Here is a 72,089-nt window from a genome sequence, read left to right on the forward strand (position 1 = left end):
AGACTATGAGAGAAAGTTGACATGATTCCCAATAAGAATGTTATAATAACAACAAACACTTATATGCAGTGCCCTCTGTACCCAGCAATGCATATAGAATGAACAGTGATTGGAGCTGAATGTCTGCTGGTGGTGGTGGTTTCGTTGCGAAGCCATGTCCGACTCTTGTGACCCCATGGACTTGCTCCTGCCAGGGTCCTCTGTCCCTGGGATTCTCCAGGCAAGAATATTGGAGTGGGTTGCCATTTCCCTCTCCAGGGGATTTTCCTGACCCAGGAATAGAACCCAGGTTTCCTGCATTGCAGGAAGATTTTTTTTTACCAATTGAGCTATAAGCGAAGCCTGGAACCAAAAGGATATTGTGAAGGAGAGCTGAGCAAGAAAATGGAAACTGGGGCTTCCCTGGTGGTCCGGTGGTTAAGAATCTGCCTTGCAATGCAACGGATACCAGTTCAATCCTTGTTCTGGGAAGATCCCACGTGCAGCAGACCAACTAAGCACATGCCACAACTACTGAACCAGAGTTCTAGAGCCCAGGAACCACAAATACTAAGCTCACATGTTGCAACTTCTGAAGCCTCTGCACAGAGAGCCCAAGCTCTGCAACAAGAGAAACCACTGCAATGAGAAAGAAGCCCATGCACCACAACAAAGAGTAGCTTCCACTCACCACGACCAGAGAAAGCTTGTGTGTAGCAACGAAGACCCAGCACAACCAAAAATAAATAAATAAATCTTTAAACAAAAAAAAGAAAAAGAAGGTGGAACCTCATTATAAAAAGCACGGCCACCCAGCAGAAGACCCTGAACTGAAGGCTGTAGGGCACACGACGGTCCAGAGGAAGTGCCTCCTCCGCACCTGAAGGAGAACGAGAGTTGAGCCCCCAGGGCTGTCCCAAGATGGCAATGACAACTCTTAGACAAAGGGGAGTGAGAGAGGAAGTCCATCAGAAACAAGCCTTAGGAGGTCAGGACATGCCAGGGTGGCACATGCAAAAATTGTGGTCCTCAGAGCAGTGGGAAAGAGAGAATGCCCAGTGGTCTCAAGGTGCATTTATTCTTCTCTGGTAGCTCAGCCGGTAAAGAATCTGCTTGCAATGAAGGAGACCCCAGGTCGATTCTTGGGCCAGGAAGATCCACTGGAGAAGGGATAGGCTACCCATTCCAGTATTCTTGGGCTTCCCTGGTGGCTCAGCTGGTAAAGAATCCACCTGCAATGCAGGAGACCTGGGTTGGAAGATTCCCCTGGAGAAGGGAATGGCTACCCACTCCAGTATTCCGGCCTGGAGAATTCCATGGACATATACTCCATGGGGTCTCAAAAGAGTGACATGATTGAGCGACTTTCATTTTTCACTTTCAGCTCACTTAAAGGGTTAAAGTAGGACAGAAGAGAAAGAGCAAGGACTCTGATGTCAACATTTATTTGTTCATTCTTTCTTTTATTCATTTACTTAGCACTTAATGAGCACCTAGTAGGTGGTAGGTTCTATGTTGCTAGATACTAGAAATTTAGTGGGAGAAGGCAATGGCACCCCACTCCAGTACTCTTGCCTGGAAAATCTCATGGATGGAGGAGCCTGGAAGGCTGCAGTCCATGGGGTCACTGAGCGTCAGACACGACTGAGCAACTTCACTTTCACTTTTCACTTTCATGCATTGGAGAAGGAAATGGCAACCCAGTCCAGTGTTATTGCCTGGAGAATCCTAGGGACAGGAGAGCCTGGTGGGCTACCATCCATGGGGTCGCACAAGAGTCGGACACGACTGAAGTGACTTAGCAGCAGCAGAAATTTAATGAGAAGCAATAATGCCTGGTTATCCAAAAGATGCTAGGCACTATATCAGACCCTTTAAAAACATTTCTGCCTTATGACCCAGCAATCCCACTACTGGCCATACACACCGAGGAAACCAGAATTGAAAGAGACACGTATACCCCAATGTTCATCGCAGCACTGTTTATAATAGCCAGGACATGGAAGCAACCTAGATGTCCATTGGCAGATGAATGGATAAGGAAGCTGTGGTACATATACACAATGCAGTATTACTCAGCCATTAAAAAGAACACATTTGAATTAGTTCTAATGAGGTGGATGAAACTGGAGCCTATTATACAGAGTGAAGTAAGCCAGAAAGAAAAACACCAATCCAGTATACTAACGCATATATATGGAATTTAGAAAGATGATAACGATAACCCTGTATGTGAGACAGCAAAAGAGACACAGATGTGTAGTACACTCTTTTGGACTCTGTGGGAGAGGGAGAGGGTGGGATGATTTGGGAGAATGGCATTGAAACATGTATAATATCATATATGAAACGAATCACCAGTCCAGGTTCAATGCAGGATACAGGATGCTCAGGGCTGGTGCACTGGCATGACCCAGAGGGAGGGTACAGGGAGGGAGGTGGGAGGAGGGAGGTTCAGGATGGGGAACACGTGTACACCCATGGCAGATTCATGTTGATGTATGGCAAAACCAATACAATATTGTAAAGTAATTAACCTCCAATTAAAATAAATTAATTTATATTAAAAAAAAACATTTCTAATCCTTAAAAAAATTCTCCCAATTGGAATTTATTATTACCATTTCAAGGGAATGGTAGAAAACCATTAAATAACTTTCCCAAGATCACACAACTAATAAGGAACAGCACAGCTAGGATTTAACTCAGTCAAGTCAAACATCAGAAGAAAAATAAAAGAGAAAAACAAAGATTACCCCATTTCCAGTCTCAAAAACCCCCCAGCATCTCATTTCCTAAAGTGGCTGTGGTTAAATTTAACAGTCTGCAATTGCTTCCCAGTCCAGTCTGCATGACTGACTGCAAGATTTGGGGGTGTTGCTCTTTGATTAGGGGCATAAAAACAAGCTGTGGAGCCACCCTGGCCCAGCACAACAGGGGCCCGGCTGGGGAGTGAGTCAGCCAGGAAGGCCTCCTGAATGTCAAGCACAAACATCCAAGAATAGCTGCTCACTGGGCAGGAGGCTTCAGGAACTGCCCCACGTGTGCCAGCCTGTGAATTGGAAATGGCAGTGAGCTTGACATGATGGGTCTGAGCCAAAAATAATCTCTGTCTGTTCCATAAGGTTTGCAGGGAAGTGAAAGCAATCTTCAGGCAGAAGCAAATTAGGAGGACTTCCCTGGAGGTCCAGTGGTTAAGATTCCATGCTTCCACTGCAGGGGTTGAGGGTTTGATCCCTGGTAGGGGTACTAAGATCCCACATGGCACATGGTGGGGCCAAAAAATAAAATAAAATAATTTTTTTTTAAAAAAGAAGCAAATTGGGAGACTTCTAGCTGATGATTCCACTACAGATGGGAACGTGGTCCATCTCATGATGTTAGCTGTGACCAAGATACTGGACATGTTTGACCTGAGGCCATGTTGGACATCTCAAGTGGCTTTTAAATATTTTTAATCTGACAACATAAGGTTCTAGACAAAAAAGAAAATTAGGAACTAGAATACTCGCTAATCATGAAAAAACAGAGTGGCCTTGAGTTTTAAAAAACAAGAGATTCAGGCTTTTAAATACCAAATACCTAATTAGAGCCTACAAAGTGGCAGGCAATGAACTTGGCACTTGAGCACTTGAGGTATAACAAGGAATCGCTGAATACTATTTTCTCAAAGCTCAAGCTCCTTAACCAAATACTCAAGAGTTCTCCCTTTAAAAGGATGCATAATATATTAGTTAGGTCTATTTGGGGGCAAAAGTAAGAGAAACACAACTAAAAATGAATTAAGGGAGACAAAAAGGAGTTTTTTGGCTCATGTAATAAAATTGGAAAGTTAGAATGTCTTCAGGTACGGCTGGATCCAGAGGCTAGAGTCACCAGACTCTCACTTGCTGCATTTCCGTGCCCCATCTTCATCAGTTTTGGATCCCTTCTCTGGAATATTTTCCTTGGGAGTTCCCAATGACTTTAGGCCTCATACTCATATCTCATGTAGAGCATAATTCCTGTAAAGCATTTCAGACTGTCTTTAATTGAACTGACTTGGATCACATGCTCATCTTGAACTATTAACTGCAAGTTTGATGAAATACACTTGTTGCTCAGTGTTGGGCTCTCCACCCAGTAACGGAGGATGAGCAGAGACACAGAATTCACCTGTGATTCTGTAGGTAAGAGAAGAGTGGCTTCCCTAAAGAAAGGTACCTTCTCCAGGGGATCTTCCCAACCCAGGGATCGAACCCACAAGAAGTCTTGTCTAATTCAATTCTATGCAGAAACCCAATACTCAATTTGTACTTCAGACAGACAAATGAGCAAAGTACTTGTGTTGAGCCAGTGGAAATAACCGGGGAGGAGCATTGCCCTTAATCTTCCTGGAGTCACCCCTGAGGCTCACATTGACATATCTCGTCAGCACTTTGCATCAGGTGGAGGAAACAGCAGACAAGGAAAAAAAGGAAACCCGTCAAAGGTGCATCGTCAAGTAAACGGCCACCGGAACTGAATCCCCCTGGGTCACCTTGGGAGACAATGTACATACACCTCAGACTTAGACTCCCCCTAAGGTGTTTATCCATTCAGTCCCATCAGCCTTTGGCAGAGGGCTACACCCAGAGGGTGCTATGCTCTGGCACTTCCAGGTTGTCCTGCTCAGGTGACCAGAGAGCCTTCAGGGAAGGAATAGCAAGATCTGGACATTGGAAATGTTAAGTGCTGAAGCAATGAGGGACAGGTACCAAGAAGGTCCGTCACAGAGGCATAAACATTCTCTCACGCACTTGACATGGATTTATTGAGAAGTACTCCACTCAGGATGGTATTGGGCCAAAAATTTCATACCATCTTACAGAAAAACCTGAACGAACTTTTTGACTAATCCAATAAACAGCTGGAATTCCTGCCCTCCCAGAGCTGATGGTCTGACAAGAGGGCCAGATGGGTCAAGGGACTCTAGTGCTATGTGACAGGTAATAATGACTGTGCAGGAAGTATGAGACCACAAGGCAATAGGGGGGAATATTTAACCCAATATTTAGAATGGAGGGAGTCATTTATTATAGTTTATTTTATAAAGTTTATTATAAAAATGACATCTTAGCTGAAATCTTCAAATTAATCATTTACTCCCCACTCATGCCAAGATTAGCAGAAATTCCGTCATATTCTTCAATTACCCATAGGCTAATGGGTAATTCACATATTTACATTCACATATAGGCTAAATGTGAATCCTAAGAATTCTTAGTTGAAACCCTAACCCCCTTCCCCAGTATTTCCAAATGGGACCCCATTTTCAGAGGGGGGTGGTCTTTGCAGAGTTAATCAAGTAAAGTGAGATCCTTCAAGTAGACTCCAGCAGATTTCTGCTGGAGAAGGGATAGGCTACCCACTCCAGTATCCTTGGGCTTCCCTTGTGGCTCAGCTGGTAAAGAATTCACCTACAATGAGGGAGAACTGGGTTCCATCCCTTGGTTGGGAAGATTTCCCTTGGAGAAGGAAACGGCTACTCCCTCCAGTATTCTGGCCTGGAGAAGTCCATGGACAGTATAGTCCATGGGGTCGCAAAGAGTCATACATGACTGAGTGACTTTCACGTTCAGGTGGGTTCTAATTCAGTGTGACTGGGTCCTTATACAAAGGGGAACTTTGGAGAAGATGCACCCACTTGGATGGCACCATACAGAGAACTACCAGAAGCCAGGAAAGAGGCCTGGAATGGATCTTTTCCTCACAGCCCTCAGTTGGGTCGTCATGGGCAAGTCATTTTACGTTTTTGAGCCTCAGTTTCCTTAACAATATAATAGACATAATATCCCTGTCTAAACAGTGTACTTCCTGATAAGGTCAAATAAATACCTCACATGTAGTGTTTTGCAAACAGCAAAGCGCCATGCATGCATACGAAATTGAACTCATTGTACAAAGAGCTGTGGATGAAAACACTGGACATATTTGATGGTAATCCAAGAATACTATCTGAAGCTCCCTTTTCACAACTCCATTTTACAAAGGATTTCCGGTATGATTCACTCTTCAGACTCAACTGGCTTTCCCACGTGAATCCATGCCACTTGAAATAGCTTTTCAAAGCCAGACCTTAAATCATCATGCTAGATTTGGTATCTAGCCCAAAGCAATATTCATATGAACCAGTCCAATTAAATGAAGCTCAAATGTCATCTCTTTCCTGAAGTTTTCACTGATTTGAACAGTCCCCAGAACTACCACAGCAATAAGACTCTGGAAGCCTTCTCGTTCTCATCTGAATTCACTCCCAACCCTAGCACCCCTAGGATTCCTGTTCTCATTGAGATGCCTAATAACTTGGACACACAAAAACAAACAGGACAGAATAGGACAAATTGAAATAAAACTAGATTATTAGCCTGCCCTTAAAATATCTTGCATAGGTAGGGGTTGCAGACACAAGATTAGAAAGTAGCCCCTCCCCGAGAATCATAGTATCAAAACTTAGATCCTATGTAGGTCTTGGCACCAAGCACTCAGTACCACAGATACTGCCAAGCTATTTAATGGGACAGGCTTCACTGATACTACATACAGAGTATAGAGTCAGATCTACATCATTCCAATCCTAGCTCCACTTTTTATACCACTTTTGTGGTTTTGGAGAAACCACTTAACTCACTGAGTCCAGATACTTCATCTATAAGATGAGAAGTAATAATACCTCTTAGCTTAGAGACTTGTGGCAAATATTAAATGATATCATATAATACTTAAGTGCCAGACCGCAAGGAAATGATCCATAAATGTTAGCCATTGCTATTTGCATGGCCAATTGCATATTTTCAGGGACCTAGGTCCAAATTCTCATGCTACTCATGTCATGACATAAGCTACAGCAACCTCTCTAGTTAGACTTTCCAGTGGTCACATGGTCCCAAGATGGAAGATGTCTCTTTCCCTTTTGTGTTTATCATGCATTTGGTGACATTTAGTTTTCAATCCCCTTCTCCTGAAGCATCATATACGTTTTCCCCAGTAGTACTTATTGCCTTGATGAATTGTAATTGACTCTCTTCCTTTAAGATTCGGGCAATCTTGATCCAGTTTGTGATTCATCCAGCCTGGTATTTCACAGGATGTACTCTGTATTTAAGTTACATAAGCAGTGTGACAATATACAGCCTCGATGTACTCCTTTCCCAATCTGGAACCAGTCCACTGTTCCATGTATGGTTCTAACTGTTGCTTCTTGACGCCACACACAGGTTTCTCAGGATATGGGTAAGGTGGTCTGGTATTTCCATCTCTTAAAGGATTTTCTAGTTTGTTGTGATCCACACAGTCAAAGACTTTAGTGTAGTCAATGAAACAGAGGTAGTTTTTTTTTGAATTCCCTTGCTTTTTCTATGATCCAGCAGATGCTGACAATTTGATCTCAGGTTCCTCTGCCTTTTCTAAACTCAGCTCATTGCAAAAGACTCTGATGCTGGAAAAGACTGGAGACCAAAGGAGAAGGGGGAGGCAGAGGATGAGATGGTTAGATAACATCACCAATTCAATCTGCATGAACCTGAGCAAACTCCAGGAGATAGTGGAGGACAGAGGAGCCTGGCATGCTGCAGTCTATGCAGTCACCAAGAGCCAGACCTGACTTAGCAACTGAAGAAAAACAGCTTCAAGATTCTGAACACCTCCATGGCAAGGGCTCAGTCTCATTGTCTTATATTTCCAAAGTGCCGCACAACACTTAGCCCATCACTGATGCTTAATATTTGTTGAGCTAATTAAAAAGAGGAAATATTATTTGATCTGACCTTGCTCAAAGCACTCACTGGGTAGCACAAGGAGGTAGAAGTAACACAGTGAGTTTCCACAATACAGCAAGCTTCATACTGTGCAATTGTATGACTGTTAAACTATCTTTATCAGTAAAGAATACATTCAGGTAGATACATAAGCCACCCAAGAGTGGCTTACACAAATAGGATTTATTTCCCCTCATTTGTACAGGTGAGAACGTTCTGTTTTTACCTCTACTCTTTACTGGTGCCATTGGGACCCTGTAGTGTGCTGTCTCTCTGCTCTGCCATCTTGAGCTTTGTTCTCTTGCTTGCAGAATGGCTGCCACAGCTCCAGGCAACACTTCTACACTCAAAGCAACATAATGGGGGGAAAGATGCAATAGTGTTTTCTGCCAACGTTTTTTCAGGAAATGAAAAACTGCTCTAGGGAACTCCCCTGATAGTCCAGTAGTTAAGACGCCATGCTTCCACCACAGGGGGCACAGGTTCGATCCTTGTCTGGGGAACTAAGATCCAACATGCTGTACAACAGGCCAAAAAGAAAAACTACTTCAGAGACCTACAGTAGAGCTCTACCTAGGTCCTCTTTGCCAACCCTAGTATGTGGGAGGCCTAGTATGTGAAGGTTATATTTAGCTGCGTACTTGCTGCTCCAAATGTATAAGCAAGTTTCTTATCCAAGAAAATATATATTAGCTAGGCACTTGAGAGTTTCTGCCATGAAACCTCAAGGTTTCATGAAAACCTAATGGAAGTGTTATCAGTGCCTCCATTTCATAAAGACAGAACCTGAAGCTGGGAAATAAAGCAATTCATGCAAGTGCAAATAATGGTTCCGTGGAATTTTGCTTAAGCCAACAGTCTGCCAACTTACTTCCATAAGTGAAGTTGCTCAGTCGTGTCCGACTCTTTGCGACCCCACAGACTGTAGCCTACCAGGCTCCTCCGTCCATAGGATTTTCCAGGCAAGAATACTGGAGTGGGTTGCCATTTCCTTCTCCAGGAGATCTTCCCAACCCAGGGATTGAACCCGGGTCTCCTGCATTGTAGGCAGACACTTTACTGTCTGAGCCACCAAGGAAATCTTATTGCCATAAACCACAAAGAAAATTAACAGGCAAAATATATCTAAAGTTTTGTTCATATATGGTTAGACTAAGCCGAGGCTTCCCTAGTGGCTCAGTGTTAAAGAATCTACCTGCCAATGCATGAGACGCAGGTTTGATCCCTGGATCAGGAAGATATCCTGGAGAAGAAATAGCAACCCATTCCAATATTCTTGCCTGGAAAATCCCACAGACAGACGAGCCTGGTGGGCTACAGTCCAAGGGGTTCCAAGAGTCCTACACAACTTAGTGACTAAACCACCACCACAAGAATAAGCAAAGCTTTCCCCCACCATTTCCTTATTTTTAAGAAGAGGTTGTTTGCTAAAGGAGACAAATTCTTGGCCTTCCTGCCATAGGCCTCAAATCTCAGCCAAATTAGCAGCCACTCCCATTTCCTGCATGCTTTAGAAATCGTTCTCAAAGCATCTCTAGCAAAATGTCAGTCCAGTGTGTCTCACTGCTAAAATGTGTTCAGCCTAAGTTTTGAGAGTCAGAATGAATCGCAATGTGGTTTTTAGAATTGTGCAGGGCTAAGAAACCATCCAGACCGACAAAAATAAAAGCTTAATCCTGCTAGTTTGAAGAAAACCTTAGAGGAGCCCATTCAGCTGGAACCCTCTAACAGCTTAGAGCAATAAAATGCCTTTGTGGCCTTCCTAATCCATTTTTAATTTGTGAATAAAATTAATAACATAAATACCTAGGAGTTTCCAGCTGCGTGCCTTCCTAAGGATATAAGATTCTCATATATTAATATATTCCCCATCTGTTTTTGTCAAATCCAGGTGCAATTTATAAACATAAGAATGACTGTGTCTGTTTTTCAGATGGAGGATTTAAGACCCAGAGTAGGTACAGTTGCTTGGCCAAGGACAGGAAGCTGTCAAGATTAATGTTACTTTTTCATTTGTACATTGTTATTAGTCCCCTTCCCAACCCAATACTTTGGCCACGTGACGTGAAGAGCTGACTCATTTGAAAAGACCCTGATCCTGGGAAAGAGTGAAGGCAGGAGGAGAAGGGGACGACAGAGGATGAGATGGTTGGATGGCATCACTGACTCAATGGACAAGAGTTTGAGTAAACTCCGGGAGTTGGTGATGGGAGGCCTGGCATGCTGCAGTCCATGGGGTTGCAAAGAGTCAGACACCACTGAGCGACTGAACTGAACTGAACTGAACAGCCTAAGAGAAAACTCTTATTGAATGAATGATTTTTGGCCGTGTTGGGTCTTGATTGCTGCACATGGATTTTCTCTAGTTGCAGCGAGTGAGGCTTACTCTTCATAGTGGTGCCTCCCATTGTGGCTTCTTTTGTTGCAGAGCCAGGGCTCTAGGCACTTAGGCTCAGTAATTGTGGCTCATGGGCGTAATTGCTCCGAGGCATGTGGAATCTTCCCAGGCCAGGAACTGAACTCATGTCCCCTGCATTGACAGGCAGATTCTTAACCACTGGACCACCAGGGAAGTCCTCTGGGAGAACTCTTGATGTATTTACTCGAAACTCTCTCTTTCGTAGCAACTTGCCTGGTACTGTTCCCATATGCAAAATGCACAAGAGAGTTCACATCGTAAGCAGTAACACCTGGCCAAGACCCCCATGTTTGAGTTTGATCATGGGCAAACTACCGACATGGTTCCGTCAGCTCAATTCTATTGACATAGTTCTGTCAGCTCAATTCTCCCCAACTGAAACAAAAATTTTACTGACTTGATTCTTTTTCTCAAGTTTTCACTCACTATAAGGAGTTTTGTATCCTTTGAGGGGCCCTGAAAGTAGTAGAAATGTCCTCTACCTGAAAAGGCAGAGGCTTTGACCTAGTTCAGGAGAAGTAGGGACATTGGAAAGAAGAGCTCTGCCCACTCCCCTCATTTGACATGTGAGTCTACTTGCCATAGCAGAGCACAGAGAGATATGCTGAGGAAGTGGGCAAGTCTGAGTTCAAGTCCTCACCCTTGCTAGCTATGGAATGAACCCTGAACTAAGATGCTTAATCTCCTTGAGTGTCTGTTGCCACATCTTTGAAAGCATGAGTGATAAGACTTATAGGGAAGTATTATAAAGTGAAAGTGTTAGTCGCTTAATTGCATTCCACTCTTTGCAACCCCATGGACTGTAGCCCTCCAGGCTCCTCTGTCCATAGAATTTTCCAAGCAAGGATACTAGAGTGGGTTGCCATTTCCTTCTCCAAGGGATCTTCCTGACCCAGGGAGCGAACCCATGTCTCCTGTGTCTCCTGCATTGCAGGCAGATTCTTTGCCATCTGAGTTACCAGGGAAGGCTGAAGTATTATAAAGATTACCTGAGATCGAGCGTAAATGGCCTAGTAGGCATGTAAAGCATTTATCAGTATTCTATGCAATGGTGAGATGCAACTGCCATATTATCTGATGACTTTTCTCCGTGGAGGCTGAAAGAGAGCCAAGCTCCAGGCAAAGGATGCTCTGTACTTTGGGCTTGAGGCTCTCCAGGTAGGATGCACTGAAATAGGTACTGGTTAGAAAATATTCTACTAGGGGAGGATGGAGCCTCAGCCCTGGAGAAAAACAAATGATGGGCACAGAGTGAACACAGCTCTGGAAGGAGATGATCAGGTTCCAAAGAAAAGGCTGGGATTTAAAGTTGTTCAGAAACTCCTCTTTTTCCACCTTCCTCCTCTAATACCCTTTCTGCCATCTTCCTCCTGTTCCCTTTAACAGAGCCTCACCCTCTCTCATTGAAAACAGCCCCATCGAGACCTGCTAGATGGTGGACTGCCCTGCTGGCCCAGTGGTTAAGACTCCACACTACCAATGCAGGGGGCCTGGAGTTTGATCTCTGGTCAGAGAACCAGATCCCTCATGCCACAGCTAAAAGATATCATATGTCACAACTAAGAGCTGGTGTAGCCAAATAAATATTTTTCTTTTAAAAAAGGATATTCATAAAAGAAGACCTGCTTGATGAAGCAGATCTATCTGGTTCCCAGGAAAACACAAAGAACTAAAAATTACCAAAAAACGGTCCCCATCTCATGAAGAGGATTCCATGGTGACTCAGATGGTAAAGAATCTGCCTGCAAGGTGGGAGACCTGGAGTTGATCCCTGGTTGGGAAGATCCCTTGGAGAAGGGAAAGGCTACCCAATCCAGTATTCTTGTCTGGAAAACCCCATGGACAGAGGAGCCTGGCAGGCTACATACAGTCCATGGGGTTAAAAAAAGAGTCAGACAGGACTGAACAACTGACACACACACACATATCACGAACAACCAGGAAATAGCCGTTCAAACATTAATAAGATGCCTAAAGAAGGCTTAAAATGGGGAGGAAGGCAGCCAGAATGCTTTCTACACAAATATAACTTCACTTGCTTAAACTTTTAACATTGAATATAGCTCTTCGGGTATGCCTCAAGACATAAATAATTCAAATCACAGGTTTTCTTTTCTTTCAAAACTGAAATAAACTTGGGTACAAACAAATATACCTATAGCTCTTTACCTAAAAGATAGCAGAGAGGGACTTCCCTGGCGGTCCTGTGGCTAAGACTCTGCACTTCCACTGTAGGGGGCAGGGGTTCAATCCTTGGTCGGGGAACTAAGCTACATGCCACACGGCCAAAATGAATAAATAAATAAAAAGATAGAAGAGAATACCAGTGTAACAAAAACACAAGCAAGGATCAGATTCCTAGCGTGGGAGATCAAACATTGAGGCTGGAAAGGACTTGCTTGAAGTCTCTCCCAGAATGAAACTGGAGCAAATCTCCAAGGACATGGGGCTCCTCTCTACTCTGGTTTTCCACTGTGCTAACAAAAGACTGCATCTTGCAGGGTACTAGCTTGTCCTCCTCCTTCCTTACTCCCGCTACACAAACAGCTCCAAATGAAAATGTCATTTGGATCAAAATATTCGAGATACATTAAGACATCTAAAATTGCACACAGATCAAAGTATATGAAGTCATAGATTTCCTGGCTTCCCCTCAAGATTGTCATCAAAATAATAAAGAAGCCATTTGCCACCTCCTACACTAATTCCACCATAATCAGAACATAGTCATATATTTGCCTTTGCCAAATTGGGATTTGTGAATTATGAGCATAAGTGGGAGCAGTGGCAGCTGCCAGGGGTTCAGAGATTGAGGCTTATATCATTTTGCTGTGATGGGTTGGGGAGTCCTGGGCTTTAACCTAACTGGAAAATGACCAAAGGTCAAAACTCTTTCCTCTGCCATCTACAACCAGTAGCCTTCAGTCTGCTGGAGAAGTCTTCCCTAATCCTGCCAGCTAAAGAAATCTCTTCTCTGTTCCAGACATACACAGTGTTACCACTGAGGTCTTCCAAGGGACTTCTCAATAGCAGGAGACGCTTTAGAAAAATGAAAAGGCATTGATCATTGAAATTAGAAAACCTAAGTGTAGATTCCTGGTCCTTTGTTCACTCATCCGGACTGAGCAGTCTTTCTGTCTCTGAGACCCAGACATGATGCAAATGTCACTCCCTGTGAATGTTCACATTCAGTGGTTAATTTCTGCTCCCTGTAATGAGATAAACGCGACCCCTCCATGTTTATGTCAACACATCATTTCATGGCCATTTGAGGACAGAATGTGATTTCCAGGCTGTTGTCTGAAAGCAACTGAGTACTATAGTTGGATCAAGGAAGAACCAGGAAATTAAGCCGCACAATGGAAGGCCATGACCACAGCAGGTGGGGACTCTGCAGGAGGAAGGGAAACAAGGACCTGGGTCCAGACTGCCACGGAGGAAACTGCAAGTCATGGATGTGGACATGACTGTGGCTTCCACTTGAGCATGAACGGTCTGGAGGAGCCACTTAACAGCCTCAGCAACCCAGTACCGAAGAAGCGGCTCCCACCTTGCAGAGGGACATGGTGCTGGTGAGTGGTGGCGCGCAAGCAGAGCAAGGAGTCTAAAGGCCTTACCTTTATCAAGTTCTCAGACAGCCTGAAGGTTTGCAACCTTGGGAGAAATAACCAGCACTTCAGTGCCAGTGATACCAAGACCGTAAGGCTTTCATTAAGCAAGCTAGATCACTTGGTGACCAATGATATGTTGAAGAGAAAGAATTTATATGAATATGTGTCATGTTCTATTCTCTTCTCATTCCACTATAAAACTAACCTTTGTTGAGTAGCTCTGGATTACATATAGTTTATGGGTTGCTTTTTTTTTCTTGGTGAATCTTTTTAAATGATAGAACTCATTATTTCTTTCTTTCTTTCTTTCTTTTTTTTTTACTAACCAGAAAGGATATAAACTCAGATATATGTGAGATAAGCTTTGAAGTAAGAAAAATGCACAGATGAATAAAACATGATGCCACAAAAACCTTGGATTGAATCCCAACTGAGTCTCTAGCTGGCTTTGTGGCCTTGGGACAATGATTGATCTCTGTGAATCTGACTTTCCCTTATCTATAAAAAGTAATAATGGCTACCTGTTTGTCTCTCAATTAAAAATCACTTATATGTGCTAGGGTTTCCCAGTTGGCACAGTGGTAAAAAATCTGCCTGCTAGTACAGGAGATGTGAGTTCAATCCCTGAATCAGGAAAATCCCCTGGAAGAGGAAATGGCAACCCACTCCAGTATTCTTGCCTGGAAAATTCCATGGACAGAGGAGCCTGGTGGGCTACAGTCCATGGGGTCTCAAAGAGTCGGACATGACTGAGCGCACATAACACACACACACAATATGTGCAAAGTGTACCTCCCATAAAGAGAAGCTTAGAAAAACAAGGTAGGAGAAGGCAGCTTTCCTATGAAGCCAATGAAGGATCTCAGAGCCTCTTTAAGACTAGAGTGGAAAAGACATGTAAGACTCCATGGACGCTCTATTCTTCCTAATTCTCTAGGGTCTAGGTGGCTGTGGTCCATCCCAGAGCAAGGGCTCATGGCACTTACCTCCAGAGGCATAAGAACAAGGCAGCTGCACTTGGCTTCCGCTCGCCTGTGTTTCATGTCTGCCCTTTTCCCCGCGAACAACTGCTGATTCGCCCTTAACTTTCCTGTATAAATTCTTGGGAAATTTCCAGTGTAAATTCCTGCAAGAGAGTATCTGTTTATCCTGATAAGAATCTGATTACCTGATAAGCCACCTGGTGCTTCCCAGGTGGTGCAGTGGTGAAGAAGTTGACTGAGACGTGGGTTCGATCTCTGAGTCCGGAAGATCCCCGGAGTCGGAAATGGCAACCCACTCCAGGATTCTTGCCTGGAAAAGTTCCATGGACAAAGGAGCCTGAAGGGCTACAGTCCATGGGGTCGCAAAGAGTCAGATAGGACTGAGCGCACATAACACACACACAAACACACACACACACACACACACACACATACACACACGCACACACAGCTCCCATCATCTCCAGTGTAGTCAAGGAAGGGAAACAGGGTTCCAGAATTTGCATCCTCTTGCTCAAGTAACAACTAAGGCTCAATTTCTTCAACGGGGAATGTGGACGTTGCAGAATCACAATCTATTTGTCAAGTATACCGGTGAATAGGCTGTTATAATGGGGCATATAAAGCGCCTGGCTCCTAATGGGTACACTATAAAATGGAATTATTACTATTTTGAACAGACTCAAAATTGGATTCCAGCTCTCAGAAAACTAATAATCATGTGATTGATAGCTAACATTGAGTACACTCTATATGCCCCTGACTTTTCTAACATCTCTTTTAACCTGCACAATAACTTGATCTTATTAGTGTCTTTACTTTAAAGAAAAGGAAATTCAGGCTCAAACGATTTACGTAACTGAGTTAAGGACAAGAAGCTAATGACCTTGAATCCAGAGCTCTTCCATTAGAGCCCACATCTGTGAACACTGCCTCAAAGTAATCAGAAACACTTCTCTGGAGCCTGAGTTCCAGGCCTTCAGCCTTGCCTAAGTCACTGACACTCTGGTCCTTGGTGTCCCAGGTAACCAATAAAAAAGTGACCCTCAATGGTAATACACACTGGGCTTACAGTGAGAAAACCTGGCCTCCGGTTTATGACCCTGTGCTTCTGGGTTGCGTAACTCACAATAACCTCAAACTTTTTGAGCCTTATTTTCCTGAGTTGTAGGTTGGAAACAATATTACATGCTCTGTCGGCCTCACATCAAGCAGTGAGAATAAAGACGAAATACTACTTGGAGGAAATTGCCTAGGAACCATTTAAGCATTATATAAACGTGAGTTGTTATTATTATCAGAAGTCCATTTGGACTCACATTTTATCACTTGAAATCCTGCAGTAGTATTCTGTTTAATAATATTGTTCAGCTAACTTTCAATTATTCATTCTCTCATATAAAACCTATTGACCACCTACGGTAGCTAGGGATTGTGAGAGGAATAGGAACATAACGATGAAAAGGGCAAGAGCTCTCTTCTCAAAATGCTCACAGTGCGGGCGGAGGCTGAGGGTGGGAAGTGGGCAGGAAACAGGTGATTTCTGGAGCAGTTTGGAAAATGCTGTATCAGGGGGCAGAAACAGAGCAATGTAGGAGCACAGATGAAGCAGGGCGGTCTGCCTGGGGAGAAAGCTTAATTTAATCAAGGTAGCATCTCAGCAGGTTGGATGGCAAGTGAGAAAGGTGGATGAAGACAATTATAAGGTGACAGATCGGCCCAAATTCGCCCCCCCGCCCAACCACCTCAGCGTCTGTTCTCCTATTCTTTCTTTAAACCTCGTGGGTTTCAGCTGGAATCATGGCTGCCTGGCAGTCTCCATTCTCCAACCCCCTTGCAACTGAGTGTGGCTGTGTAACAGTGAGATGGGAGCCCAAGCCATGAGCACGACCTCTAGTTCATCTCCTTAAAAAACAAAACCAGGTGGGCACTTCCCTGGTGGTCCAGTGGTTAAGACTTCACACTCCCAAAGGAGGGGGCCCAGGTTGGATCCCTAGTCAGGGAACTGGATCCCACATGCCACAACTAAGAGCTAGCACAGCAAAATTCATCTTTTAAAAAATGTTTTGTTTAAAAAAACCACTTGGACTGGAATGTGAATGTGGAAGAGGAGTCAACTTCAACCACACAGCAAGGACAAGAGGGAGGAAACATCAGAGCAAAAAGATGAAAGAGCCCAGGCAGCGGATGTCCTCCTGAAGCAGAGCTGCCCCACGCCAGCTCAGGACCACTCGCTTCTGTCTGTTTCATAAGAGAAAAGCTAGCATCTTTCTTGTTTAAAAGACCTTATTTTTTAGCCTTTTTTTTTTCTTAAGATACCTTAACAGGTTACCCAACAGGAACATGTGAAAAGTTCTGGAATCATGAAGAGATAAGGCAGCTGTGTTTAGGAAGTGATCAAAAATGTAGTTTGGTAGCCACATGGGGACCACGTGGTAGGTTTCTATGAGAACGTGAGGTGATCCCAGAGATGTAGACTTGGCTTGAGATTTCAGGACAATTATTAGTCAAGCTTGGGCTTTTCAACTTAGTCCCTGGGGCACATGGGAGCCAAAGAGTGCCCTAAGGTCTCCTAAATATCTTCTTTCTTTAAAAAAAAAAAAAAAAACCCAAAACAAGTATTTATTTGGCTGCACTGGGTCTTAGTTGCAGCATGGGGGATATTTAGTTGCTGCATGTGGGATCTAGTTCCCTGACCAGGGATCGAACTCCAGACCCTTGCATTGGGAGCATGAAGTCTTAGCCACAGGACCACCACAGAAGTCCCCCAAGCATCTTCTCTTGAAAGGCCAAGAAAAGAGAGTACATTATGGGAAAAGGGGGAAAGAAAGGTAGGAAAAGAGAGAGGGAGGGAGGAAGAGAGAGAGGAAGTAAAAGAAAAAAAATACTTTATAGAGGCAGAAATCAGAATTGCTAAATCTTAGGCATATGGACTTCTGTAAATTCCTCTGAACCTCGACTTTTTCAACTTTAAAATGGAAACAGTAACAGGTTTGCAGAATTATTTTAAGGACAAAATGAAATCTGGTAAATAAAGTGTGTGACAGATGTTAGAAACCCCAAAATTATTCTATTATCAATAACCCAAATCTTCTATTTCTGGTTCTTCCTATTGTCCCACAGAGCTTTCTGGGTCTGATGTCAGAGTCTCACAGTTGCTGCTGATTCCATTTTGTAGGACACACTTTCCCCATCAAAGTTTGCCTCACTCTTGTTTTCTTTTTTTCCTTTAAAGATTTTTTTATGTGGACCTTTTTTGCACTAGTGGTAAAGAACCCGCCTGCCAATACAGGAGACGTTAAGAGATGTGGGTTCCATCCCTGGGTCATGAAGATCCCCTGGAGGAGGGCACAGCAACCCACTCCAGTATTCTTGCCTGGGGAATCCCACGGACAGAGGAGCCTGACAAGCTACAGTCCATGGGGTCACAAAGAGTCAGACAGGACTGAAGTGACTTAGCATTTTTAAAGTTTGTATTGAATTTGTTACAATATTGTTTCTGCTTTATATTTTGGTTTTTTGGCCGCAAGCCATGTGGAACCTTAGCTCCCTGACCAGGAATTGAACTGCACCCCCTGCATTGGAAGGTGAAATCTTAACCACTGGACCACCCATAAGTCCCCATTTGCCTCACTCAGTTTACAGACATCGCTCCCTTGGCCACCCAAAGCCACTGCAGCTCCTCAGCCAAACTCGGCATCATTTGCTCATTTAACTCCTCCCCCGTCAATGGATCTCTTCAACCCCGTAACCATCCTGTTTACTCTCCCTTGGAGGAGCTCTAAGTTGACTCCTTCCAGCTGGTGCTGAGATGTGCATGTGGTGAAAAGTGAACACAAAGGTGCCGTCACCCAAGGACACGTGTATGGGAGGAACACTTCCAGCAGCCATCTCACTCCCTCTGGCTCCTGCTCTCCAGGTGGGATTTTTCTGGATAGGAAGGTGCGGGTGATTGGTCCCATCCTGCTACAGCCTTCCTTCAAATGCCAGAATCCTGGGTAACAGGGAGGGTGTTTAAGTATACACAGCTGACTCACAAATTCAGGGGCTTCAGTGGAGACCTCAGTGTAACTGCTTGCAAGGGATGCCTAAGACCTGCTTAGGAAAATGGTGATGAAGATCCTAGACTAGCAGATCAAGTCTCTGAAACATAGGTATTTCAGGCACTAAGTTAAGAAAGGAGGACCCTCCAATGCACTGGGCCAGCATAGGAATGCCCCAGAATGGCCCCGAATTGGATGTGCCCTGAGGGAGCTTGATGAATAGAAGCTTGGAGAGGCTCTGCTGATGTCCCCAAATGCTCCAAGCCTTGGTGCTGGGAAATTTCATCCAAATTCCTTTGTGGGAAAAGCAGTAAAACTAAAAGATTAAGCTATTTTGGGAATCTGAAGAGCTTTAGTATTTTTTGAGAGGCCAGGTGGTATGAAGCTGACTGAGAAAAACATAATCCCCATAAAAACAAAACTCTGGGGAGAAAAAGACTTGACCCAGGTCTTCTGACTCATGTGCCTCCTCTTATACTGCTGGTGAAATGAGAGGGTCCTAGGGACTTCCCTGGTGGTCTGGTAGTTAAGAATCCACCTTCCAAAGCAGGGGATGTGGGTTCAGCCCCTGGTCAGGGAACTAAGAGCCCACAAGCTGCGAGGCAAGTAAGACTGAATGCCGCAACTGGAAACTCTGAGCACTGCAACTAGAGAAGCCCACACACCTCAACGTGAGGGAAGACCGCAAATCACAGCAAAGACCCAGAACAGCCAGAAAAAGAAATGAGAGGGCCCTGTATCTTTCTTTGGAACTGTTCTGGTTTTTTCAAAGGTAGCAGGATATAGGCCCCTGATATATACCTCAACACTAAATACGCCTAGACAGCATATTGAACAGCAGAAACTTCACTTTGTTAATAAAGGTGCATATAGTCAAAGCTATAGTTTTTGTATCCATGTGAGAGTTGGACTGTAAAGAAAGCTGGGCACCGGAAAATTGATGCTTCTGAACTATGGTGCTGGAGAAGACTCTTGAGAGTCCCTTGGACTGCAAGGAGATCAAACCAGTCAATGCTAAAGAAAATCAACCCTGAATATTCTTTGGAAGGAATCAATATTCACTGATGCCGAAGCTTAAGTTCCAGTACTTTGGCCACCTGATGGGAAGAACTGACTCATTGGAAAAGACCCTGATGCTGGGAAAGATTGAGGGCAAGAGGAGAAGGGGGTGACAGAGGATGAGGTGGTTGGATGGCATCATTGACTCAGTGGAAGAGGGAATTCAGCACAGCTAGGATGAAGAAGGAGTGGGGTGACGGGGAGATAGGTGAGATGACCTAGGGCTTGGGAAAGAGATAGGACCCCTGGGGTGACAGCACGGATGCTAAGCTAAGGACATGTTTAGGAAGAAGCATATAAGGGTTCTGAGGGGATAGCAAGGCAACTTGTATTTTCAAAATAGCACATCAGAGACTTATTTAAGGAGAAAAAAAAGACTGGAGGCAGAGACCTCTCAGGAGTTAGCACAGCTGTTCAGGTGACATAGAATATGTGCTGATCCAAACGAACTCTTATTCATGCTCCAAAAGTTTGGTGTCTTCTCTTCCAAGAAGTCTTCCCTCTTGCTGAGTCATCCTCATTCTCAAGACACATGGCACATAACTATCTCATACAAGGGCAATTATCGGTTTCAGTCTTCTCCAAGAGACTGAGTGCCCCGTAAGGGCAGGGGCTGCATTTTATTATTCTTTACATTCCCAGTACCTTGTAAAATGCCCAGCATGGAGTGGAAACAATGCATGCTTGATGAATTGACTACAGTCTCTTGGGATAGAAACAAGGGCAGGACAAGTCCCAGTACCAAAGGAGTGGGTGTAGGATGACCATCAAAGCAACGCCTCAACAATTCAGGCACAACTGCAAAAACAAGATACTTAATAAGTGAATTGGAAGATGATATTGGAGGGGGCTTGGTACCAAGGCAGAAAACTCAAGCAGGAGGTTTGATAGTCAAGGTCAAAGTGATATGCGAAGTATGTGATCTGAGCCCCAGATTCTCACCTTGAGCTTTGAAATGCCCTCCTGCAAACCCCTAAGACTGCAAGTAGGAGTCGAGGAAACCCGATGACTTGGGAGAAGGAGACAGTGAAAGGGAACAGGAGAGGGTAGACTTTTGGGGGCCAAGTCCCTCCTGTGTTGTCATCAGGGTTGTACTCACTAGTGTTGGGAGGGACAGTGGAGACATTTCAGAGAGAAGTTCAAAAGGTGTCATGGGGCCCCTGGGAAAGTGGGTGGGGTTTGGGGAGGAGTGGAGCTGGTGTTTCCCCCCTTTCTTTTTTCCCTGGGGGGAGGTGCTGTCCAAGCTGTTTGTCACCCAGCATGTGTCAGAACAGGCCCTTCAGTTACAGCTCACGCCCCCTGACCTTAGAACACTGCTTCTCCTCCCCTCAGTATAATGGTGATTATTCTACAAACAATTAATGGTGAACATGCAGGATGGATCCTTTTTGTAAAAACTATTTATTTGGCTGTGCCAGGTCTTAGTTGCAGCATGTGAGATCTTTAATAATAGCATGAGAACTCTTAGTTGGGGCATAGGGGATCTAGTTCTCTGGCAAGTGTTCAAACCCGCGTCCCCTGCATTGGGAGTGCAGAGTCTTGGCCACTGGACTAGCCAGAAAGTCCCCAGGATGGATCCTTTCAATGTACTTAGAGCCCGGGCTCATGTGGAAGCTTATTAGAGCCTGAACTAGGGCTGAGGTTCCCATAGTCTAGAGAAACAGCTAAAAATCCAGCTGAGAGCCCCTAGAGACAAACACCTCTGAATTAAAGGATCGGCCACATGTACAACTATCTCCTCTCCATTCATCTCTGCCAAGAGCATCACAGCTACTTCTTCATGAGTTGCAGAAGAACGGGGAAGACTGAACTCTGAGAACCGAGCACTGTGGAAAAGGATGTGGCCCTCACCAAACACTTTATAAACACTCACTTCTTTGAGCCTGTTGTTGTTCAATCACCAAGTTGTTTCTGACTCTGCGACCCCATGAACTGCAGCATACCCGGCGTCCCTGTCCTTCACCTTCTCCCAGAATTTGCTCAAATTCATGTCTTTTGAGTCAGTGATGCCATCCAACTGTCCTATCCTCTGTCGTCCCCTTCTCCTCTTGCCTTCAATCTTTCCCAGCTTCTTGGTCTTCTCCAATGAGTCAGCTCTTCCCATCAGGTGGCCAAAGTATTGGCGCTTCAGCTTCAGCATCAGTCATTCCAATGAATATTCAGGTTTGATTTCCTTTAGGACTCAAGGTTGAATCCTATATGCTAGAGAGCATTGATAGATGGTTAAATTTTCCTAGATTCTGTAAGCCAGATCTGTTCTACTCTGCCACCAAGTAACAAAGGGCTGTCACTGATTCTAAAGAGGACCAGGTCCAGGTAGTGAGAAAGCTAGAGCCACAGCATCTTATTTATCTGACAAATATATATCAGTCACTTTTGCCTCACCCCAGCCAATCCTATGAATTCTAATTCCCAGTCAGCTGGCTAAGCATCTTTTAATAGCAACAGTGCAAAAGGATCCTTCAAAAAAGTCACTTTTTATGAAAACCAAATAGGATGTGAGGAATAAAAGAGGAGTTGATTTAAATTCTCTGCCAGCTGCTGTGAGATTTCAATGCACTCCTGACCAATGCCTTTGATGTCCAAGCATAAGGACACTGCACTGAGTATTGGGCCTGATTTCTATTCTGAGAAGAGCTGTTAATTTCTTTCTGTTTCCTCCAGTACTTTTCCATTTCTCCGTCAATTACCGGAGGCCAGCCTGCCACTGCTATTATATCAAAGAATTTGCCCATTTCTGATCACCATACTGCATTCAGAACTTTTCTGAGAATGAAAAAGCTTTTATTATTTGTCTGGATTTTTTTAATGATTGTCCTAGTGGTGGCTTTGTTAGTAAAGGGGATGATGGTGATGCAACCGTTAAATAATGATTAATGACTGAGCAGCAACAATGCGGCATGAACCACGCTGCAGAATGGATGCTGAGCCAGCCTTGTGGTGAGGCAGTGAAGGTAAGAATATAATGGAACTGAACAGAGGTGTTGGCACTGGTGGGCATGGTGGAGCTTGTGGTGGAGATGGAGTTGGTATGATTGTGGCATGAGTATGGTATCAGTTGTGATGATGGAGATGATAGTTGTAGAAAAGACTGCATGTGAGGGAGATGTGATGTGATGCTGCTGACCTTGAGAGTCAACACTGATGGAGCTACCATGTTAGCATAGATGATGGTTATAAATGTAGAGATGTCAGCAAGCATAAGAGATAGAAACATATAGAAAAAATATATCTGTATCTATAATATATACACATAACATATATACATAACATATAATACAGAAGGCAATGGCAACCCACTCCAGTGTTCTTGCCTGGAAAAATCCCATGGGCGGAGGAGCCTGGTGGGCTGCAGTCCATGGGGTCACTAAGAGTCAGACATGACTGAGCGACTTCACTTTCATTTTTCACTTTTCACTTTCATGCATTGGAGAAGGAAATGGCATCCCACTCCAGTGTTCTTGCCTGGAGAATCCCAGGGATGGAGGCGCCTGATGGGCTGCCGTCTATGGGGTCGCACAGAGTTGGACAAAACTGAAGCGACTTAGCAGCAGCAGCAGCAACATATAATATATCTATATATATACTGTTGTTTCTCAAATAATATTGTTCCCCAAATGTTTTCAGATTTGTCTTCTCAGCCAAACTAAAGCCAGAGACAAAGAGTAGCTTCTTTTTCCTCAGAAAGATATTCCCTCCACTGGATCATAAAAATAGAAAATGCACGTCAAAGTAACCAAGCCCTGGATGCATCATTAGCTAGAACAGCTAACAAGTTAGAAGTTGTCAGATGCCATCTGTACTGATGGAATTCTAGCTTAAGCCATCTTCTCCTCAAAGTTCTTCCAGAAAGAGAGAGCACTGGGGAGGGAGAAGAAATTCTTATCAAGATTAGAGGGTGTGGGACTGAAAAGACCTTGTATGGGGGTCCCAAGACTACTTACTCCCAGGTTCAGTGATTGGCTGGAAAGACTCAGAAGACTCAGAAATAGTTGAACTTGTGCCTAAGATTTATTACAGTGAAAGGATACAAAACAAAAGCAACAAAAAGAAAAAATGCGTCAGGCAAAGTCTAGAGGAAACAAGATGCAAGCTTCTAAGAGATCTTTCCAGTGAAATCACACCAGACATGCCTAATTTCTCCTGGAACAAGTTGTGCCATCTCATGTGAAGTGTTGTCTTCAGGAAAGCTCTTTAGAAAGCCAGAACCCACCGTTTTTAGTAGATGGCCATGTAAGTGCCCTCTGACTGTTGTTATTGTTGCTGTTCAATCACTAAGTCCTTTCTGACTCTGTGACTTCATGGGCTGCAGCACACCAGGTTCCTCTGTGTGCTGTATCTCCTGGAGTTTGCTCAAATTCATGTCCTTTGAGCCAGTGATTCTATCTAACCATCTCATCCTCTGTTTCCCCCTTCTCTTCTTGCCCTCAATCTTTCCCAGCATCAGGGTCTTTTCCAATGAATTGGCTCTTCGTATTAGGTTGCCAAAATATTGGAGCTTCAGCTTCATCATCAGTCCTTCCAAGGAATATTCAGGAATTGATTTCCAGACTCCAGGGGGGAAAAAAACCCAGATGTTCAGAATAAACCACATTGTTTGTCCAAACAGTTTAGACACAATAAGCCATGCTGCTGCTGCTGCTAAGTCGCTTCAGTCATGTCCAACTCTGCACAACCCCATAGACGGCAGCCTACCAGGCTCCCCCATCCCTGGGATTCTCCAGGCAAGAACACTGGAGTGGGTTTCCATTTCCTTCTCCAATGCATGAAAGCGAAAAGTCAAAGTGAAGTCACTCAGTCATGTCCAACTCTTCGTGACCCCATGGACTGCAGCCCATCAGGCTCCTCCATCCATGGGATTCTCCAGGCAAGAGTACTGGAGTGGGGTGCCTTCGCCTTCTCCGCTCCTGCTGTTGCTGCTGAGTCGAGGCAGTCATGTCCGACTCTGTGCAACCCCATAGACGGCAGCCCAACAGGCTCCCCTGTCCCTGGGATTCTCCAGGCAAGAACACTGGAGTGGGTTTCCATTTCCTTCTCCAATGCATGAAAGCGAAAAGTCAAAGTGAAGTCACTCAGTCTTGTCCAACTCTTAGCAACCCCATGGACTGCAGCCTACCGGGCTCCTCCATCCATGGGGTTTTCCAGGCAAGAGTACTGGAGTGGGGTGCCATTGCCTTCTCCGACAATAAGCCATACTAATACAGAAAATGTTTTATGTCAATATAAGAAACTGTTTAAGTTCTGGCAGCTCTATGGTGGGGTTAATGACGATCTCCTCCAAGAGGATTTATGCCATATCCAGGTCTGCTGCACCCGAACCCCTGACCCTGCAGCAGACCACTGCTGACCCTGACCTCCACACTCAAACACTCAAAGGCAGGTCTGGTTCAGTCTCTGTGGCATCTCCTGGTGTGCACAAGGTTTTGTTTGAGCCCTCTGAGTGTCTCTGGCTGGTATGGGGTTCGATTCTAAATGTGATTTCACCCTTCCTACCATCTTGCTGGGGATTCTCCTTTGCCCTTGGACGTGGGATATCTTTTTTTGGTGGGATCCAACATTCTCCTGCCGGTGGTTGCTCAGCAGCAAGTATTAAACATATTAAAACAGCGTATTAAGAAGCAGAGACATTACTTCACTGATAAATGTCCATCTATTCAAAGCTATGGTTTTTCTAATAGTCATGTTCGGATGTGAGAGTTGGACTATAAGAAAGCTGAGCACTGAAGAACTGATGCTTTTGAAGTGTAATGTTGGAGAAGACTCTTGGGAGTCCCTTGGACTGGAAGGAGATCAAATCACTCAATCCTAAAGGAAATCAGTCCTCAATATTCATTGAAAGGACTGAAGCTGAAGCTGAAGCTCCAATACTTTGGCCACCTGATGCGAAGAACTGACTCATTGGAAAAGACCCTGATGCTGGGAAAGATTGAAGGCAGAAGGAGAAGGGAACGACAGAAAATGACATGGTTGGATGGCATCATCCACTCGATGCACATGAGTTTGAGTAAACTCCAGGAGTTGGTAAAGGACAGGGAAGCCTGGAGTGCTGCAGTCTATGGTGTCACAAAGAGCTGGACATGACTGAGTGACTGAACTGAACTGGTAAGAAACTGCTTATCAGCCATGTTCCAAGACACCAACCTAGGGTCAGCTATGCAAGCAGCTTTCTATGAATAGATGTCTCATCTCCAATGTACAGAAGAGATGCAGATGGCAATGGCTGAGAACCAGCATCACCCATACATAGAAAGCTGGTCTCACAACCTCACAAGACCTTTGCAAGCAAAAATGTAGATGCAGCAGCACTGTCCTTGACCTCATTGGGTTGGTGGATAATTACATAGCCCTGGGGATCTATTTTCACTGATTAAGAAGAGTCCAGCTGCATCACAAGCAGATGTGTTGCTCATTGGTGTGACTATAAAGTGATGAGTCCTCTAACAAAAACAAATCTAATTACCTCAGAATTGCATCTCATAAAAGAAGTGTTTGCAAATCCAGTCTGGTTTTGTCATTAATTCATATCTGAGTTGCAAAATTCAGTGGTAAAATAGAAATTTTAAATAAAAATCTGGTTTTTACTATGTATTAGCTAGTTGACTTTAGATGAATCACTCTGGGTCTCAAAAAGTTGCACGGTTTCTTTGGGGGCTTGGCATTCAAGGTCAGAGAGTTGGGATAATCAGTCTTCAGGTCTTGCTACACTCTTCATTAGTGCCATCAAGGACCCTCTCTTATGTCACTTTGTATTTTAACTTCAGCTCTTTTCTCTCATTCCAGTTCTACCCACCAGCAGCTCCATGTATAAATGTGCTTGGAAGAAGTCTATGTATCTAAACTTTCTCATTTGTAAAATGGATATATTGATAATAATAGCAGCCTTACTGACCTCATTATGTTTTTGCAAAGGTCAAAAAAAGATGCCTAAAAATACACATCATCAGAAGCACCATGTAAATATTAATAATGATTGTTTTTCAGTCACAAGTGGCTCCTGACCTTTTTGTTTTAGGTTTCTGTATCTTCTCTTCTGGGCTTCCCTGGTGGCTCAGTGATAAAGAATCCACCTGCCAATGCAGGAGACACAGGTTTGATCCCTGGGTTGTAAAGATCCACTGAAGAAGGAAATGGCAATGCACTCCAGTATTCATGCCTGGAAAACCCCATGGACAGAGGAGCTCAGCGGTCTACAGTCCACGGGTCACAGAAGAGTCAGACACAACTTAGTGACTAAAACAGCAACAAAAATCATCTTTTTCATCCCTCTTGGCCCAACACAAACACTGGGACAGGGCTGCTGTGTTCTCATCTACTACAGGTTGAACTGTATCACCCCCTAAAAAAAGACATGCTCAAGTCCTAAGCCCCAGTACTTGTGAATGTGAATTTACTTGAAAATGCATAGAGTCTTGCCAAAGTAAAAAAATTAAAATGAGATCACACGGCTGACGGTGGGCCCTATTGCAATGACTGGCACCCCTACAAAAGAAGGAAATTTGGTCAGAGAGACACAGAGAAGACACACGTGGACAACGCCATGTGACAGTGGAGGAAGAAACTGAAGTGGTGCGTCTACAAACCAAGGAACGCCAAAGATGGCTGGCCACCACCGGAAGCCAGGGAGAGGGAGTAAGGACCCTCCCCGAGAGACTTTGCAGAGAACATGGCCTTCCCAACAACTAGATTTTATACACTTAGCCTCAAGAAATGTGAGAGAAGACATTTCTTCTGTTTTAACTCCCACTGTTTTGTGGTAATGTGTTATAGCAGCCTTAGAAAATTTCATCCCATCTCACCACCATAGCACCCAGTGGTCTTGGCCAAGATGCTTCATCAGGCTAACATATGCTGTGGTCCAGAGGAGAGACAGCATGGATTAGCCTTGAGTCTGTGGGTTATAGAAATATTGGGTTGGCCAAAAAAGTTCATTCAGGGTAACATGGAGAAACCCAAAGGAACTTTTTGGTCAACTCAGTAGTAGGACCAGAGCCATACCTTGGAAAAGCCAAAAGAGAAACTCCAAGAGTTCCCTCTTTAGTGTACAGAAATGTGGCTTCAGGCCTGTGCTTATAGGTTTATGAATGAGAGAACCAAGGCTGCAGGTGATGAAATCCCTCAGCTCTGGTTATATAGTAAGTTAGTGGCAGAGCAAGGGAAGAAACTGAGTGTTTGGCCTCCCTAAATCTGGGCTTTCTCCATGTCACACAGGGTGCCCTTTTCTGTTTAGCACCCAACATCAGAAAGATGCAAGAACAAGGATGGCAAAGCAGCCTGTTCTGTGCTGGAGCAAGGAAGCCTGCAGCAAGGGGAGTGATGTGTGGGAATTCTTAGTGGCAATAAATCATCTCTCCAAAGTCAGCGCCAGCAATAAAGGGAGGGAGGTTTTTGCAGTGGTCAGACCGGTTGATTCACTGTGGTTTAAGACCAGACCCAGCTCTCCCATTCATTTTAACTCCAACTCAGTTTGGAGGGATTTACGACCACATTGTATGAGCGTGATTTGAGTTACAGCTTGGCCTGGTCGTGTTTGGGAGTCAAGGGCAGAATGTTTCATTTTCCAGACTGCTGAGTTTCTTTTTAACTCTCCTTCCTTGAAAACATAAATAAAAGCAAGACATTGAAAAATGATCCTGCATTTCCTGATGGTTGACTCCTATTCAGAACTTCAAAAAGAAAAACTGAACAATCAGAGAAATAACCTGAGAAGGCCTGCATGCGTGCATGCTCACTAAGTCACTTAGGTCATGTCCAACTCTGCAACTCTATGGACCATAGCCCACCAGGCTCTTCCGTCCATGGGATTCTCCAGGCAAAAACACTGGAGTGGGTTGGGGACAATGCCCTCCTCCAAGCAATCTTCCCGAACCAGGGATCAAAGCCACATCTCCCGTGTCTCCTGCACTGCATGGAGAAATGGAGCAAACTCTTGTGATATAAGTTTTAGATTATGTCATCCGAGATTGAAATTAGAATTTCTGGCTGAAGTAGTCCAGGCTAGTGATGGTACACCAAAGAAGTGAAAAAGGAAATGTTTGAATGCAATATAAAGATGCCTCTATCAGCCTATGCAGTATTAGTGGAAATATAGAAATAATTCAAGTGCCAAGCAATAATGTATCTACGTGGCCACTTGTTCATTAATAGTCAAGCCCACTGCAAAAGGGTCAACTATCTGCATTTTCCACAGTGTGTCCATTGCTGCCCATTCCAACTTCTTTATTCATTCAGTGTTGCCATCACCCAGGTATCTTTTTTAATGTATTTATTTATTTAGCTGCACCCAGTCTTAGTTGCAGCATGTGGGATCTAGTTCCCTGACCAGGGATCAAACCCAGGGCCCCTGCATTGGGAGCACAGAGTCTTAACCACTGCAGCACCAGCAAAGTCCCAGAAGTGGCTAGCCTCTCACTCTACCTCCTGGGAGCAGTGTTTAATATAGGATTGTTTGTTTGTTCTTTGATGTTTTGAAATATTTACTTTTGATGAAGAATGTTAGACCCAAAATGATTCTAGGAAAACTCATTTTCAAAAAGTAATTTTATAAACAAATATAAACTAATGGATGCCCATGTCCATTAAAAAATGTCTTTGCTATCTAAATATTAAAAAATTAATTTAAATAGAATAAATATTTTATAAGTAGTCACGTATTTTAATGCTTTTCCAAAGAATGTATTATTTTTCAATTTAAATGTTACTTCTTAAACATTTCAACATCAAAAACTATGCAATTTTTTTCAAGGCAATATTTTTTTAATTAAAAAGAATTGATATATACACAGGGAGAATGACCAAAATACAGTGTGTGTGTGTGTGTGTGTGTGTGTGTGTGTGTGTGTGTGACAGAGAGTTAATAAGAATATACAAGGAAAATAATTCAGTAGAATTATTATTCCTTTCTTTGTTCCTGTCATCAATTTGGTTTTATACTGTTTAGAAAGGCTTTTAAATTTTGGTTGCATTTTGTTCAAAATAAGCTGGCACTATTCAACCAACCGATTAACAAATGGAGCACAAAAGCTTCCCTATTTTAAGATGCTAAGAAGGCAATTATTGAAAACAAAGCTTGCAAGCATTAAGACATTGATATTTACACATAATAAAGAAGGAACTGAGCAAAACAGAAGATGAGAACTTCAATGACATACAAAACTTAATTTTGGAATTCTCTAAATGTTTTAGGGCAATTTTGTGCATGTGAAATTTTGTTTTTGAAACACAAATTTCTAGAATTAAAATTATTAATGTTGAAAAACATGCACTTTTTTTAGATTTAAATTGCCCTCTAGGAGTTTTATGTCAGTTTTCACCAGTAAATACTGCTTAAGAAATGTCTCTTCACTGACATGGAGAACAGACTTGTGCATACAGTTGGGGGAAGAAGAAGGTGAGACAAACTGAGAGAGTAGCACTGACGTACACACACTGCTATGTGTGAAGTAGGTAGCTAGTGGGAAGCTTCTGTAGAACACAGGGAGCTCAGCTCGGTGCTCTGTGATGACCTAGCCTAGATGGGTGGACTGGGAGTGGGGAATAAGGCTCAGGAGGAAAGGAATATACATATACACATGCAGAGCCACCTTGTTGTACAAGAGAAATTAGCTCAACGTTGTAAAGCAATTATTCTCCAATTTAAAAAAAAAAAAAAGGAAAAAGGAAATTATCTCTTGAGTTCAAATTTATCCTCAGTGTAGGATTTCCTTTGTCCAATAGTTTTCCCAAGCTACCAGTCTCATGGCTCCATCCAGCTTCTTGGAACAGAATGAGTCAAGGGTAGAGAAAGACCAAATGTATGTTTAGGGTAAATTCCTTCTTCATAGCAACAGAGTGGAGAAAATGACCTTCCCCTCCAGCACGTTCCACATCCAGCTTCCTCCACATGGTGAAAATGTGGCACCAGGAACCCCAGACTTCTTCCTGCCAAGTCTGGCAACTCCAGGAGAATGAAACATCTTCCTCCCACTGTCCATACAACAACCTTTGTCCTTCCCCTCTGAATCGTTCTGTTTCCCTCCGTGTCTTCCTGATCCCTCTGATGTCTGTCTCTCATCTTGCACCGTCTCTGTGTTTCACAGGTTTTGTTTCTCTTTGCCCCCCTAAATTTCTCTAACACTGTCCCTCTTTCTGTCCCTCAATCTACCTCTGTCTCCCTGTATCTTTCTCACAGTGTGGGAGCAAAAAAAAAAAGTCAAAACCAGGACAGGGTGTCTCAGCAGCCCAGCAGCTGATGGAAATTTTCCATCCAGCCAGATCCAGCTCCATCAACTGGGTTTGTGCATCCAGATTCCCAGACCATAGCCTCCTCCGCCCACCTAGCAGGTGATGTAAGACCTTGGAGGCCAAGGATACTAAAAAAAACTGTCACTGTTGCAAGAGCTAATGGTCTATGAAATCAAAGTGCTTGGCCCACCTGCTCCATGAGGCCACCTCACAGTGGGAACCCTCCACTGGCTCAAGCCAACTCTGAGGAAAAGTAGGAGGAGACTTGTCCCAGCTCTGAGTCAACAGACAGCAGGAGAGTCTGCTGAATGCAAGTAGCTCAAGCCAGGATTTTGCCTTCACCAGTGCCATTGTTCTTGTTATTGTTTAGTTGCTCAGTCATGTCCGACTCTTTGAGACCCCATGGACTGTAGCCTGCCAGGCCGCACCATCCTTGGGATTTCCCAAACAAGAATACTGGACTCGGTTTCCATTTCCTTCTCCGGGGATCTTCCCAACCCAGGGATAGAACTCCCACCACCAGCATTGGCAGGCAGGTTCTTTATTGTTGAGTCAATGGGGAAGCCTCTCACCAGTGCCAGGCAACATTCCAAATATGCCCAGGGTATGAGGTTCAAAAAACTCTAAACTGTCAGAGGGCCTGGATTTGACTCACAGCTTTTCCACCAACTGACTGCAGCCTTGGGTTGGCCACTTGCCTTCCGGACCACCAGTTCTCATCTGTAAAAGGAGGTGCACAAATGTGACCAACTAATTCTACTGCTAAGTCGCTTCAGTCGTGTCCGACTCTGTGCAACCCCAGAGACGGCAGCCCAGCAGGCTCCCCCGTCCCTGGGATTCTCCAGGCAAGAACACTGGAGTGGGTTGCCATTTCCTTCTCCAATGCATGAAAGTGAAAAGTGAAAGTGAAGTCGCTCAGTGGTGTCTGACTCCTAGCGACCCCATGGACTGCAGCCCACCAGGCTCCTCCATCCATGGGATTTGCCAGGCAAGAATACTGGAGTGCGTAGCACATAGTAAATGCTGTGTTCCCGGGCAAAAAATCATAATTAAAGGGCTTATTTCCTATAGGATTATCATTCTCTGTCTGAGGAATGGAAATGGTGACTTAGGAAGGAAGTTTACTTCTTCTGACAGTTCCACAAGCTTGCCCTGCTAGAATATAAGCAGCTTTATAACTTCTGGTGGTTCTGGAAAAAAATGTTTCTATCTTCTAGATAACAGCTAAGAGGCAGGAGCTGATTATGAAGGCGTCCACCTTGTTACTTGCTGGGACACTAATTCTACAGTGGCTTTAATTGCAAGGTTGTTGCAAAGAGATTAGGCCCATTCTGTTTCCCTGTAAATTAGGTACCTGTTGCCTATACACAAGCATCTATAGTGCCTTTTCATAGGATGAAGGAACCAAGCAAGAAATAAAAAGGACGGAAGAGTAAAGTTTTGAAAAGGTATGTACTTCTCCATTCTTAAAAAGAAACATAAGTATGGGACTTTCCTGGTAGTCCAGTAGCTAAGACTCCAACTTGAAATGCAGGGGCCCTGTGTTCAATCTGCAGTCAGGGAACTAGATTCCACATACTGCAACCAAGACCTGGCACAGACAAATAAATAAAGAAACCTAAGTAGTTACTTAGGAGGCAGACACTCCAGGTTCCTTCTTTGTGCTACACAAATACCTGTTCTTGAGGACATGTCCCCAGACTCCTGTTTTATCTCTATTTTGGTGGATTAAATGCATAGCTCATGATGACAGCCTCTTTTGGCTCAAACTCCTGGCTGGCCCAAAATTCCCTCCTCAGGGAATCAGCACTACCAACCTCTTTGTTCAAGGGAGGTTTCTGATTGAACCAAGAAGGAAATATGACCCAAGAGATCCCATCACAGACTTCCTTGGTGGCACAGTGGATAAGAATCCTCCTGCCAACTCAGGGGACACAGGTTCAATCCCTGGTCTGGGAAGATTCCACATGCCAGGGAGCAACTAAGCCCTTGCACCACAAGTACTGAGCCCACGTGCAGCAACCACTGAAGCCTGCACGCCTAGAGCCTGTGCTCTGCCGCAAGAGAAGCCACCATGATGAGAAACCTGAGAAGCGCATTGAAGAGTAGTCCCCCCTGGCTGCAATTAGGGAAAGCCTGAACAAAGCATCAAAGACCCAGCACAACCAAAAAAAAAAAACAAACAAACTAATTGATGATTTTTTAAAAAGAGATCCCGTCAGTAGTTTGGCCAGTGATTGTTGAGGTCACCTGGAGTAAAGGACTGAAAGAGGGAAAAGATTAGCAAAGTCATCATGGAAGTCCCATCTGAAATTTGTGGCAGAAGTTATTAACAGAACTGATTTACCAGCCACAAAGGAAAAGAGAATGGAGCAGAGACATGAGAGAACTGGAGGTACTTAGTGACAGAGACCATCTAATTCAAGAGGAAGACAGAAAATAGTGGTTCCTGATCCAGGTGGTTCCTGGCAGCATCCCAGGTCAGCAAAATTCCAACCTTCAGGAATCCATGCAATGATCTCTCTCTTTCCTTTGGTGGCCTGAGGAATAGTGTTCCTGGCAACCCACAGAATGTCATCAACACATATAAATGAGGACATCATGCTGCAAGCACTGGCAACAAATTCCTTTGATGTTAAACATGTAGGCAGCCAGTGATGTCAAAGGTATGACCTCTAGAAAAGTATATGAAACCACACCTTTGGGCAACATAAAAACCTTTGTATTAACTGTTTCCCCCAAACCTATAAAATCTTGCTTCAGCAAATTTAAAGAAAAACATACAGACCATTAATTAGTCCAACTCTTCATTTTACAGTGAATTTTTTTTAAAGAAAATGTAAATGAAAAACTGAATTTCAAATAACTTAAGAAGCAGAGAAATGTCTATCCTGTTTTTCATAAATAGCTCTTCTGTAAGTCCTCCAATCACATTCCTCCTCTTTGAGGGGGTAGGGTACATGAGATAAAGCATGGTACGCTTGTGTTCTGGAATCAGAAAAACTCAGTTTTGTAACACTGACCAACAATTGTTTCTGTCCCTCTTTGAGTAGCCCTACTTCTTTTAACATATTGCTCTCCCCACCCTTCCAGGCTTATAATCTCAATTAAAATCCTCTAGCTCCCTGCTGAGTGGGAAGGTAAAAGGGAGGACACAAGACCTCTGTCTAGCCAAACAAAGGACCCAGTTCTCCTGACCACCGTTTTTGGTCCAAAGGTGAGCATATAACCTGAGCAAAGCTAATCAGAATCATTTCTTAGAACGGTTTAGATTGGAACATGAAGAAAAGGACCCTATATTTTCAGGTCACAGAGCTGGAAGTATATGAAATGGGGTTTTGCAATGGATGTCTTTCCTCCAAGTGAGGATAAATGGAGCAGAGAAGAGAAATGAGGGAGTAAGCAAACTATCTTACTCGAGTCTCTAAAGCATGGGACCATAATTCAATGCATGCTTAAGTGTTGTCATATATAGATTTCTCTTTCCTCTGTTAATTCCATATCATTCTGCAAAGTAAGGAACTTTATCTATGTCCATAAATGTTCTGCTTGTAGACAGATGGTAGATAATTGATAGATAAAAATTATAGACATATAAATATGGAATATATATGTGCTCCTCTGTGTAAGTGGGAAAGGATAGATGTAGGGAGTTATGGGTCAATCAGATAGCTTCAGGAAATTAGAAGCTGTATCATGAAGGACTGATCGTCAACACCAGTGGTTAAACACATAAACCGGGTAGAAAACAGATTCCAAAAATGTTTAGAAGGTGATGCATTGGTCTGTAGCATTTCCAGAGGAAAGCTGATTTGCTGACAGAGTCTCCTTTCTCCAGGAAGATGAAGCCTGTGAATAATGAGTCTAATTATCATGAAATGGTACAATAAAGTAAATGGCAAAAAGAAGTAGGATATCCTCTGAATAAGACTTGATGGTCGTGGGAGGCAGAAGAGAAGAAGGGAGAAAGGGAAAAGGGAGTTCTCTGCATTGCTCGGACAGCAGTGCTGTTCACTGAAGTTGCAGACCACAAGCTCCCTGGAGAGGCAAAGGTCACAGCAGGAATAAAGCGAAGGTCTCTTCTGAACCACTGATTCTCGCTAGTTACCAGGGAAGCTAGGAGACTGCCTGTGGAGAGACTGGGAAAATCAGCTTCTGAGAGTTTGATTTGCTGCTAGTAGTTTGAGGCCTCATGGCACTGTGCTTGCTGCATGACTTGAATTCACCAGCAGGCGTCTAGGTCAGGTGAGACAGCCCAGAACGTCCCAACTATCCAAGCTCATTTGATTGTTAACAGCTAACAGTGTGTACATGCTCAGCCACATCCGATTCCTTGCAACCCCGTGGACTGCAGCCCACCAGGCTCCTCTGTCCATGGAATTTCCCAGGCAAGAACACTGGAGTGGGTTGCCATTTCCTTCTCCAGGGGATCTTCTCAGCCCAGGGGTTGAACCCATGGCTCCTGAGTCTCCTGCACTGGCAGGCGGATTCTTTGCTACTACACCACCAGGGGGGCTCTGCAATATGTAAATAATGCACTTAATCCCAACACTTCTGTTTTCTAGATTTGTGATCTCAAACAAATAAATTCATCTCTTCAACTGTGTTAGGGCAATAATGTGAGAGAGCTCTGGTAAAAAGTGAATATTGCACATAACTCAGACCTAGCACAGAGCAGCCAAACAGTGGCCCTTTGTACCCTTCTGCAAGTGTTTCTTCCACTCAAAAAGGCAATGTCTTAGTCACTTACCACTCACATTTCCTTCTCAAATAGATGGCAGTTCTCCCTTTCAGTACAGAATTCTTGGCAGTTTAGCCTCTCTCTTCCTCCTGTTTCAGGTTGTCAATGGTAGTGTCTGAATTTTTCACTGTGAGTCAAAGCTCTAATATTGGAAACGCAGTGGCCATGGCTTTATTACCACTCTCTCTCCCATTAGAAGATGACAGTGAAGGTTTTACCAATAACAAGTTCCTAGCTAATTCCACTCCATCTGCACATACACCTCTGATGAGTTCAAAAACTAAAAGGCTCATAAAGGAAAGATAGGACAAGACGGCAGCATTCCCCAATAAGCAATCAGCTCAGTCACTCAGTCATGTCTGACTCTTTGTGACCCCCATGGACTGCAGCATGCCAGTCTTCCCTGTCCATCACCAACTCCTGGAGCTTGCTCAAACTCATGTCCATTGAGTCGTGATGCCATCCAACCATCTCATCCTCTGTCGTCCCCTTCTCGTCCTGCCTTCAGTCTTTCCCAGCATCAGGGTCTTTTCCAATGAGTCAGTTCTTCGCATCAGGTGGCCAAATTATTGGAGCTTCAGCTTCAGCATCAGTCCTTCCAATGAACATTCAGGACTGATTTCCTTTAGGACCCAGAGACCCCACAGCGACTGAGCCAGACCTATCTTTGAGTGTTTGTTTGTCTCCTGCAGAGATATAGGTCAGCAGTGGCCTGCCGCAGGGGCAGGGGCTTTGGGTGCAGCAGACCTGGGTCACCCAGTGTGTGGCATAAGCCCTCTTGGAGGAGGTCGCCATTAACCCCACCACAGAGCCGCCAAGCAGATGACCCACAAACTGCAGAACAATTATACCAAATAAATTCCTGTACTGTTAAGAAAGTTGTAGGACCCACAACAGATTTCCCAATTTCTGGGGATCTGGCAAAGGGACTGAGGACCTCAAGGGAATTTGACTTTGGAGGTCAGTGGAATTTGATTATAGAACTTACACAGGACTGGGGAAACAGACTTGGAAGGCACAAACAAAACCTTGTGTGCACCAGGACCCAGGAGAAAGGAGCAGTGACCCCACAAGAGACTGACCCAAACTTCCCTGTGACTATCCAGGAGTCTCTGGCAGAGACGTGGGGCAGCAGTGGCCTGCTGCAGGGTCAGGGCACTGAGTGCAGCAGTGCGTGCATGTGACCTTTTGAAGGAGGTCTCTTTTATCTTCATTGCCTCCACCACAGTTTGGTCTCACTTCAAACAACAGGGAGGAACACAGCCCCACCCATCAACAAAAAATTGGATTAAAGATTTACTGAGCATGGCCCTGCCCATCAGAACAAGACCCCATTTCCCCCACAGTCAGTCTCTCCCATCAGGAAGCTTCCATAAGCCTCTTATCCTTATCCATCAGAGGGAAGACAGAATGAAAACCACGATCACAGAAAACAAGCATTATAGGGTGACCTTTGGGTTTGCCTGATAGGGAAAGTCTGTCACAAGGAACAGCTTCCTTCCACAGACAACTGGTAGAGTGTCACCATCCAGAAGGGGAAGAGGGTGAAGGGACCCCCAAAGGAGAAAGGAATTAGAGAATGGACTTAAGTGTCAAGATGAGGTTGTTCTACAGTTGGGAGAAGAGTGTCTGGGTCAGAGAGCTCCGAAGCCCACAGTGGATCAGGGGCTTTTAAATACTTAAGTTCTTATGACTAGAGATGTTGGGTGCAGTTTCACATGGCCGACAGACCAGACAGGCTCCAAATGGCTAAAAACATGCATTTGCACCATATTAAAACCAATTGAAGGGAATTCCTTGGCAGTCCAGATATTAGGATGCAATGTTTTCATTGCCATGGCCTGGGTTCAATCCCCAGTTGAAGAACTAAGCTCCCACAAGCCATTCAATATGGCCATAAATAAATAAAGTAATTGGATGTGTAAGAATTTTAATTTGGTGCCAGCAGGCGTTGAGTTGAGGCATTCATAATAGTACTGACTTGCTGTGAAGTGAACATAGGGGTGAATACCCCAGGACCATCTTTATCACATTATTATTTTCAGTGGTTCATAGTCCAAGTTTTAGATTCAGAGCATTGCCCCTATTGATAAGAAGAAAACTTCCTGGAGATGTCTATTCCTTTATGCCAATGAAGGTCAGTCAGAGATTGTAACTCATGTTCCATACCTTCCTGCAATGCCCCAGAGACTGTTTTGAAATATCATATGTCCTTTTTTGGCCTTCTCTGGTGGCTCAGAAGGTAAAGAACCCACCTGCCAATGCAGGAGACTTGGGTTTGATCCCTGGGTCAGGGAGATCCCCTGGAGAAAGGAATAGCCACCCATTCCAGTATTCTTGCCTGAGAAATCCCATGGACAGAGGAACCTGAAGGGCTATAGTCCATGGGGTCACAAAGAGTCGGACACAGCTGAGGGACTGACACTTAACCTTAACTCATGCTTTTTTGCAGTGAAGATTCTGTTTGCTCTTTATTGAATTCAACTTTATTTCAGTGTTTCTAAATCTGGGGATATTACTTTGTAAATGCTCAGGGCCCAACCTGGACCAGCTAAATGAGAACCTCTGAGAGTGTGGCCTAGATGTTGGTATTTAATCATCAATTCTCTGATTGGCTGATGGTGAGGGAACAGGGTGGTATCATGGAAGTCATGATTTTTCCAGTGGTCATGTATGAATGTGAGAGTTGGACCATAAAGAAAGCTGAGTGCCCATGAATTGATGCTTTTGAACTGCGGTGTTGGAGAAGACTCTGGAGAGTCCCTTGGACTGCAAGGAGATCCAACCAGTTAATCCTAAAGGAAATCAAGTCTGAATATTCTTTGGAAGGACTGATGCTGAAGCTGAAACTCCAGTACTTCGGCCACCTGATGCGAAGAGCTGACTCAATGGAAAAGACCCTGATGCTGGGAAAGATTGAAGGCGGGAGGAGAAGGGGACGACAGAGGATGAGATGGTTGAATGGCATCACCTACTCAATGAACATGAGTTTGAGCAAGCTCCGGGAGTTGGTGATGGAGAGGAGAGCCTGGCGTGCTGCAGTCCATGGGGTCGCAAAGAGTCGGTTACCTTTTAGTTCACTGAATTCTCTCTGAAAGAAGACAAATACAGTCAAATTCATATCATGGTATCTTATTCATTTGTTTATCTCAATGGAAGTGAAAGCACTTTGAAGTTGTCTTGCTCCATAGCAAAGTTAAGAGCATCTTCTGAGTTAGTGGCTATTTCTTGAAGGAGCTGAAATGCAGAGGAAGCAATTCAGAGCACCGCCCAGTGCTCCATTTCCCTTTTTTCATTCTCCATCTCATTTCCGGTTACAGTCTCTCCAAGGAACAATGGCATAGCCCCAAGGCCAAGGCTGACCTCAGCAAATGCCTCCCAGCTAATTTCCTTCCCCCCAAGAGTGCTATACCTGAAGGAATGGTACAGGAACACTTGCAGAGGTACATGAACAGACTTGGGACTACCCACTAAGAAAGGCTGTTATTTCTTGGCCATTTCCAATTTCAGTAAATCATTAATTCATAGGCAATACTCAACGTTGGGGCTAACAGTGAAACTTTTTTCTGGGTTGTAGCAAAAAAAAAAAAGGAAAAATAAAAAGCAATCACATACTGTTTCTGTGATAGAGATACCACCTACCAGATCTTTCTTCAGTACCAGGGTATGGAGATGAATAAAATTAGAGCCTGCCTTCAAAAATCTATGTGGAATCTAGAAAAGGAGTATGAGTGATCTTATTTGAAAAACAGAAATAGGGACACAGATGTAGAGAACAAACATACGGACATCAAGCAGGGAAAGAGGGTGGGTGGGATGAAGCAGGAGATTGGGATCGACAGATATACACTATCGATACTATATATAAAATAGATTAACTAGTGAGAACCTACTGTATAGCTCAGGAAAAGCTTGAGTACTCTGTGGTGACCTAAATGGGAAGGAAATCCAAAAAAGACATGTTTATGTACATGTGTAGCTGATCTACTTTGTTAGTGCAGTAGAAACTAACACAGCATTGTCAAGCAACTATATTCTAATAAAAATTAGTTTTTAAAAAATCTACAGCCCTCAAAAATCTACTGGGAAGATTGTAGTTTGGAGATAAAACTTCAACATCTAGTAGAGAGGGTGAGTTGCTGCCCATGGGGGTCAGAAAGAGTCGGACACGACTTGGCTACTAAACAACACAGAGGGCGGGGGCAGAGTGTGTCTTCTTTTGTAGAATTTGCCAATTTCTATGGTCTAAATAGGGCCTCCCTAGTGGCTCAGCCAGAGAAGGCAATGGCACCCCACTCCAGTACTCTTGCCTGGAAAATCCCATGGATGGAGGAGCCTGGTAGGCTGCAGTCCATGGGGTCGCTGAGGGTCGGACATGACTGAGTGACTTCACTTTGACTTTTCACTTTCATGCGTTGGAGAAGGAAATGGCAACCCACTCCAGTGTTCTTGCCTGGAGAATCCCAGGGACGGGGGAGCCTTGTGGGCTGCCGTCTATGGGGTCGCACAGAGTTGGACACGACTGAAGCGACGCAGCAGCAGCAGCGGCTCAGCAGTAAAGAATCTGTTTGCAATGCAGGAAATGGGTTCAATCCCTGAGTCAGGAAGATCCCCTGGAGAAAGAAATGGCAAAGCAACCCACCCCAGTATACTTGACTGGGAAATCCCATGGACAGAGGGGCCCGGAGGGCTACAGTCCATGGGGTTGCAAAAGAGTTAGATATGATTTAGACACAAAACAACAACATGTTCTAAATACTTGTGCCATTTCATTCGTTCTCTAGTTTCCATTATCTTCATCCAATTTTCATCCATTCCCAATCAGTGCTGTTCATTCAATGTTGGTTTGTCTTACAACAGGCCTCAGGATCAGTCTCCATGTTTGATTTTTGCTTACATCAGCCCTGTGACTAAAAATAATAAAATATTTTAAAGAGTAGTCATAGGAAGTCCTGAACAGAAAAGTTAAACTTGGAGCCCGAGGCAGTTTTTTGTGATGCTAATAAAATATAAGCTTCCGGGTACCTCCCTTGCCTGTGTTCTAAATAGACGTATATTTGCATACCTAATTTTGTATTCAGAGCTCTGTATGCTTGTTTTTAAAAGACCAGACTAAATTATACAAACTTTAAGCTCAATCTCTGTTTGATCTTGTCAATCTGTTTCTTTAAGGTGTACAGCATATGCACAGGAGCTAGCCCATTGTTCTTTCTCATAAAACACTGTGGATCATGTTAAAATGCAGGCTCTGACTCAGGAGGGAAGTGCAGGTCCTGTGACTTTGCATTTCTAACAAGTTCCCAGGTGGTGCTAGGGCTGTGGTTCCATGGACCACACTTTTCATAGCAAAGTCTTACAATAGAGTCTATACAACATTGGCCACAGAATCTAGCAAAGCTTTTAACAGGCCCTTCATTTGAGATGATGCCACACAGGGTAATTTCACTACCTGTTTTTTCACTGGGCAAAGTAAACTACCAGTATTCCATATCTAATCTTAACCATGTCTTCTCTGCTTTCTAATTCAATGTGGTCAGATTCCCAGATTTCCTTTTCTGAGAAGGTCTCTTGATTGCAGTCATGCCCAATGCTAATTCAGAAATGGTTCAGAGTGAGTGGATGAAAGCAATAGAATTCACTTTATCTAGAGAAAGCAGGAGGGAAGTTTTTAAAATATTTATTTATTTGCTTATTGATCTGTACCAGATCTTTAGTTGAGGCATGCAAGATCTTTTAATGCAGCATTCAGGACCTAGTACCCTGAACAGGGATCAAACTTGAGTCCCCTGCATTGGGAGCACAGACTCTTAGCCACTCTTAGCCACAGGAAAGTCCCAAAAGGGAACTTCTTATAGGGCCAGGCCAAATGAAAATCACTCAGTTGTGTCTGAATCTTTGTGACCCCCTGGACTACAGCCTGCCCAGCTCCTCTGTCCATGCAATTCTCCAGGCAAGAATACTGGAGTAGATAGCCATTCCCTTCTCCAGGGGATCTTCCCGACCCAGGGATCAAACCAGGGTCTCCCACATTGCAGCTAGATTCTTCACTATCTGAGCCACCAGGGAAGTCCTATTATAGCACACAAAGTAATTTACTAGAGCCCTAGGACTTCAGCACATATGTATTCTAACAGAAACAGCCAGGAGAAATGAACGATGTTTGCATTGGAGATCCTCACATCTCAGCTGCCCATCACTCAGCATTTATGATGCTAGAGACCAGAAGGTATGCAAGTCCTCAGATCCTGGAGGACCAGACACCCCTCTCGCCACACGAGCCAAAAGTTGCACTCTCCCTATGTCTGACTGACACCCCATATGGGTCACTCTCCCTTCCAAGTCTCAGCCCATCTTATTCACTCAACAGAACCGAAATCAGATGCAGAACCTGGCCTACAAGTGTTCCAAAAGCATAGTGTTCAGCTTAGTAGTCCCTTTAGAACAGAAAGACATGGTAGAAAGGAGTGAGAGTGGATGTTGAATGAGCCAGTCTTCAGAATCAGACAAGCAGCCAATGGTCTTGAGTAAATTAATGGACGTAATCTGATTTGAGTTACTTACTTGTGATTCCTGATCTCCACAGTAATGTCAGCTGAGAGATGCTGACTCCAGCTTTACTTTTGCGTGACTGTTCATCTCTGTAAGGTATAGTTCGGGCTGAGTCAAAAGAGAAGAGAGGACCTCAAGGGAGGTAGGTTACCTTTATTCAGGCAAGGAGGGGTGACAGTCGGCCTAACGACCAGGCTGAGCACGAGAGAGGTCAGGGAGGCTTCATATTTAAAGGGAGGTTTGTGGAAGCGATAAGGGAAACGTTAGTCAGGCAGTACATTTTAGATATTCTTTAAGCTGAGATGGCATTTGTAGTTGAACAGGGGGTGGGAGGTTTTGGGCAGGGGGTGATAAGTCCCAGGTGGATACAACCGGCCTGGAGCATCAGGGCGGGACCTAAAGGTCGGTTTTGTTTTCTCTGAAGTTAGATGATTCAAAAAGGGCCTTTGAGACCGTTGTTTTCTTTTATAGGCCCAAAGTGAAAGTGAAAGTGAAGTCGCTCAGTTGCCCTCCGACTCTTTGCGACCCCATGGACTGTAGCCTATCAGGCTCCTCAGTTCATGGAATTTTCCAGGCAAGAGTACTGGAATGGGTTGCCATTTCCTTCTCCATGGGGTCTTCCTGACCCAGGGATTGAACCCAGATCTCCCGCATTGTGGGCAGACACTTTTCCATCTGAGCCACCAGGGAAGTCCATAGGCCCAAAGATTCTTTCAATCTCTAATCTCTATTACCCATGGGTTGCAGACTCAGAGTCCCCTTACTTCAAAATCCCAGGAGACAGATTTTTCACTAGCTAGACAATAAATTGATTCTTCATGGGTCAGGTGTCCAGCTCAGCTTTAATTTGCTGTAGCTATGGAGGTTGAAATGGTCAAAATCTGACTGCCTAACCCTGCTTCTTCTCCTGGGAAGGGGAATTTCCTTAAATAAAGAGACTTTGAAATAAGAAAACTACCCCAGCGCCTGTCAGCTATAATGCCTGAGGTAGGTTTTAAAGGAGAAATAGGCATTCTCAGTAGTCATGTATGGATGTGAGAGTTGGACCATAGGGAAAGCTGAGCGCCCAAGAATTGATGCTTTTGAACTGTGGTGTTTGAGAAAACTGAGGGTCCTTGGACTGCAAGGAGATCCAACCAGTCAATCCTAAAGGAAATCAACCCTTAATATTCATCAGAAGGACTGATGCTAAAGCTGAAGCTCCAATATTTAGCCACCTAATGTGAATAACTTACTCATTGGAAAAGACCCTGATGCTGGGAAAGATTGAAGGCAGGAGGAGAAAAGGATGACAGAGGATGAGACGGTTGGATGGCATCAATGGACATGAGTTTGAGCAAGCTCTGGGAGTTGGTGATGGACAGGGAAGCCTGGCGTGCTGCAGTCCATGGGGTCACAAAAAGTCAGACATGACTGAGGGACTGAACTGGACTAAATGAGGCATTCTCAAGATGGACAAAGAAGCAGACCATTAGGGGTAGAGCAGTGTGTGCATACTTAGTCATGTTCAACTCTTTGCAACCCCATGGACTGTAGCCCATTAGGCTCCCCTGTCCATGGAGTTTTCCAGATGCAAGAATACTGGAGTGAGTTGCCATTTCCTTCTGCAGGGGATCTTCCCAACCCAGGGATCGAACCTGTGTCTCTTGTGTCTCCTGCCTTGACAGGGGTATACTTTACCACTGTGCCACCTGTAGAGCAGACAGACATGCAAAGGTGTGACAATTAAAACTGTTTTATTGAGTTGAACAAAACATTTGTTCAAGGTTCTCCATAAGATATAGTGGAAAAACCCAAACGAACATCTTGGCCAACCCAATATAAGTGTTTTGTGATGACCTGGTCTTTTCTTCCTTCCTTATATTTGCTGACATGTGCCTCAAAACTCTACAGGCAAGTACTAGTCCTCTTTCCACTGCCTACACTCGAAAAAATAATTAACTCATCTCTACCCCCATTCTGTTCGTCTTGCTACTTCTTCAAACACCTCTGACTATTCTTAGGCATATTATATAATTTCATTGAGCTTCCCTCCTATAAATTGGGGACCACAGAACCTACTTCTTCTAAGTTACAGTGAGAAGCAAATGGCATGATGTATGTGACAATGACAAAGTGAACCTTAACACTGCATAAATAGAATTGATTAGAATGGTGATGGTCTCTCTAGCCCAGATTTTTTTCCTAAGACATTAAAAATTCCTTTTGGAATCTCTTAATTAATCCCTGTGTTCCTCTCAGGCAGCAAAGGACATGATGTGAGATATGGCCCCAGAGAGTTCCTGTCTGCCCTGGCTCAGCAAGTTGGCTGCAAAGCTTGGCAGGGGTGCCCAGGTCTTCACCTTCCCACTCTCTGCAGGGCCTCACCCACACTCAAGTTTTGCTACTGTGATCACTACAGCTGCTCACCAGAGAATAACCTGAAATGCAGGCTAAGCTGGGGGCCAGCCTTGCACCGGCCTCGGGCTTCTACTGAGAGTCAAGGACAGTTAAAACTGAAAGTGTTGTAGGGTGAAGTCAACTCTGACTCCATGTTGAAACTGTTCCTTTGACTTGCTTTCCATTGCTTCTGTTATTATAATCATACATAATGTGCAGCCAGTGAATCCTGCCCCTCTGCCTAACTGTTGAAGTGCCTTTGTTCAAACCCTATCCACCTATAGATGGCAGGAAGGAAGAAATTAACACATTCCCCTGCCTGAGGCTTGCCATTCTAGGAGATGTTTGAAAGCTTATAGGCCTTTTTACTCTGTTTCCTCATTTCTCCCCATCTCTCATCTATAAAAGAAGCTGGCATCCAGACCCTGATAAGATGGTTACTTAGAGACATTAGTCTGCCATCTCCTCAGCCATATTCCATGCCTCCACCCCTTGACTCTGATTCCTAGCCCTATCGTGTGGTGAGAAAAATGAGCTTGGATTCAGTAACCGAAAGACCTTACATTCTTTAATCTTGCCCTCACCCCAGCTTTTCCATTTCTCACATGATGGCACCTGCAGTCTCTCAGTTACCCAAGCCAGAAGTCTGTTCTCCTTCTTCCTTTCTTTGCTCATCCACCCCTTGCCCATCAGCAGGTCTGTTAGCTCTACCTGCAAATGATATCCCAAATAGAACCAATTATGTCAAACTCCCTGGCTGCCTGCTGGTTCAAATCAAGTCATCATCTTGCCTGGGCTTCTGCAATGCCTTTCTAGCTAGGCTCTCTGTCGATGTTTACTCCTGCAATCTATTCTCCAAAAGAAGCTAAGGTAGCTTCTTAAAAATTAGTTCAGAGCACCCTGTTAAGAGCTGCAATGCATCCTATCATAACTAAATTAAAATCCATAATCCTCACCATGGTGGCCCCTACTTCTCTCTGTGGTTTCTCTCTATCCACACCTTTCAATCACAGTCTCTTTACTGTTTCTCAACCTCAGCCCATTGTACTTTGAGCTTTGCACGGCTCCAACTTGCACAGAGTAGGCACTCAAGGAGGTTGGGATGGGTGGCTGGATGGATAGATGGATGGATGGATGGGAAATAAAATAGCCTCCTGTGACCTCTATGGTTTTGTTCTCACAAACACTACTATAGGTGAATGGGAAGCTCGAGGCACTCGGATCAATAAAGTCAAGGGAAGTCAGAGGATTGGGGAATCCAATTTTTAACAATACTGACAATGAGAGGCCAGATGTCAGGCAGACCCTCATTTTTCCTGGCAACTAGAGCAGAAATATTGCAATCTTCCAAACCAGAAGCCAGAGCCTGTTCAAGGAAAGAAATTGTTAAAGCCAAGGTAAGTCAAGATGAGCTCGGGAACATAGACTTTTTCCACCAACAGCACATCTGGTCCCTCTTAATAAACCACTAGATTGCAGGCCTGACGATGATAGAACTTTGGAGGCTCCAAGAAGCCATTATTCACTTATCAATAAAATAGGCAGAGAACACTGATCTCATTTCTCAGCTGCATAAACAGTTCAAAATGAAGAATCATCTTGAGCTTGAGCTTCTACACGCTGTTCTTTCTCTCTTTCCTAAAGCAGAATTTATTTCAAATTGGAACACTTAATTGCCTTCTAGCAACACGTTGACTTAGGTCATGGATCAGAGAGAATAGTCCAGAATCATAGCAACTATGGGTTTCTGTAAAAACTAGTCACAATTTCACAAGAACTCCTACCCCTATGGCCTCTCACTGTCCCTCCCCAAGCCCTCATGAGCCAGGATTGGACATCAGAGGAGTCCTTCAAATGGCAAAGCAGCAGAGTTTCATATTAACAAATTAACTTCCTTTTTCTCCTTCAGTGAAGGATATTCTTTGCTCACTTCCTGGAGTGGAAAGGCAGACTGAATGGGCTTTGAATACTAACTTTACTAATGTCTGGCTGCGTGGCTTTGGAAGAGTCAAATTTCCTTCCAGGGATCATGTGAGAGAAGGGGATGATAGTGGAGCTAGAAGGAAGAAATATGAGAATCTATACATAAAAGCACTTAACACGGTCCCTGGCATATTGCAGGTACTTTATTAATGTAGCCTTCTCTCCCCCTCCCTAACATCAAGTCCTCCTTTCAGAACCCAAGCAAAAGCTTGGTCAGGCATATTGTGGTCCAGTGGTTAAGAGTCCACCTACCAATTCAAGGGACAGGGTTCGATCCCCAGTCCGGGAAGATTGCCACTAAGTCCATGCGCCCCAACTGCTAAGCCCACACTCTAGAGTTTGTGCTCCTCAACAAGAGAAGCCACCACAATGAGAAACCTTCACAACGCACCCACTCACCACAACTAGAGAAAGCCCACATACAGCAATGAAGACCCAGTGCAGCCAAAAATAAATAAAATAAAAGGAACAGTTCTTCCACTCCTATTAAAGCATTCCTATGAAATGAGCTATCATCCCAGTTGGGTCTTTCTGTCTTTATTCACATAAGGCTAATAAGCAGCCATCTGACAGCAGCATCACTCAGGAGCCAGTCTGCCCATAGACTCATATTGACGCTTACATTCTGTATAACCAGTGACAAGTCCCGTAGCCTCTACGTGCCTCAGTCTCCCTTCTGTAATAATAATGCAAACATCCACATAGCATTGTTGTGAGTATCCAAGAGTTATATGCCACGTGCTTAGAATAGTGCCCAGGGCATAGTAAGCCCCATAGAAGTGTGGATTGAGTTTATATGGCGACTTGATCTAAAGGTCTGATTTTTTGAAATTCTCCACGCCCTGCTCCTGTCTTTTGTCTTTCTTTCTTTTTTTTTTTAAACACATCTCCATAACCAAACAGCTGGTACAGCTCCTCACGCGGCTTCTCCACATCCACAGACACCTGGATCTGTCTTTTGTCTTTCACTGGGATGATGATCACCTTTCTGTAGCCCAGGGGTATCACACACACCTGAGGAGAGGTACGGCACAGGGTTGGGGTGGGTAGGAGTGGGAGTGGGGTAAGGCTTAACAATACGGAGGGCATACGGTCAAGTGCTGGAAGTTAAACCTTAATAGAAGAAGGAATGTTCTATTCTCCATCAGGGCTTTCTTGAAATCAGATTTCAGTGAGCCCCAAAGTCTGAGCTCTGCCCCTGGGCTTAGATGGGCTTAGATGGTACCCATCACAGAGAACAGGGAAGAATAGAGCCTCAGAAAGCACACCATAGTTTGGAACTCAGATTATCTAGTTTTGTGCTGTTCTGTCCTTGTATCTCTCTTATGTGTGTTTGTACTTCCTCTTATGTTTGTTTTCCGCAGAAAATGAATTTTGATTTATATGCCAGCTCCACTCTGCAGGTAGAAGCTGCAGAGGATTGAGGAAAAAACCTGAGGCTCCCTCTGGAGTCAACAGAAAATGTCACCATGCTTAATTTTCATCCTCTTCCAGGTATTAAAGCATGAAGGTACATGGGTCCATGGGTCTTCCTGGATCTGTCCAGTCTTGCTTCAGTGTCCCTGCCTCAGCCCAACTGCAGCGTCAGAAGCAAAGAAATAGCCAAATAATTCACGTGACCCAATCTGACCTGATAGGAGCCTGTCTCTCCGTAAAGCAGTGGTTTTCTCTTACCATGTTTTTCAAGTTAATTTCTCAAAATTGTATGTGATGTATTAAGTCACTAGATAATACATAAAGAGGAACTGATGTCTTTTCCCAACCAGCTTCCACACACACCTCGAACTCCATGACCTTCACCATTCAGACCAAAATCCAACCTGAGAAAACTGTCATGGAAAGAATCCGGAATGTCAAATTCATGTCTCCTGAGTTTTCAAGAGCCGCCGTGCGGGACTAGAACAGGAAGATGGAGACCTCCTGAGCAGCCTGTGCTCTGCAGTTATTTCAACTGCCTGGCTTCAAATACCAGGCACAGGGGCAAGTTTCTTGACCTCTCTGTACCTCGATTTTCTCAGATATCGAGCGTGTGATAACACGAGCACCTCCCTGGAAAGTGAGCGTCATATGAAATATATGAAACACTTGGCACTGTGCCTGGTGCATAGTAACCACTCCATCAGTGACAGCTGCTATTATGCCGGGGAAGGATGTGAGCTGAAAAGACTCTCCTTGCCCGCCATGACTTGATTAAAAAAAGCTATATATAGAACTATATATATATATATATATATTCATATATATAACCATAGTTAAATTGTAGTCACAACTTGATTTTTAAAAAACTGTATATGTAACTATATGTATAGTTATATATATAGCCACACTTGATTAAAAAATTATATATAACTATATAAAACTACATATAACTATAGTTTTATATATACTCACAACTGGAATTTTTAAAAAACTATATATATATAACTATATGTATAGTTTATATATATAGCCATAACTTGATTAAAAAATTATATATGATTATATAAACTACATATAATTATAGTTATATATAGTCACAACTCAATTTTAAAAAACTATATATATAACTAAATACACACTTATAAATATAAAGCCACAACTTGATTTTAAAACTATATATACATATACACATATATAACAATAACCAGTGCAGGAGGCACAAGACACTCAGGGTCAATCCCTGGGTCGGGAAGATCCCCTGGAGGAGGAAATGGCAACCTGCTCCAGTATTCTTGCCTGGACAATTCTATGGACAGAGGAGCCCGGTGGGCTACAGCCCACGGGGGCGCAAAAGAGTCAGACATGACTGAGTACATGCACACACATATAAAACTACATATATAAATATTCAAAACTATATATATAAGTACATATGTTTATGTAACTGGAAAAAAGAAAAGCATCAGTATTAGAGAAGCTGTAGTTGAGTTAGATGCTGATAGTATCTTGGAAAAAGGCTTCCTCATCCTATCTCCCCATCCACCCCCACCCCACACACACCCCCGCCCCACACACACCCCCACCCCACACACACCCCCGCCCCACACACACCCCCTCCCCACACACACCCCCGCCCCACACACACCCCCGCCCCACACACACCCCCACCCACACACACCCCTGGACTTGTCACCACCTTCTCCCACATCTGGATCTGGCAGCAAGTGTGATGTGAGGAAGGGGCTTCACAATAGAACACAGAGCCAGGGGGCGGGGGGGATGGGGCAGGAGCTCAGAGGACATTGTGTTCCCTTCCAGACACTTGTGCTCCCATCCCAAGCAGGCACCCGAGAAAGGAAGGGTGTCCCCAGAGCTACCATCCTCCCCGAGCCTGAGTGGGGCGGGACGAGGCTGGCGGAGGGCCTGAGACATCCTGCGGGTCTCCTGCAGACCCCTACCCCCAGAAGAGCAGCCGAGGGAGGGTTCCCTCCTGGTTTACCCAGGAGCCCACAGAGGGCAAAGCGAGCACAGAAGAAAGAGCCCTTTGGCCTGAGAAGACCGTTTGTGATCACCAGACTCTGGACAGCCCCTCAGTCATTCAGTGGGAGAGTTGTGCATTTCTGGGAGGTGGGTGGTTGGGATGTGGGTTGGGGGCAGTTGAAAGAATTAAGGGGTTTGAACATTTGTGGGGGAGGTTGGAGTTTGAGTTGTTTGGTTTAGTTTGGTGTTTAGTTTTCTGTTCTCTCAGATAGTAAAGAATGTGCCCACAATGCAGGACACCCGGGTTCAATCCCTGGGTTGGGAAGATCCTCTGGAGGACGGCATGGCACTCCCACTCCCATACTCTTGCCTGGGAAATCCCACAGATACAGGAGCCTGGTGGGCTATAGTCTACGGGGTCGCAAAGAGTTGGACACGACTGAGTGACTACACTTTGCTTTCAACACTTGGTCTGGAAAACATTGAGCTTAGACCTGGGGGACTTCAAGATGGCGACCACTGTCGCTGAGGGGAGGAGGCTCCTTCACATCTTTCTTTGCAACTTGGAAGAGCTGCTTCATTCAGGCTCCCTTGCCCCTTTACACTCCTTCTTTCTTATTCACAGGCTAGTCTCTCAGGGGCAAAACCCACAACCCTCCGTGCCCCTATGGCATTTGCTTCTGGGCTCTGAACTCCAAGTGTCCGTTCCATCCACCAGAAGGCAGCCAGGCAGAGAGGTCCCACCTGTGAGCACAGTGGTCCTGGGCCTCCCTCAGGCACCTTCGCCTCCTCCACTGCTTCATCCAGGAGTTGGGACACAGGAAATGCAAAAGAGAAAGCCTACTGTCAAAGGCAGTGTTCCCGTTTCCAGCTGTGTGTTCTTAGGCAGATCAGGCCTGGGTTTGCAGACATCATTTTCTCCATCTGCACCTTAGACATACATTATAGACAAGGATCTGGGGGGCCTAATAGTCCATGACTCACTGAGCCATCCGTTCAACTGTCCCTTCGCCTACCCCTTGATACCTAGCAGGACCCTCTGGGGCTCCTGGGCACAAAAGCCTTTCTGTGTCCCCTTCGCTGAGTTCCAAAGGGCAGGTTCAAACAGTTGCTAATTAGGGAAGGGAGAGGATACAGAGAGAGAGGGATGAACAATCAAAAGAAGCAATAGCGCAGCCTTAGGCCTGGATCCTGGCTTCTCCTCAAGGAATACACATAATATCTTCGAGCTGTTGTGCAGATCCTGAAACCCCCACCAGGTGGGAGAAGTGAACCGTATGGTGCCCACAAGCACATAGGCCCCAGAACCACTGGAACCAGAAGGTTGGTGATGCTGACTCCCACTTACCTCCCACCAACCAATCAGAAGAGTGTCCATGACCTGATCACACCCTATCTGAACCATTACCAGAAAACTCCCTACTGTCTCAAGGGGGAACACAGTTTTGAGGGCATTACTTTCTGTGGCCTCCTTTGCCTGGCAAAGCAATAAAGTTATTCTTTTCTATGTTACCCAAAACTCTGACTCTGAGATTTAATTAATTGTCAGGGTACAGAGGCCAGATCAGCTTCACCGTCCACTGCCTCCGCGCACCCTCTCTCTTTAATTCCTGCTCTAGTCCCTGCGGTTGGGGTTAGGAATGACCCACAGCCCATCCCAGACAAAGCATTTTGCCAAACTAGACTCAGGAGAAGAGCTCCTGCCATCTCCCGCTGTCTCCTGCTGCCAATCAGCCAAGCAGCGGCATTTGCAGAGGAACATTTTTAGAATGAGCCCTGGGCAGAGGAATAGGATTGCATAATTGCTCTGTTTTAATGAAGGAGAGAGGAAGAAAGGAAGCAAGGGAGATCTTGGCACAGATGCAGGGCTTTAATGAATTGTTGAAGTGAGAACGCTCAGTGTGGAAAGTTGAAGCAAGATGCTTAGCCTGGCTCATGTCTCATTTGCCACAGAAATACATTCAGGAGCATTGGTACCCAAACAAGATTGATTATTTGATTGCATCAGCTAGACAGTGAAATTAGAGAACTGGTCGATTCAGTTGACTATTATTTTTATTATTTTTTAATCTAACCCACGTGCATACTGAATGGCTGGTATGTTGTTTTTGTTCAGTTGTTCAGTTGTGTCCCACACTTTGCAACCCCATGGACTGCAGCACGCCAAGCTTCCCTGTCCTTCACCATCTCCCAGAGCTTGCTCAAACTCATGCCCATTGAGTCGGTGATGCCATCCAACCATCTCATCCTCTGTCGTCCCCTTCTCCTCCCGCCTTCAATCTTTCCCAGCATCAGGGTCTTGTCAAATCAGTCAGTTCTTCAAATCAGGTGGCCAAAGTATTGGAGTTTCAGCTTCAACATCAGTCCTCCCAATGAATATTCAGCACTGATTTCCTTTAGGATGGACTGGTTGGATCTCCTTGCAGTCCAAGGGCCTCTCAAGAATCTTCTCCAACACCACAGTTCAAAAGCATCAGTTCTTTGTCACTCAGCCTTCTTTATGGTCCAACTTTCACATCCATAAATGACCACTAGAAAAACCATAGCTTTGACTGTACAGACCTTTGTCAGCAAAGTAATGTCTCTGCTTTTTAATATGCTGTCTAGGTTTGGTTTCCTAAATTGTTGGGGTAAACAACAATTTCAAGGGTCTGTTCAAATGTTGTTAATATTACCACCCTGGTTGCACCAGTTAAAAGACATTTTTCCCTCCTGATAACTTGCATAACATTATCTAAGTATCTCTCTGATCATTTGTCATTTCCCCCTTGAAATTTACCTCCCTTCTCGGTCCAGAATCTGATCCAGGACAGGACCCATGCACAATGTCTATCTGTCCCCTCCATAGTGATGTGCTGTAATGCCAAGAACATGGTACCTATGTTTCAGATATTCTTAAGTGAGTAGATGGAAAGTACCATGTTGGCACAGTGTGTATCTCTTTAGTAAATTACTGAATGTCTGCTGCTAAGCTGCTAAGTCACTTCAGTCATGTCTGACTCTGTGCAACCCCATGGACGGCAGCCCACCAGGCTCCCCCATCCCTGGGATTCTCCAGGCAAGAACACTGGAGTGGATTGCCATTTCCTTCTCCAATGCATGAAAGTGGAAAGTGAAAGTGAAGTCGCTAAGTTGTGTCTGACTCTTAGCGACCCCATGGACTGCAGCCTACTAGGCTCCTTTGTCCATGGGATTTTCCAGGCAAGAGTACTGGAGTGGGGTGCCATTGCCTTCTCCGATTGAATGTCTACCATTCATTCATTTATTCTGAGAAATTAAATACTGAGAAATTACTCTGTGCCAGGTATTGTTCTAGGTTCTGGAAATATAAGCAGTGAATAAAAGAGACAAGAGCCCTACCCCAGAGGACTTACAATGTGGTCAGCTGATCAGTTTTAAACACCCAAACCCCTAATGGAAAGTCAGTAGGTTTCTGGAAAGGAATCAGTTTATGATTCCAACAAACATCTTGACCCCTTAACCTTCTTAAGAACGTGGGAAGAGCACGAATCTTGGCATCATAAGATAAACAGTCCTGGGGCTCAGTTTGCTTGCCTGTGTCATTGGAATAGCAACGTCCTATTTCTTAGGATGAAAAAAGCACCCTGGCACTACAGCTGGCACATTTGGGGTACACCTTGTATCACTTTCCTCCAAGCCAGCATCACCACATCTTCAGTAAAGAACAGTGAGAGGCACATCTTACTTACCACATCTTCCTGATTCTTTGGTGGAAATTTCTATCTCCAGCAGACTGTGGGGGGAAGAAAAGCAGTGCTTTCTGGAAGAATGTGGCCCAGCACTGTGCTCACAACACCGGAAAACTCCCATTGCCTGAAACAAAAGGGGGATGACGCCAGCTCCTTCTCTTCCAAGGCAAAAGTTCAAGGGCTCTCAGCACATGCATCCCGCACTTCAGACCTTGCAAAGTGACTTTTGGGAAGAATTTCTGGAAAAAAAAAAAAGTATAGAGCCACTTACTTCTTTGACCTTAAAAGATGAAGTTTAGCAGTATTTTATAGGTTCAAAAGAGTCTCATTTCTGCTCCGGCACTTTGCCCATCTCTTTAGAAAATAGAAATGCCTGTAAAGGATTTCAAGTAACATATCTCACTTGGCCTTTCTGTGAACCCCTGTGAAAAGTGAAAAAAGTAAAAGTGTTAGTCACTCAATCATGTCTGACTGTTTGTGATGCCATGGACAGAGGAGCCTGGTGGGTTTCTGTAGCCCATCAGGCTCCTCTGTCCTTTGAATTCTCCAGGTAAGAATACTGTAGAGGGTAACCATTTTCTTCTCCAGGAGATTTTCCCAACCCAGGGATCAAACCTGTGTCTCCTGCATTGCAGGTAGATTCATTACCATCCGAGCCACCAGGAAAATCCTGTGACGTTCCACAAAAGAACAAGGCTCTTCTGTCCCAAGTGGTAGAATATGATACCTAACTGAGAGCAGCATAACAGCCAGAGAAACAAGCTTCTATAGCAGCAAGAACACTTTCTCCAAAGATCCAAATTTTTGTTCCTGCCAAGACGATGCCTGGTAGATACCCCTGTCCTGGGCCAGCCTTCCGCCCAAACACACCCTTTCCTTTGCACTTTATCCAATAAGAAAACCTCCCTCTTCATGGCTCCCCTCATATTCCAGACTCAGAACACACTGAACATTTTGCTGTTACCCAAACAAGATGAACACTCACATCTACAATCCTGCCCAGAAAACTTTCTTTCTTTTCCTAATAAACACCAGCTCATTTTTCAAGATCCACTCATCCATCACCTCTTTTGTGAAAACCTTCTCCAAACCTTCAGATCAAATTAATGATTCCCCACTCTAGGCTCTCACAATGGTTTGTCTTCTTATTTGAATTCTCATTCTCATTATACACTATTCAGTTTAGAGAAAAGAGGAGTAAAGGAGAATGAGAGCATTCAGGCTGCTGTTGTGGGAAACCTTCTCTTCTCTTGAAATATTCTAGCATGTGGAAGGTTATGCCTGAAGATTGGCCATTTGCCTCTGTTCCTCCCCACAGTGGTGGAGTCAGTTACATGGTTGGTGGACAAATCTATGGTCCAATGTCTACAGAGGCTGGAGTAGCCCATCAACTATTCTTACTTGAGCACCATTCATTTGTCCCCTTCTTCCATCTCCAGTGAGAAGCAGAGACCTGACTGTGTCCTTTGATCATTCAAATGTCCCCTTGGATGGGTTCTTCCTAGACCTAGGCTGGAGGAACTTGCTGTTCAGTCACTAAGTCATATCCGGCTCTTTACAACCCCATGGGCTGCAGGATGCCAGGCTCCTCTGTCCTCCACTATTTCCCAAAGTTTGCTCAAATTCATGTCCATTCAGCCAGTGATGCTATCTAACCACCTCATTCTCTGTTACCCGCTCTCCTTTTGCCTTCAGTCTTTCCCAGCATGGGGGCTGGAGGAACTAGCAAGTTCATTCTGCCTCTTAACCTAAGCAACAGCTTCCAACCTTTGTTATTAATAAAGCGATGCTCTGTTTCTCCATATGCTGCCTATTTGTTTCATTTTCCCTTGGTTAAGCTCTCAAGTGCAGACATGGGAGGGCTCTGTTTTTCACTACCTAAAGGAACCCTAACTATTACAGAGATAAATTGGGGCTACAGGGTATATGATGACAATCTGACCCCATTCATGTTTCACTAAAGGATGGGACCAAGGTGTGAGAAGTTGCTGTTTAATTCACGGTACAGCCTACTCTGGTGCTCAGTCACTGCTTGACTCCGGGTTATAGGAAAGGTGTCCCCTCTATTGCCACTCCCCTGCAGTAAGCCCACCTGCTCAGGTCTTCCTTTGGGCAGAGAGTGAAGGCCTGAAACTCTGTTTAGAGGACATATGGACAAGACCTCACAGAGCAGCGGGGAGTCACCTGAGTTAGAAGACCCCCACCCCAAGGGCGGGCTCCAAAGTCTGGATGTGTGGAAAAAGCAGTCAGCCTGCTCATTCCCCAGCACAGTTTACCATGAAGCTTGTGCTACGGGGCTTACCGAGTTTTGTGGGGGTTTTTTTGGCCACACTGCATAGCATGTGGAATCTTAGATCCCCAAGCAGGGACTGAATCTGCACCCCCCACAGAGGAAGCGCAGAGTCTTAACCACTGGACCCCCAGGGAAGTCCCCTGGGCATTTTCGTAACTCTAGAATAATGTGCTTCTTTGATCCACATTCAGCTAGCGTGGGTTTATTCTTGACTGGGCTGCAATAGAGCTTCTCAACCTTGAGCATGCATCAAGGCTTGCTAAGGCTTGTTGAAACACTGATCTCCGGACTGCCTGAGTCAGCTGAGCATGAGTGGGCCTGAGAATATGCATTTCCAACAAATTCCCCAGTGAGGCTGCAGCTGCTGATCTGGGGACCCAATTTTGAGAACCACTGGATTAAACACAAGAAGGGAGGAACGTAAGCAAGATCTTTTCATAACACTCAGCGTATTTGTTACTCCTTGTGGTGGTGATTTCCCCCAAATTCCAGTGACTTTGTTTATCTTGTTTACAATTATGTCCCCAGTGCCAGGCATAAATTAGGAGCTCATTGATCATTTGCTAATGAGTTAGACCGAACACCTGTCCTTATTAATGGGATATCTCTGTCCTATAAGAACATGTAGCCCTGCCACAAGGCAGTGAGTGCTTATTATTTAGGGCCACATCACAGGGGCATGTGGGATCTTGGTTCCCTGATCAGGGATTGAACCCAGGGGCAGGTGGAAGCACGGAGTCTTAACCACTGGACCACCAGGGAAGTCCCAGGGCGCCGTTATTACATACTCTTCTGATGGAAGGTGCAGAGGTTATAAGCTGTAAATTTCAGAGAACACCCCTCCCCAAAGCTGCAACCTGTGTTCCTGGGCACCATTGTCCCAGGGTTCATTTCTATGAAGACCTGCCCTGGGTGGAAACTGGAAGACGGTCAGAAGTACAGAAGGAGGTATTTATTTGTTTAACCAGTCACGTAGGGAGTCTGAGCAGTCCTTCCAGCCTCCACCCCTTGGTGAGAAAACAGGGCTCTGTAGTAATTGTTATTAAAGCCATTGGCACTAACACACCTTGTAAATTGTCTGCAGGGTTGCGAACAACCAGGAATGCCCTGACTGCTCATCTGGCTTGCTCAGAATACATTGGAATGCAGCTCAAGCTGTGATGAAGGAATGATCTCAGAAATAAATCAAATTTGGTGCAGGAAGCCACATCTATATTTCATGTGCCTGCTTCTGCAGGAATGCTTCAGTAATTGGTTTAAAAATATCCATGACATCTGTTGATTCTTCCACTTTTAAGTGTGCATCTTTATCTTTGTCTTTTTTGCAAAAGATTATGCTGCAAAACAGAGCCGAGAAACTGCTGCAGCGGCTACATTTACAAAGCCTTTGTCCCTCCGGGCATTCAGAGTTCACATCAATCTGCTGGTCACCTGGCCTGATACAAAGATCACAGCTCCCTCAGACCTGTGGGAATGAAACAGCCTATAAATACATGGCATGTCTACAGGTGAGCACTCACTTGGGACCCGTCAATAACTTCACAGCGTTGAAATGAGGATGTTTGGTAATTCCAAATTTTTACATATATATCCCAGAAGTGAGAACTCCTGTTGGAAACTACAAACAAAGCCACATCTGCATTGAGCGTTTTCAGTCAGGGAAGTCTTCTGGGAGAATTTACTATTGCTCTCTGGCCTCAGTTAAGTCAGATGCAAAATAGGGGGAAATGACAGAACCTACTTCATGAAAATTGTTATGAGAATTAAGGGAGAAAATGTGGGAAATAGTTACATGTGTAAATAAGGACTCTGGGCCTTCCCCAATGGCTCAGTAGTAAAGAATCCGCCTGCAATGCACAAGAAATGGGGATTCGAGCCATGGGTCAGGAAGATCCCCTGGAGAAGGAAATGGCAACCAACTCCGGTATTCTTGCTTGGGAAATCCCATGGACAGAGGAACTTGGTAGGCTGCAGTCCATGGTATAGCAAGAATCAGACACAACGGAACCGCCACCGCTATTATTAGTGTTGTTGTTGTTGTTACTGCTCGTGTGGTTGGATAACAGTCAAGGCCCATAGCATCAGTGAGACTTGTCAGGGAAGGAAGTTTGGATATGCAAGGTACAGTCCCTCCCTGGCTGAAGTTGCAGCCCCGTGTCAGTCCATGCTGCTCTCCTTTGTATGCTTATTACCTCCATCTGGAATGCCTTTTCTCCTTCCCACTCCTTACCTATTTTCCCTTTGTCTCAAGTAAAAGAGAGGCGTTGCCATCTCGCACACACTATCCCAAACCAGAGTGGATGCCCTGTTTGCACTTGATCACCACCCAGGAGCATCCCATCTGAGTAGTTTTCATAGGCGGTGATCCTTTTCTGTTAACTCATCTGTCTTTTCCTCTACATTTGTGAGCATCCCTGAGTATGAAACTGATATGCTTGGATATCTAATTTGGAGCAAATGCATGTGATGAGTAAGAATTAAAGGGAAGGTTGTCACTTTTCTCTTTTGTTAAGGAGTTGGTAGGAAAATTAAATGCCAGACAGGTAGAATTCACACTGACAAAGAGAGAGTGAATTTTTGAATAAATAACAAGCGAGGACTGTGGACAGAGTGAAGAGTATGTGTGCTTTGAAGTCACTCTGGATTCTAAATCTGGCTGTGTCCCTTACTAGCTGTGTGACTTTGGTCATGTTGCTTCAATTCTCTAGACCTCTTTTCTCATTTAAAAAATGTAAATAAGTCCCAGCGTGGCAGAAAAAGATAAAATTGGTGCTACGGACTGAACTGAGCCCTTCCAAAATTCTGGCCTCTCCTCCTCTCCCTCCTTCCCTTTCTTCCTCCCTCTCCCTCCCTCGCGCTGTCTCCCTCTCCCCACAACCAGTGTGATAGACCACATGAAGACATGGCAAGAAGCCAGCCTCTGCAAAGCGAGAGAAACTTCACCAGAACCTGACGGTGCTGGCACCTTGATCTTGGACTTGCCCACCTCCAAAACAGTGAGAAAATAAAATTCTGTTGTTTAAGCCACCCAGTCTATGATATTTTGCTATGGCATTCTGAGCAAACTAGCACAATCTGCGTGTGTCAAAGGACTTTTTGAACATACTGTATGCCACATGGACAGAGAGCCTGATAGGCTGCCGGCCGAGGGGTCACAAAGAGTCAGACACGACAGAGCACGCACACACTCATATACCACATGACGCCAAGTAAATGCTGCATAGACATTGGCCTGTTTGATCATTTGCAATTGTGTTTGATTTTTCAAATGAAACTTGTTATAATAACATCAGCATTTATCATAAAATATAGCCAGGAAAATGGTATAAAATATAAAACAGTTATTTTGACAAGTATAAATTTTTATCTACTCTTTTGGGCAAAAATAATTTTTCTCACCAAAACAGAATAAATCCTATTCATCAAGGAAACAGCACTGAAGTTGGTCACTGACCCAACCTTGCACGGGTACCATCTTAACCAAGGGCTCTCTACCAGCCAGACTCAGGCCATTGGCAGCTGCGTCAGATCTAGCCTTGAGCCTCCACACCTGCCAGGGCTGCCAAAGGCTTCAAGAAAGCCCTGAAATATCTGGAGATGTCTACACATCCACACATGCTGCTTTTCTTTCTCCTGGGGAAGCAGATGAATGGACCCTGAGCAACAGGGGAAAGGCTTTGACTCTAAGGATAGCTAAAAGAAAAAGAGAAAATTATGTCTGTGTTATAGGAACATTGGAGAAGGCAATGGCACCCCACTCCAGTACTCTTGCCTGGAAAATCCCATGGATGGAGGAGCCTGGAGGGCTGCAGTCCATGGGGTTGCTGAGGGTCGGACACGACTGAGCGACTTCACTTCCATTTTTCACTTTCATGCTTTGGAGAAGGAAATGGCAACCCACTCCAGTATTCTTGCCTGGAGAATCCCAAGGACGGGGGAGCCTGTTGGGCTTCCGTCTATGGGGTCGCACAGAGTCGGACACGAATGAAGTGACTTAGCATAGCATAGCATAGCATAGCATGGGAACATTGTTATAAGAATATAGTGAAGAACATTGTTACAAAGCTATCTTGTTATAGAATAAATACCACATGTATATGGATTAGAGTAGGCAGGGGGACGGGCATAAAAGGAAGCTGCCTTACTGGGGTGGCAGGACAGTCAGGGGAGATTTTCATTTTTGTTAATGTGACCATAATGCTATTTGTGTCATAAGTAATAAAATAATCATTTTTTTCTGATTATAAAAGAGAGAACATCAAGGTACCAAGAATCTCTTCTCTGCAATTGCATCAGAAACCAGAAACAGAGTGGGAAGTGGAAAGAAGCCAAAAACCTTTCATTCTTTCATCTCTTTTTCTCTAGTCTTCTCTTCCTATTCATTGTAGAAAACTTGGAAAATATGTGTTAAAACTGCATTTTTCAGAGATAGATAGATATAGATAGATTTTTTCTATAAAATTAAAGTAATGCTATACACTGTTATAAAATGAAGAAGAAACACAGGATTCAGACATTTGGAAGTCAAAACATGAATTTCATTCCTGATAAACATGTTTAGAGCAATGGTCCCCAACCTTTTTGGCAGCAGGGACCACTTTCATGGAAGACAATTTTTCCACAGACCAGGGCTAGGGGATGGTTTCAGGATGATTCAAGTGCATCACATCTATTGTGCATTTTATTTCTAATCTAATGCTACCACTGATTCGAGAGAAGGTACCAGTCCATGGCCCGAAAATTGGAGACCCCACAGTTCAGTTCAGTAGCTCAGTTGTATCCAACTCTTTTCGATCCCATCAATTGCAGCATGCCAGGCCTCCCTGTCCATCACCAACTCCTGGAGTTCACTCAGACTCACGTCCATCGAGTCGGTGATATCATCCAGCCATCTCATCCTCTTGTCGTCCCCTTTTCCTCCTGCTTTCAGTCCCTCCCAGCATCAGAGTCTTTTCCAATGAGTCAACTCTTCTCATGAGGTGGCCAAAGTACTGGAGTTTCAGCTTTAGCATCATTCCTTCCAAAGAACACCCAGGGCTGATCTCCTTTAGAATGGACTGGTTGGATCTCCTTGCAGACCAAGGGACTCTCAAACCACACTTCAAAAGCATCAATTCTTCGGCGCTCAGCTTTCTTCACAGTCCAACTCTCACATCCATACATGACCACAGGAAAAACCATAACCTTGACTAGACAGACCATTTTTGGCAAAGTAATGTCTCTGCTTTTGAATATGCTATCTATGCTGGTCATAACTTTAGAATATAGCTTAGCTCTGTAGGCAGGTAAGCTTACTGACCCTCGGTCCCTGAGTGGGATTGTTTATGCACCCAGTCTATCATACCTGGGTGATGCAGGTCACTCTGCACAGGGGCAGGGCCTTTAGACTAAGACAACTGCCCAGGAAGAAAGGGTGAGTGAACCCTCGCTGCTGGAGGGCAGAACCCAAGGAGGCAAGGAGAAGGGCTGAGCCAAGCTCAGGACTGGGAACCTCATACCTGCTCTCATGGGCAAGAGGAAGTCATGAATGGAGAGAGTGGCCAGCAAGGCACCCCCAAGAACCCATGAGGAGTGAGAAAAATTACAATTCCCAGGGACGCAGATGGTGGCACATCCTTGTAGAGTGCCTTCCTGGCTTGCAGGCTAGAAGCTAAGCACTATGCTGTCCAGACCCTAGTGTAGGTGGAGGACTTGGGTTAGGTACACTTGACAGAGATTTGAAAGGTGGATACAGAAAGGAGGCCATTTCTGTGGTGGTGGCTTCTATTTCAGTGAGTTTGGTGGGCAAGCATGGTTCTGGATGGGGTCCGATTTTTCTCTGGTGACTTCTTGACCACGCAGTGGCATGAGCTTCAAAGCCAATAAAGTCAATGTCTGTACAAGCAGCTTACCAGTTTAGCAGATGTCTTTCTGATTTTTCTGGCCTCCAATTCATGACAGAAGTAAGTGGCCCTAGAGGTAGACTTGGAGTAGCAGCTTCCCAATTTAGCCAGAGACTTTGAGACCAGAAAAGAGACTGTGGTTTCTGGGGTGACTCAGTTCTCTAGGATATTCCTGGGAGCTCAACCAAGATGCAGTTACTTAGTCCCTCTGATGATTCTGGAATCTATTTAATATGTTATAACTGATCCATTTCTGCTAATCTGAGGTAGAGTGAATTCTGATCTCTGCAATGGAGCCCAAACTTTTATCTCCTAAGTTAGTCACCACTAATAATTTTAAAGAATTATGATGCTTTAGGTTGAATGTTTGTGCTCCCTTCTCCCAGCCCTCCAAATCCATATGTTGAAGCCTTAATGCCCAAGGGATGGTATTTGGGAGATAATCTGGTTTAAAAGTGAGGAGTTTCCCCAGTGGCTCAGATGGTAAAGAATCTCGCCTGCAATGCAGGAGACTTGGGTTCAATCCTTTGGTGGGGAAGATCCCCTGGAGAAGGGAATGGCTACCCACTCCAGTATTCTTGCCTGGAGAATTCCATAGACAGAGGAGCATAGCGGGTTACAGTCTATGGAGTCACAAAAGAGCTGGACAGGACTTAGTGACTAACACTTTCATTTTTCACATTTTTTCTGGTTTAAATGTGAACATGAAGGTACAGCCCACATTGATGGCATTTGTGTCCTTTTGAGAAGGTGGAGAGAGCAGTGTTCTTTCTCTGTGTGTGAGGACCCAGCAAGAAGACAGTCATCCACAAAGCAGGATGAGGGCTCCTGCCTGACATGGATCTTGGCCTTGGACTTTCCAGCCTCCAGAACTTTGAGAAATAGATGTGTGATGTTTAAGCACCCAAACTGTGGGATTTTCATGACAGCATTTCATACTGACTGAGACATATAATAATATTAGGACCACTAGTAAATTTTCTCTGTATGCCACGTATTCTATAATATGTATTATTTTGTGTAATTTTCATAAGAACTCTTTGAGATTAATATTTTTATTACTTCTATCACTAATACACAGAGAGATTAAGTCAGACGCTCAGCACCCAATGTCCATGAGGAGAGCTTCGTGGGAATCTGGAGTAGAATCCTAATCTGTCTACACCTCCAGATCTGTCTAGACCCATTACTATATCTGGCCCATCTTCTTATCGCAGTGTTTGCTTTTTCTCTGGTTTATTTTTAAACACACCCATATGTCCTTTAAAATAAATTTCACATATTTTCAAGTATTTAGGGAGCCCCTTCCCCCATCAAATGCATGTTATTGTCAAGCCAAACTTCTACCATTCTTCCCAGGCCAGGTCTCCAATTAAACAGACAATAAAACACCTAATCAACCAAATGTCCAGTAAGGATGGAAAGAGGAAAAAAGATGGGAGGAGAGAAGAAAGACACAAGACAGGCTTGTAGAAGAAAATGTAGAGAGAATCCAGTAGACCTGCTATACCAGAATGTCTCTTAGCAACTCAACACCTTTTCTGCTCACTCCTAAGCTCCCCTCTATTCCCCAGGGCTGGAATTCTCTGCCACTGGGGTTACGGTTTAGCTTCTGGCAAGGTGTAAAAAGAGGCAGAAGCCATATCACTGCTCTGTGTTTTCTGAGGATACGCATGGACTTCAGCAAATGAGAGACCTTCCAAAACTCTCCAGGCTTGCTCTTACAGACCACTTGCCTCCTTGCTGCAAGCAACCATAATCATTGGTGGCAATTTCCTGCAATTCCAGATTGTTTGACAGCTAAGCAGCAAAACTCTGTGTCAGCAGCTTCTGCTAACCTTTGCTGCTCTAGTCCTCTCAATAATTTTATAGGCCATTAGTCCCCACTTATTAAACCACTTCATACTTACAAGACCTAGAGCAGTGTCTGTTTCCAAGATGGACAGAGCAGCTCTGCCACCAGAATGGGCTCCCCTGGACTGGTTCCTTCCCTTCTCCGGGCCTCAGTTTCCTCCCTTATCAGATGAACGGAATCAGACTGTGTCAAATCAAAGGTCCCTTCCGGCTCTAGCACGCTGTGAGTCAACAGAAAAGAAAATCACACACACTAGGAAAGTATCTTCTGGCCTCTCTTTCTTACACCCCACATAAGGCCAAAGGGGTTTTGTTTATCTGGCAATGGCAGGATAGACACTGAGAAACAATTTTTACTGGTGAAACTGTGCTGAGAACCAAGAAAATAAGTGAACATTGCTGCTGCTGCTGCTGCTAAGTCTCTTCAGTCGTGTCCGACTCTGTGCGACCTCAGTCGGCAGCCTACCAGGCTCCCCCGTCCCTGGGATTCTCCAGGCAAGAACACTGGAGTGGGTTGCCATTTCCTTCTCCAATGCATGAAAGTGAAAAGTGAAAGTGAAGTCGCTCAGCTGTGTCCGACTCTTAGCGACCCGATGGACTGCAGCCTACCAGGCTCCTTCCGTCCATGGGGTTTTCCAGGCAAGAGTACTGGAGTGGGGTGCCATTGCCTTCTCCGAAGTGAACGTTAGATACACTCAAAGGTGCCAATTCATTCAGATTCCATTTCCCCTAGAAACTAACTTAATGTCCAAAAACATGTCAATTAATGGCTACATGTCTAATATTTTCTCCCCAGCAAAAGCAAATAACTTTCCCTAGACTTGTTCTTAACCTATTCCAGAAAGATCTGTGTGGGCCCAGGAAGAACATTTGAATAACTTGGAAAACTGTGCTTGACTAATAATTCTGATTTCACTGGCTGGTGGAAGAAACAGTGCCTCTAACTTCCTGGAATCAGGTTTGAGTTCCTCTGTATCACTCTGTAATAAATATCATAGACAAGCTGGCTTACTCAGCAAACATTTTTTTCCTTTTTTTTTTTTTTTTCCTGGATGCACCAAGTAACATGAGGGATCTTAGTTCCCCAACCAGGGATCAAACACATGACCTGCATTAGGAGCACACAGTCTTAACCACTGGACCACCAGGGAAGTCCCTTATGCAGCAAACATTTATGTCTCACAGTTTTGGAGGCTAGAAGTTCAAAATCAAGGTGCTGGCAGATTCGGTTCCTTGTGAGAGCCTTCTTCTTGGCTTGAAAATAACCAGTTCTTGCTGGGTCTTCACATGGCAGAGGGAGAGGGCCCTGGTCTTTCTTCCGCTTCTTATAATTCCATCATGGGGTCCCACCACCATGACCTCATCTGACCTTAACTACCTCCCAAAGTCCTTCCAAATACCATAATTTTGGGGATAAGAACGGGCTTCCCAGGTGGCACAGTGGTAAGGAATCCACCCGCCAATGCAGAAGATGTAGAAGATGGAGATGTGGGTTTGATCCCTGGGTGGGGAAAGATCCGCTGGAGATAGAAATGGCAACCAGCTCAGTATTGTTGCCTGGAGAATCCCCTGGACAGAGGAAGGAGCGTGGTGGGCTATGGTCCATGGGGTGGCAAGGAGTCAGACATGACTGAGCACGAAGCAGCACAGGGATTTGGGCCTCAACATGTGAATTTTAGGGGAACACAAATGTTTAGCCCTGCTTTCTCCCCCTCCTAACTGTGGCCCAGCTTACAGGTCATTTCTTGGAAAGGCCCTTCGCTAACACCTGCTTCACCCTAATGTCAGAACACTACCTGCTTTCCTTTTGTGCCGCTCCCTACAGCGTAACTGATTCTTATCTTACATTGCAAGCTCCATGAAGGCAAGAACACTGACCTTTCATCACAACTGTAACCCAGAGCCCGGTGCAATACCACATGGGGGTACTGATCAAATCGAAGATGAAGAAATGCAAGGGGCCATGAATCTGGTACTTTGGATAACTGAATTAACCTCTCTGAGCCTTGATGTTGCTAACAGCTGCCTTATGCTGCTTTTATGAAAGTTAAATGTAGCTGTACATGGAAGCGCTGAACTTGTAATTGGGAGGGTCAGCCTGTTACAGTGTAGGGGCTTGATCATCGAAGATAAACAGATCTGGTTTTCATCCCATTGCCAAGCAGTGTGAGGTCATTTAATACTTCTGAGGGGTTATGGTATTTTTTATGTAAAATGGGAAAGGTGCTTAATTCACAGGGCCAATGTCAGAATTCGAGAAAATCTCTAGGACAGTGCCTGGTCCATGAGTGATGTGTGCAGTAAACATTTGCTCACACTGATGGAGGCACGTGAAGTAGGTTTTCAGGCACCCATCTAGGAAGGGAGAACAAGGGTGGCCCCTCAGAGACTCAGAAGGTCCAGGTGGCCCAGCTTGGCTTCCTGCCTGAATAGGACCCTCCACCAGCACCCCAGCTGCCCCAATTGGCTGGTGATGTTCTGGCTTCATCAAGAAAATGAAAAGGCCAGATGGGCCTCCATCAGTCCGTTGCATCATCACGCTCCCAGGACCAGAAGAGTGATTCACGTGTCAGTGCCAGGGACAGGATTAAACTCAGCAGTAATAGAAATGTGACTAGCTCTCCCACCTGCAGCAAGGGGTGTTTGGAAACAAAACTCCTACGTATTTCCCTGAGGTGCAGGCACAGCTCTTTCCTCATGTATGTGGCAGAGAGAAAAGCTCTCAGGTGGAGGAAGGAAGAAACATGCTGGACTTCAGGATTTGTTTATGTGACCTTGAAGGTCTCCTTGATCTTGAAATTGTTTGAACCCAATAGTTCTGTATGTGAGTGTGTATTAGTTGCTCAGTCGTGTCCAACTCTTTGTGACCCCATGGACTGTAGCCCTCCAGGCTCCTTCCTGGCAAGAATACTGTAGTGGGTTGCCATTTCCTCCTCCATGGGATCTTCCCCACCCAGGAACTGAAACACTTCTCCTGTGTCCCTTCCTTGCAGGTGGATTCTTTACCCGCTGAGCCATCGGGGAAGCCCTAAGAGAATATATTTGTTTATTCTCCTATGTTCACCTCCTGCCTCAACAGTTACCAGTGTGGAACACATTACTGCAACACCACCCTCTCCATCTATGTAACATCCCTCAGTCTCAGCTACCCACCCAGGCCTGCTGCCTCAGGCATGCCATGCCAAGTTCTATCGATATAAATCCCTTCTGCGTATTTATGGAAATGCGGACCTATGTGAATTCTAAGAGCTCAAGCAGACCTTAGAGGACATTTGTTGGCCTTCTTAATTGCAGATAAGGAAGTTAACAGCTTGTCATGTAGAGCTACTTTCCCAAGGCCCACTGTTTGTGGGAGTCCAGCTACATAGAGGACCCAAGCCTTAAAAGGAAGGGATCTTTACATGGCAGAAATTCTGGGGAAATGGCAGGAAACCTCTGAACACTGTTGCACTCATGTCACAAAATGAAGCATTTCTCAATGCCTTGTCCTCGGTAGGCATGGAAATTGTAACTCTTAGATCTCTCCCAGGAGAACATGATCATAGATGAATTGTTCTAGGACCCTATAAGCTCATTCTCAGGAATAAGCCATGGATTCTGATTGCCCTTCAATTTTGGAAGTGGGCAGTTTGACTGTCAAGTCTCAGATTTCCCAATTTTGTAATTTTTTGAAATTCATCACTTTCACACACTGTAAGGCTCCCCTTATAGCATCTCTGATGCATGGACATCCAGCCCTTGTTTGAATACCTCTAAAAAGAAAGACTGTTCTACTTCCTGAGTCACCTGATACATCCATCAGAGAGCTCAGCTGGCTAGAGATAACTTCCTGCCATAGCACTCCCTCCATGAATGCCACAGAGCAGGCCTGCTTCTTCTTCCTGGAAGCTAATAGTCCTGCTGCTCTCTGAAGACCTTCTGTCCAAATCCAACCTCCTTCCTCTCAGGTCTCCTCAATCCACATCCCTCTTGCAGACCAGCTCCTGTGTGAAAGTATACCTACCCTTCTCAGCCCCCTTCTCAACTCATTTATTTTCCTCCAGGGAAGAAAACAGACATCAGAAAATTAGCTTTGGGTTGTGAATTAGCATCTCTTGGGTTGTGGAAAGAACACAGTTTATCATTTTCTCCTCAAGGTAAATTAGTAACATTTACTCTTCTGGACCAGAGAAGGCAATGGCAACCCACTCCGGTACTCTTGCCTGGAAAATCCCATGGACAGAGGAGCCTGGTGGACTGCATGCAGTCCATGGGGTCGCTAGAGTCGGACAGGACTGAGCGACTTCACTTTCACTTTTCACTTTCATGCATTGGAGAAGGAAATGGCAACCCACTCCAGTGTTCTTGCCTGGAGAATCCCAGGGACAGTGGAGCCTGGTGGGCTGCCATCTATGGGGTCGCACAGAGTTGGACATGACTGAAGCGACTTAGCAGCAGCAGCAGCCTCTGGAAGAGGAGGAAGTCTCCTGGAATGAGGCTGGATTATGGACGTAACATGCCTCCCAGCCCAACATACATAAGGCATTCAAAAAAAAGTCTCTCTTCATTTTTTTAGGTTTTCTTTCTCTTGAACCTAACTCAGGTATTCATCCTTTCAAAATAAACTGATGGAGCAACTTTGCTGCCTGGAGCTGTTAAGCACAAAAGATACCAAAATAAAGAGATTAGCATGCTCATGCATCAGAGGAGCCCATGGTCCAGAGGGAGAAACCGACATGTAAAGGCAACAAATAAATCACAGAGCACACAGGCAATAGAATAATAGAGGTCATGGGGATTCGGAAGCATTCCTTCATAATTTAGAACCCGACTTGTGGTGTGGATATGGAAGCTAAAATAGTCAAACTCTTAGAAGCAGAGGATAGAATGGTGGTTACCAGGGGCTAGAGGGGAGGGGAGAGGAGAAGGGGGGGTGATGGTGAGGGGTAAAAAGATTCAGTTATGCAAGATAAGAGAGGTTCTGAAGACCAACTATACCACTTAGTGGCTATAGCTGACAATAATGTATAACTTGAAATTTGCTAAAAAGGGAGCTCTTATTTTGTTTTCCAACCAATAGTAATAATAGTAATAATAATAAAGGCAGAAGGAAACTTTGGGAGGTGATGATTTTATTTATGACCTTGATGGTGATGCTTGTTTTACAAGCACATACTTATTCTCAAACTCAAGTTACATACATCAAATATGTATGAATCTTTACATGTCATTCATTCCCTGGTAGCTCAGCTGGTAAAGAATCAGCCTGCAATTCAGGAGGCCCCAGTTTGATTCCTGGGTCAGGAAAGATCCCCTGGAGAAGGGATAAGCTACCCACTCCAGTATTCTTGGGCTTTCCTGGTGACTCAGATAGTAAAGAATCTGCCTGCAATGCAGGAGACCTGGGTTTGACCCCTGGGTAAGGAAAGTCCCCTGGAGGAGGGCATGGCAACCCATTCCAGTATTCTTGCCTGGAGATTTCCATGGACCAAGGAACTGGTGGGTTACAGTCCATGGGGTCACAAAGAATCAGGCACAACTCACTGACTCACACTTGCACACTTTCACTTCACTGGTGGTCTAGTGGCTAAAAATCCACCCTGCAATGCAGGTTTAATCCCTAGTCAGGGAACTAAGGTCTCACTTGCCTCAGAGCAACTGGGCCCACATGCCACACCTGGAGAGTTTATGCACTGCAATGAATGATCCCACATGAGGCAATGAAGAGCCCCATGTTACAGCTGAGACCCGATGCAACCAAATAAATAAATACTTTTTAAAATACCAATTTAAAATGTTTTAATTAAAACAGAACTACTGGACTCTGCTATCTGGTCTTGGGCCTCTGAGTTGGAGTCTACTCTCCCTACAAAGAGAGAAAGACAACGGCTTTTTCAGGGTTTCTTGGCAGACAATACATGTATTACAAGAAAAGTGCTCAGCTCCTGGTTTGATACATGGTTCAGGCTTTCTGTTGTTGATAATATTCCCAGAACCAATGGACGCCCTCAAAGCTACATATTTATACAGATGAATTGCATGGAAGAAACTGTGTGTGTATTAGGATTCCCTGTATTCTCTCTGTTCTATAGAGGTGCTTTTCCCAATGTCTTTAACATTTTGTTCAGTCCCTTTTTGAATGTCTCCTTGGGCTCCCCTGGTGGCTCAGAGGGTAAAGCGTCTGCCTGCAATGCGCTGGGTTCGATCCCTGGGTCAGGAAGATCTCCTGGGGAAGGAAAAGGCAACCCACTCCAGTACTTTTGTCTGGAAAATCCCATGGACAGAGGAGCCTGGTAGGCTACAGTCCATGGTCACAAATATCGGACACGACTGAGCGACTTCAGTTTTTCACTTTCACTTCTAGAAGAAGTGGGCTTCCACCGGTGGCTCAGCTGGTAAAGATTCTGCTTGCAGTGCAAGAGACCCAGGTTCCATCCCTGGGTTGGGAATGTCCCCTGGAGAAGGGAATGGCAACCCACTCCAGTATTCTTGCCTGGAGAACTCCATGGACAGAGGAGCCTGGCAGGCTACAGTCCATGGGGTCACAAAAAGTCAGACATGACTGAGAGATTAACACCTTTTCCTCTAGAATAAATGGTCTTCATTTTAGGTAACATCTGCTTCCCTGCCACTTGCATAAATTGGTCCTAAGCAACATCTCACTTTCTTTAGAGCAATTCTTCAAATGTGAGACGACAGCCCTCATGGTCAGCTTTACCATCTTTCCTTCCTTCCATCCTTCCTGTCCACCTTTTTTCTCCACCCTTCCTTCTTTTTTTCTTTCTCTTATGCTTTCTAGTTCGTTCAATTATTTTCTTCTTGGTAATGATTTCTAGCATTAATAAAGGGCTGGCTCCATGTGCAAAGCACTTTACATCCATAATGTCAAGGTTTTCCTCATGACAACCAGTTAGAAGGGCAATAATCCTTTTTGTTTGTTTGTTATTTACAGATCATGAAAGGGAGACTCAGAGAGGTGGAGAGAGAACCCCATGGACACACAGTTAATGCAGACAGACCTGGAATTTCAGCACTGACTCTTGTCATGTTTGTATTCACATCTTTATTCTGTTTCCTGATCTTACTCTTTGAAAACAACACTAGAGTGATCTTAAACTGAGTAGTTTGGATCACTTCCCAAACCCTATATGCTCAGAAGTGACTTTTAGCTGCAAAAGTCAATCAAGGCAGAATTTAACCAAGAGATCACAAAACTTCAAGGAAGCCCAAGGAGACATTCAAAAAGGGACTGAACAAAAGACCTGAGTGTATTAGATTCTTATCGATGCCCAGACTTGTCTGGAACAAGCCCACCTACCTTGGCAGACAAGGGTCAAGTCGTGAGGGGCTGTGAACATCCCATTCAGGGCTCCCTCCTGAGCTGAGCTGCAGTCCTGGTTCCTCCTCATCCATGCTCATCACTGCTGATTCTCTTATGAATTTATGGGATACACAAAAGTATTAGAACCTCCCACACACCAAGCAAGGCTCTGAGCATGTTCCCATAGGCTGTTTTATAACAACAAAAAATGGGTCTTTCGATTCCCCACTCAGATCAGCACACTGAGGCTTCATCAGGTCAGGGGGCTTCCCTAATGCACAAAGCTCTTGCTGAGCGACCTACACAAAGTTTGATAGTTTAGTCGCTAAGTCGTGTCTGACTCTTTTGAGACCCCCATCGGCAAGGGTCCTCTGTCCATGGGATTTTTCAGGCAGGAATACTGGAGTGGGTTGCCATTTCCATCACCAGGGAATCTTCCCCACCCAGGCGTTGAACTCAAGTTTTCTGCATTAGTAGGCAGATTCTTTACCACCAACTTACCAGGGGAGCCCCACCTATAGGTACACGTATTTAATTAGGCAGAGGCTCCTTCACGGCTGAAGAGCATATCTTATTCTTTCTTGAGTCTCCAGAGCCTATCCCAGCATACAGCAGGTGCTCAATACATGTGAGCTATGATGAAACTGGGCAGACCTATCCTCTACCTGCTTCCGAACAGCTGCCTTACCATAGAGATGGGAAGGAATGGGTTTCATTTATAACATCTCAAAAGATGACTGTGTCTGATGTTTATTTTTCCTGTGATATAACATTGTAGCCCTTCATCACCCAGGGGTGGGGTGGAGGGAGTTATTAGGAAGCAGCTGGCTCAGGTAGGGTTATCTGGTTCAGTGTATATTTCAGTTCTTGAGAGTGATGGGCTGTCCTCTTAAAGGCACAGAGGCGAAGG

The sequence above is a fragment of the Bubalus bubalis genome, chromosome 15, assembly GCF_019923935.1.
Source record: "Bubalus bubalis isolate 160015118507 breed Murrah chromosome 15, NDDB_SH_1, whole genome shotgun sequence".
NCBI classification, from domain to species: Eukaryota; Metazoa; Chordata; class Mammalia; order Artiodactyla; family Bovidae; genus Bubalus; species Bubalus bubalis.